Source organism: Prionailurus bengalensis, chromosome A2, assembly GCF_016509475.1.
Source record: "Prionailurus bengalensis isolate Pbe53 chromosome A2, Fcat_Pben_1.1_paternal_pri, whole genome shotgun sequence".
Taxonomy (NCBI): Eukaryota; Metazoa; Chordata; class Mammalia; order Carnivora; family Felidae; genus Prionailurus; species Prionailurus bengalensis.
Window position 1 is genome coordinate 71,028,440 of NC_057348.1, and position 72,089 is coordinate 71,100,528.

At 41.6% G+C, this 72,089-nt stretch overlaps 2 pseudogenes; one reads left to right on the forward strand and one right to left on the reverse strand.

The window, feature by feature from the left end:
• The first annotated feature begins 4,496 nt into the window (after positions 1–4,496).
• Positions 4,497–41,946, forward strand: LOC122488208 (annotated as a pseudogene).
• A 23,542-nt stretch (positions 41,947–65,488) lies between these two features.
• Positions 65,489–65,648, reverse strand: LOC122488887 (annotated as a pseudogene).
• Positions 65,649–72,089: the final 6,441 nt, after the last annotated feature.

Here is a 72,089-nt window from a genome sequence, read left to right on the forward strand (position 1 = left end):
GTTATCTGGAAAAAAGGACTAAATGCCCCTCCCTTTTCCAATTACGTTTTTCTGTGAGGCTGGGTGTTTTGAACACTTGAACTAAGACAATGTATCATGGAGACAGAACTCAGCAACAGCCAGGAGACTCCAGTGGTCTCTTATTTAGCCAGACATTAAAGAGACAAAAACTGTGATGCAATGCCACTCTTCTCACCAGTTATTTTGTTTTGCTTTGAAAAATGTAGTTTCTTTTTTATGAAAAATGTTATTTATTTTAACACGGAATAGATTTACCAATGTTATTCTTCATGAATTTAAAATTAAAGTAAACATTTCAAATTTTTAATAGATCAATAGATCTAACCTACATTAAGAAGCCCTTTTAGGGGCCCCTGGGTGGCTCAGTCAGTTGAGCATCTGACTTTTGATTTTGGCTCAGGTCATGTTCCCAGGGTCCTGGGTTGGAGCCCTGCATCAGGCACCGTGCTGGGCATGGAACATGCTTAAGGTTCGCTCTCTCCCTCTCTCTTTGTCCCCCTCCCCCACTTGCTCTCTCTCTCTGTCTCAAAAATAAAAATTAAATTTTAAAAAAAGAAGCCCTTTTAGGGTCATCAGTTTTTAAGAGTAAAAAGTGGTCCTGAAACCAAAAAGCTTGAGAACTGCTATATTGCACAACGTGACCGCCTCTGAATGAAATTATTACGGTTCAGGTTGTGGCTTAGTTGAAGGCAGAGCCCGGAGTAACGACTTATGTGCAGATAGCTTATTTGACAGTGAGATCTCGGGAATGCAGAGAAAGTAAACAGGGAAAGGGAAAGAAAACCAGTGTGTTCACAAGCCAGGCACTCCTGTGGGATCCCAAGGCAGCTCCTGTTGAGCTGTGTGGAATACTTCTCAGGACTGTGTCCAGACCACACCCGGCAGAAAGTGTCAGTTCACCGGCTTGCTTCCCTTGCTGGTCAAAGTCGTCTCTGCTCACTTGACCTTGCTGCATTTCCTGGTTGCCAGACTGTGCGTGCTGCTCCGGTGTCCTTGAGTTTTCTGTGCTACGGACTGAGAAGCCCAGAGACCAGGAAGCAAGAGGTCCGTGGCAGGTATCCCAGGGCACGGTGTTGAGATTGCTCCTGGGTTAGGCTGAGTAGAGCCCGAGGAGGCCTGGTTGTTGCAGAGGTGGCTACAGTTAGCGGACAGGGGCAGGAGGATATGAAGCAATGTACAAGGGGTGTACCATATCCACCCCCTTGCATTACTCAGATCTCTTCATGCCTTCTAGTAAATTCATTCCAGTTACGGAATCCCCTTCAGGGATCATGATTCCATGATCTGATTCCAGGGGCTGGTGAAGTAAGCTGTGATCCTCAGTTCCTCTGCTGCATCTGGTCCCAAGGCCACAATTGCTGGTCATATTCTGCCTCATCTACCTCCTATTCTAATCTCTTTCCCCCCTGGCCAGCAGCTGGGCTCATCTAGGAAGCTGATCTGATAGGGTGACCCACACCACTAATAAATCTGTGCCCTCAGTCTTCCTTGATCTTGCCAGGCCATGGTTGCTGTGAATGTCCACTCAGGTGACAAGGCACGAGAGTGACAAAAGACAGCCCAGTAAATATCCCTGATCCATTGTAGCAGAAACCTTGACTCCACATGGCAGCCACGGCCAGCTTCTCCCAGTCCAGAGTGACCGACCCAATGGCAGTCGTGGCTTCCAATTCAAAGGAACCCCATACTTTGTGTCCTGGCGAAAGTGTCCACCTCACCCCACCCCCAAGCAGGGGATCTAGGGTATCTAATTCTGCAAGTGGATAGGACCAATTCTACTTGCACTTGGTTCCTGGACTTAGCATTCTAACTAATATGGTTATAACACCTTAGATCAATCGTTGGTTACTGTAGCATGTACTGCAGCCTGGAGGACAGTGTCCAGTCTCCTGGGTATTGTACCCAAGCAGCCCCATTAGCTGAACCATTAACAGGCTACTCCAATATTTTGAGAGTCTTGTTGTGTCTGGGGATACAACGAGTGGACCTTATGGTCCTGTAATGGTCTTGGCAACTCTTTGTCATGCAGTCAGTCTCTTAGCCCAGGGCATCGCGTGGATCCCCTGTGGATATTCTGTATTCTGTGGTGTATTCTGGCATTGTGTAAGCCGTCGGATTGCAGTGATGGCAGAGGCAAAGGAGACACATCCACACCAGGGGTAGAAGACGTACTCACCTCCCCGGTAGAAGGGATCTAACCTGCCACTAAGAAGAAGGTTGATCTCCTTAACGGACTGAACATCCCTTTGCAAGGTCTCTGCCCCAGCTGAGGTCTTTACAAGGCTAAAGTGGTCTTTTCCAGCAAGGGGAAAGAGGCCACATCTGCCAGCAAGTTTGGGATTTAAGGTTCTCTGGCCCATTCACTCGAATGTTCCATCCCAGGTTCCCAAGTCCTGCTCACTTCCTACCAGGGTCTTGATTCTGACACAGAAATCGATGAAACTGTATAATTTTATTGTTCTTAATTGTGGCATTTAGACAAATAAGGCTTGCTATCAGAACTCTTGTGCTTAAATTTTGCCATTTCTTAAAATATATGTTAGCCTTCTGTATTTGTTGCGTTTATTCTACATATTAAGGTTTTTGTAATTTATAGGTATAGATTCTGTATTTTAATGGTAGTAGTAATCTTTTCAAGGACGTATATGGATTTATATTTATCTAATTTGCCAAGGGAAAAACTAACACATATTTTCATTCCCTCCTTAGGATGATGGATAAATTTATTACACCTTTAATTCCTCATTCACCTGCTTTATGGTGTCTGTTAACATAATCTGAGACAAAAACAAAAATATTATCACTTCTGGTGTTTCCATCATGACAATCACTTACCAACATGTAATTTTTGTGTTTAAAATCAATACTTAAACTTATTTATAATATGTTTAGCAGATTTTAGCACTCATTGTTATATTATTCATATATGATTTCTACATTTTGAATTCTTAATATTATTTTGCTTCTCAGTTACACTGAGATTATTTCCAAGTAGCAATGTTTCTGTTTCTTTGTCCCTATGTGTATATTACTCTTCTTAAAGCTACTAAACTTGAGTTATTTTGTTACCTTCACACATAGGACTTGGACTGAATATACAGTTGGGGGGACACACACTTTCCCCTAATACACTATAATCATTGCTTCCCTATGTGCTGGCATTCAGAGTCACAACTAAGTCTAAGATCAGCTTAACTATTGTTTCTATATGAGCAAAGTAAACAAATTGATTTTTTCCTTGTAATTGAAGCATTTTTGCCAATATTCATCCAAATGCAAGTACCTTTTTTAAAATATTTAATTTTGAGAGAGAGAGAGACAGAATATAAGCAGGGTAGAGGCAGAGAGAGACGGAGACACAGAATCTGGAGCATGCTCCAGGCCCTGAGCTGTCAGCACAGAGCCCGATGAGGGGCTCAAACTCACGAACCATGAGATCATGACCTGAGCCGAAGTCGGACATTTAACCAACTGACTGAGCCACCCAGGTGCCCCACCCCTCAAGTACCTTTATTTATTTATTTTTATCAGTTTTGCCTTATAAGAAAAAATATTTGAAATCTATATATGTAGCTCCTTATATAACTAAGAAAATCTTCTATTATGTATATAATTAGTTGCTACATTTTCCTTATTTTTTCTCGTTTCTTAAGAAATTACCATTATTCATATATGACATGCAACAGACAGAAGAACTAAATCATCTGCCTTTCCTTTTTCTTCTCTAGCTTGAGAGAACTCCAGTTCACCCTCAAAAATTGTCTTTTTGTTTCGTTTTGTTTTGTTTGTTTTGCAGTGTTCACTTTTTCTATATTGCTTCCAATCTTACTTCTCATTTGGCTACATCATTTTTGGTTTCCCAGAAGTCTTTCCTCTTCTCCACCACTGCCCTTTTCATTTTAGGCTTAAATTTCAGCCTTTTGCCTTCCTTAAAAAAAAAAAAAATTTAATGTTTATTTATTTTTGAGACAGAGAGAGAGAGCGACAGAGCATGAGTGGGGGAGGGGCAGAGAGAGAAGGAGACACAGAATCGGAAGCAGGCTCCAGGCTCTGAGCTGTCAGCACAGAGCCTGACGCGGGGCTCGAACCTATAAGCTGTGAGATCATGACCTGAGCTGAAGCTGGACACTTAACTGACTGAGTCACCCAGGGGACCCCAGCCTGTTGCCTTTCTAACTCATCTTGTTCTTTTGGAATCCTTTTTCTGTTTCTTACATTAAATAATTTTTAGGGATTTACCATCCTTCTGAATCTTTAAGAAAATTCTTCCTTTCTTCTTTACTTCAATATTTTTACTCAGTAGAACAGCAATATGTCTTAAATAGTCCAGCAATACAGAGAAGATATGACTAACAACCAGAAGTGGCCAAGGAGGTCCTGAAGACATAAGGTCTCCACTCAGCCATGAATGATGAGGGTCTGTAGCCCCAGGAAGATGGAGGTATTTTAAGAAAGAGATTTACTTATTCTCACTTATGCTTCCATTGGATAACGCGGGCAGTTATGTGGATGAAATACTCGGATCAGGAACGTTCATTCGGAAGCTGCTGAAACAGGCTGGGAGCAAAGACGAGGCCCTCAGCAAGGTCAGCGTAAGCATGCGTGAGCAGACCATAGCTTCCAAAAACGTGTTAAAAGGTTAAGTCACAAATTTTGATGTCCGAATTTATTTGTCACAGAGGAAGAGAGAAGATTCCAGTGTGACCGGAAGAGGAGCAGTCTTAGGGAAGGGGATATGCTCAGGTTTCGTATATGGCAATGCATGGCATTTGCTGTTTGTATGGGATTTCCAGGTAGAGAGGTCCGGGTCAAGCCTGAAGAAAGGCAGGGAGAGGTGGGCCTCAAGAAGCAAAGTGTGAAGTACTTTGGACTACTCTGAGGACAAACGAATTTTATCTGTAAAACGAGGCTAAACACGCCTCACTCACAGTGTGGCTTCGAAAGTTCCATGAGGCGGTTTATACCAATCCCAGACCAACTCTGCCCATGGCCCTCTAGACGTGATGCCTTGAGCTCTTTTTCCTCCATTCATGTTAGAATGTGAATTGGTTAAAACATCACTTCTGGATGACCAAAAGATTCACATGATTTTGAGTGAACAGCTGCTTCATATGCAATTACATACTGCAGATGCCCTCTGCTGACCCTTGGGTCACTTCCCGAAATAGCCACATGAAATTCTGACACTCTACCTGTATATTTAAAATATAACTTGGGTATTTTACATTATGTCATTTTGTTGAATATATTTGAATTATGGGAGAAAATGTAAATGTTTTCTGTATTCCAATACACTATGCTTTGGGGGGCATGAAAAAATCAGAAGAATTTCTACTGGGAACACGTTGACCAGAAAGATATTTTATGCATTCTATAAATGCAGAGTAAACATTATTCAATGAAAAGCACAAACATCAGAGGAGATAAACAGTAAAGGTACAGCTTAAGATAGAAGTAGTGAATGTGAAAATAGAACTGAGTGATTCACCAGATATAGGTAATGAAAGAGGAAACTGGGAAATAGGAAAGAAGTGAAATGACACGGAGGGCATAGGGAAGGATCGATCTTGATCGAATAGGCCTTCCAAAAGGAAAGACCAAGTGGAACAGGACAAAGGCAGTAGCAAAGGAGAGAATTTTCCAAATCTGCAGGAATTTATTAGTCTTCAAACAACTTAAATCCCATCTAGAAACTCTAAAATACAACTGTATAGCATCAAAGGTAAAGTCGTTCAGTAACTAGGAGAAAAATGTTTATAAGCCAAAGAATACAGAGTAAGAGAAGACTTCTCCCAGTGATCAGTAATAGCATAAGAAATTAAGGTATCTTCAAAAATATTATACCGAGCAATTTTATCACCTAGTATTGAGAGTTAAATGAAGATATTAATAGCACATAAAAATGAAGGTTTTACTTTAACAATTATTTACTTAAGAAACTACTGAAGAATAAAGTGGTGAACCGAAAGAAAAAAGGTGAACAAAGAAACCAATAAAAGATGATAAATCTAAATGAAGTTAAAGGCAACAATAACCAGTAATTCTCATTAGTTAAAAAATAAAACTAAAATATCACATATTGTTCATAGAAATGGTAGAAATTAAAAGAAAGTTAAAGCAGGTTAATTTCTTTGAGAAGAAAATACAGATACCGAACAAGCTTGGACTTTGTTCTAAAATTTAAAATGTAAAAAAATATATTAAAATAAAATTAAAATGTAAGCAATAATTTAAGAATTTAAAGCCTTGGGCACCTGGATGGCTCAGTCTGTTAAGCAACCAACTCTTGATTTCAGCTCAGATCATGATCCCAGGGTCATGGGATTGAGCCCCACGACAGGCTCTGCACTGAACATGGAACCTGCTTAAGATTCTCTCTCTCTCTCTCTCTCTCTCTCTGCCCCCTCCCCTGCTCTCTCTCTCCCCCTGCAAAAAATTAATTGATTAATTAATTAATTAATTAAAATTTAAAAATTAGAACACTATAAGTAAAATAAAACTTTTAACCAAATATGGTCATTCATGGCCCAAAACACTCCAGGCCTGGTGACACAATAGAAGTAAAATGCTGAAGGGGCACCTGGGTGGCTCAGTTGGTTAAGTGCCAGAATCTTGGTTTTGGCTCAGGTCATGATCTTGTGGTTTTGTGAGTTTGAGCCCCACCTTGGGCTCTGTGCTGGCAGTGTGGAACTTGCTTAGGATTCTCTCTCTCTGCCCCACTCCCACTTGTGCTATCTCTGCCTCTCCCCAATAAACAAATAAACCTAAAAAATACTTTTTTAAAAAAATAAAATGCTGAAGAATGTAACAAATGGCTTGGAGGAGAAATTTCTTATATGATAAGAGAGAAGCTTTGGGCCTAATGAGACTCCTCCCCCATTGCGTTTGTGTAAAAAAATATTGCACTGATGGTTCTGAGTTCCATTGGCATATGGGTTCCTCATTCGTTGTAGTGCAGTTACCCACCATTTTGGACTGAGTAATAAAGAAGTCATTATAATCTGCATCCACTTGATTAGGTTACTTATCTCCTTAGAGTGCTTATTTTATGGCTTGAAAGGAAACTAAAGTGAAAGAAAGCTTGAACAGAGTCTAATCCAGTATGATTTATGAGACTGGTAAGACCATAGATTCAGTCTCTCCAAATTAAGGAAAACTTACTCTTCTGCAATTACTAGCCAATGTGATAAGACAAGAAACAGACAGAAGAGGCATAAGATTTGAAAGGAAGGCACCAGATTGTCATTATTGGCAAATAACATGCTTGTCTACCTAGAAATGTATCAAACACAAATCTATTAAAATTCAACAATTAATAATACTATATTTTAATTTAAAATAAAACCATTAAAATTAAGATTTTAAAGCTTTTGATTTTAACAGCCACATTACAAATGCATAGCATTTTATATATCAGAAAAAAAACAATTAAAATGTGGCAAAGGAAAAAAATCGTACTCACAAAAATAGCAAAAAATAAAAAAATACCTAGGGAAAAAATATTTTTTATTGAATACAAGATCCTAGTGAAAATATTATAAAACATTGAGAAACACAGACAAGAATATTCATGGGTAGAGAAAATCAATATTGCATGGATACCAACATCTCCAAATTCATGTATGAATTCAATGCAATTCCAATCAAGACTCCAAAAGCATTGTGACATTTGAATAACATTGTAAAATGTACATGGAAGAAGAAAGAGCCAAAAGGAATAAAGAAATTCTGGAACAAAGACAGTACCTTGTGCCCATTTGTATTCTCCCTGTCTCCTTTCTGCACTCATCCAACCCCTGCCATTCCTAGGCAACCACTGATCTTTTTTTTGTCCCTATAGATTCACTTGTGTTTTCCAGAATTTTATATAAATTGAATTATACCATGTTGTGTGGGTGATGGATACATACTTATATGGGGTGATGAATATGTTCCTTGACTTGGGTGGTAACGGTTTCATGTGTGCGTGCATATGACAAAACTTACAGAATTTATACTTTAAAACATTTGCATTTTATTTAATGCCAATAAAGATGAAAAATACGCAAAGAATAAGGATAGGTATTTATTAGTGGAAGAACACCAAATGGTCTATAAACATTTAGCATCACGTGCAATTAAAGACAAGCACACAAAAACAACAGTGATATATTACTTTATATGCTTAGGTTGACAAAAGGAAAAATGTTTGAAAAAAGGGAGGGATTTAGAAAAATCAGTAGTTGTTCATTACTTGGCTCTAATTACTACTTGGAGAGTACTCTATCAAGGCCTATTTAAGGTACCTTACTTCCTAACATTGCGTATTTCTAGCTATACATAACAATTTTTTTTACATAATTACCCAAGGAGGTGGGCACAAGGAAATTTAGGCTTTTTGTAAGAGTAAAAAATTATGAACAACCTAGGAGAAACGAATAAACAAATAATGCCATGCTCACATTTTGGACTCTATACAGAAGTTAAAAATGAATGAACTAAAGCTAAAAATATTGACAGGCATTGAAACAGTCCTTTACATTTATCTAAATTTAGAGTAAAATAACTGGACCAGTTCCAATGATGGGAAAATAAAGAGTTCGTTGGACACAAAATTGTTTGGGGACAATTGGCTCTCAACTTGAGAAAAAATGAAACTCCCTAACGTAAAGCCGCACACAACAATAAACTCCAAATAGATTTAGAAACTGAACCTAAATATGTACAGTTGCATTTGTAAATAAAATTTCTAATGTTTATTTATTTTTGAGAGAGAGAGAGATAGAACGTAATCAGGGGAGGGGCGGAAAGAGAGGGAGACACAGAATCCGAAGAAGACTCCAGGCTCTGAGCTGTCAGCACAGAGCCTGACACAGGGCTCAAAGTCACAGACCAGGATATCATGGCCTGAGCTGAAGTCAGACACTTAACCGACTGAGCCACCCAGGCACTCCAATAAAATTCTAAATAGATAATAAATATCATATTGCACAAATACTTTAGTGGGGAAGATATTCCTGAGCAAAATATTCAGAATCAAAGTAATATTGTTAAATTTGGCAACATGAAAATAAATGGTTATGGTATCTTTTGTCATATAAAATTAAAAATAAGTGATTGTTAAGACATGTTTACAACATATATCGATTATATATTGTCCCCATAGCCTAGGGGCACCACATACAACTTCATAAGAAAAAGTATAAACAACCTATTGGAAAACATCTGAAAAAAGTTTAAGAAGATAAAATAGAAAGAGCCAAGCTATGATAATATATTTAAGATCGCTAACAAACTAAAGCGATTTATCACCTATCGCATTGTCGGAACAATCTACAAGATTGACACTGTTGGTTGTTGGAGAAGACAGACGTGTGAGAAGTGTCCTCATGCTTTGTTGTAAAGGTCAGAGAGCTGGAGACACAGCCTGTGGAGGAGAACTTTGTGTCATCCAAATACCTAAACGCACATTCCTTTAGTCACATTAAAACTGTAATGGTGGGGTTTTTTTAAATTTGATTATAAATACTTTTCAGGTCCCCATCTCATGCTAAATCCCTATTAATCCCGCAGATTCTAGTTAATAGAGACAGTGTGAGAATGTACAAATAAAGCAGATCCTTTGGTTTCACTATGGGCTTACTATGGAATCAACGTAAGCTCTGTTTCAAGTATTGATTCGTGACTGTCTTCTCTCAAAACTCTGAATGATATTTTCATTCTTCCAAAATAAGACAAAGTTCAAGATTCCTTGTTTTCCAGCAACTCTTGTTCGCCGCAGGAATATGTTAATTGAGATAGTTCATCTAGAAACTGGAACATAGCAAGGTAAGGCAGAAGTAAGACTCATGCCATGGAGGATGAACAAGATTAAATTATAAAGTGCAAACAGGAATTCAATGTGAAAAAACACATACCCGTGTCAATTTGTATCCTTGCTAAGATCAGGACATCTGGCCTGCTCATGATCAAGTTAGTACACACATGAGAAGTTGGGACACGTGAGAAGTTCCACCATTCACAGTTCCCTTAGAGTAAGTATAAACCAATCTCTCATAGAGACCCTCAGCCCGTCCTTGCACTGAAGCTCAAAATAAATTTCCTCCAAATCCTCGGGACTAGAGGTAGTGCAACAAGGGGCATCCCATAGCAGCGTTATAATAAACAGAGTGTATCATGTTAGTGGGACTGTTTTTATAACTTCTCTTAATATAAGCAAATGCCACAATTTTTTAAAAATTACCAAATGAAGAGCCAATTCAATGCAGTCCAGGAACACGGCTCTCTAACAAACTGGCTTCAACCAAGAAAAGATTTTTGCCACAGTTGCAAACAGGCTACCCTTGAACTAAAATTTGGCCTGAAATATATTTGGTTTGGCCACGACAGTTGGGGGGAGGGGGCGTTAATTGAGCAAACATAAAAATTGAGCCATTGCACATAAAAATTCAGGGTTTTCAGAATTCCTTAAAGAATTGTAAGATTTGGCAACCCTAGATTTACACTGCTATAACTAGTTGGCTTTGAGTAGCAGCTGCCCCTTTTGTACAGGAGATGGGCGATAGATTTTTCCATAGTCCTCACTAGTCTGCTTAATTCATTTATGTTACCTGCCTGGTCCCTTAGGCATTTTAGTTTGTGTTCAATTTTTTCACTGTTGTGTAGTAACTCAAGACCGGCTCAGCAGCCATAACACCCATGGAAGTTTTTAACAATACAGATATATGGGTACCACTCTAGACCTGCTGAATCAGAATCCCAATGGGTGAGGCTCAGACATCTGTATATTTATAAATCCCCAGGCAATCCAATACCCAAGCCAAGTCTGAGAACTATGAGTCTAAAGAAATGAATTTCAGTTCTCCATAAATATTTATCTCAACTGAATGTGTAACGGTTATTGAAAACCCATGAGTTTGAGGTTAAGCCTCAAGGACAATTATTTTTTTTTATTTACTATTGAAGTATAGTTGACATGCAATAGTATATTAGTTTCAGATGTACAACATAGTGATTCGACAGTTCTGTACATTACTCAATGCTCACCATACAAACATTATTACTATACTATTGACTTTTCACTATCCTGTACTCTTCAGCTCTGTGACTCACGTATTTTGTAACTGCAAGTTTATGCCTCTTAACCCCCTTTACCTATTTTGCCAACTATAACAGCCAACTAAGCTTGGGACAGGGTCAACAGATCTCTAACAAGAATGCCATGCCCTATCTTTTTGAATCCTAGAAAATACTTTTAAGGGTCAAAATTCTCTAAAACATCATTTGGAGCTGCCTCAAATAAGGACATGTGGAAGGTATCTCCCCATCCTTCCTTACAAGAAACGTGAAGACATTAAAATCAGTGCCCTGCTGGGCTCCCAAGCATTTGTCCCCAGAGGCACTTTCCAGAACCATACTTTCTCTGCCCTCATTTCCAGTGTTCCCTAAGCTGAAGTGATTTTATCTCCTCCCCATCCTCGGGCCCTTATCCCCTTCCATCACTTATTTACTGTGGAACTTGAGATCTCAACATGGTATGGGGACCAGGATGCTCCAGGAGACACCTCCAGCCCTAGTGTCTCCGTTTCCTCTAAGACTGTATGAGAAAAGAAGAACTACACCATCGAGAAGAAATAATATCCTGCGAGTAAGGTTTGACTTTATTAATTTATTCAACACATCTGTCCAACATCTATGTGCTAAGCAACGTTTAGACACTGGCGACACAACACTGAACAAAGAAGGGAGAAATTTCTGCCCTCCTGGTGTGAACCTTCTAGTGGAGGAGAGGATGATAAGCAAGATAAATGAGAAAAATATAAACCATCCCACAAGGTGATGAGTCACCAAAATAAAATGGTGGGAAGAGGGGATAAGTAGATATTGGGGCGGGGGGGGGGGCGGGGAGCAGCTTTAGGTGATGTGGCCAAGGCAGGCCTCAACAAGAAGACGTTTTAGTGGAGATCTCGAAGAGTGATGGGAAAAACGTCCCAGGCAGAGTGAACAGCAAGTGGAAAGGTCACAAGCAGGAGGGGCCTGGGGTGTGCAGAGATGGTCAAGGAGGCATTTGAAACTAGCAAGACGATTGGTGTTGGAAGATGACGTCTGGAGACTGAAGCACCTGCATGTGATCCACACCTGGGCCACACAGGTGTGGAGGGGCCTACTCTCCACTATCACTTTAAAAACTACTCACACATCCCCGTCCTCCGGACCAAGTTTCACACGTGTTTTGGGGAAAGTCTTAGAAAAGACCTTTAGGCAATCCTGCAAGGCTAGGTGTTTGTCACAGAGACCTAGGTTTAGTAACCCCACCTCTTTCCAAAGTCACAGCAGTGAGGGGCACCTAGGTGGCTCAGTCGGTTGAACGTCCGACTTCAGCTCGAGTCATGATCTCACAGTTCGTGGGTTCGAGCCTTGCATCAGGATCTCTGGTGTCAGCTCAGAGCCTGCTTGGATCCTCTGTCCCCCTCTCTCTGCACCTCCCCAGTTCATGCTCTCTCTCTTCAAAAAAAAAAAAAAAAAAAAAAGTCACAGCAGTGGACCATAAACAGAGAGAATCTTGCAGAATTTCCCTCTGCCTGGAACTTGCAACTGGGCCAATAGAAAACCTTGGTAACCCTTAGGACCCCTGAGTTTCATCACGGTGAACACAGAGAAACATACACACTTCCCATATATGTCTTAGGCCCCGAACGTGAGCACATTTTTATGATTTTAATTTTCAGATGATATTTCTTTTGATTTGGTCTTTTTCTTTCATATTTGGCATGACTCATTGTTTTCCAGGTCTCAGCATTCGCAGGGACCCTCATGCTGTGCCAGCAGGCATCCCCGAGGGGCTGCTCCTCCTCAGAGAGACTGCCACGTCCTAATGCAAGACAGTCACCCCAACAGCCAGAGAGCAAAGCTTCAATAAGTCCTTTCCACTCCGGTGAGACTCTTGGGGATCCCAGGTCACCACAATGTGATGTGGACTCTTACAGTCTGTGGGACCGGACTCTCCACTGAGAACTGCCTTCAGGATCGTGAAGCCTGGAACCGTTTCTGACAACCCCACCACACCAATGGGAATGGCAGCGCTTTTCAAAGTTCTCGGCCTCGGGACCCCGTTATTATCCAAGACTCCGAACAGCTTCCTTTGTGTGGGTTACAGCGTCACTATTTACTGTATTAACAATTAAAGATGGAAGAGTTTTAAATATTTATTAATTCATCTATCAGTAACAATAATAAACACATTACATTTTAATGTACATAACACAGTCCTAGGAAAAAAAACTGCCACTCAAATACAATCTTTCGTGAGAAGATTGATGTTGTTCTACGTATGTGCTGATCTCTTTGGGTCTGAACGGAGAGCAGACGGCTGGATTCTCACGCATCCTTCTGCATCAGTCTGTTGTGATCTATCGTTTTACCTGCCGTATATGAAGAAAATGCGGCCTCACACAGACATGCCTTTGGAAAAGTGAGGACTTTACAGGCGGTCCCAGGTGCTCCGCGGCTGCTCTGGTTTGCAGACCCCACGACGAACACTGCTGTTCCAGGTGACAGAGCTGAAGAGGAAGTGGCACCGTGCTGTGCATTTCGGCGAAGTGAGAACTGAGAATGAGAAGGTGCGGAACAATGGGGGCAGTTTGATACACACCCAGCCCTTGAGACAAAAATAAAATAAAATAAAATAAAGGCTCCCACCATCAGCAGCTGAATGTAACAAGTGGTTCACAGAAATTCCTGAAAATTTAACACTGGCTCCCGGGAGCTGGGAGAAGGGGTTCCAGTGCATTTCTGGGATGAACTCAGATCAAGATTTTATACCTGAGGGCCACCTGGGTGGCTCAGTCAGTTGAGTATCCGACTTCGGCTTAGGTTATGATCTCTCAGTTTGTGGGTTCGAGCCCCAAGCCGGGCTCTGTGCAGATAGCTCAGAGCCTGGAGCCTGCTTTGGATTCTGTGTCTCCCTTCCTCTCTGCCCCTCCCCTGCTCGCATTCTCTCCTCCCCCCCTCCAAAATAATGAACATTTAAAAAAAAATTTAAAGATTTAATACCTGATCATTTTATCAAGTAAATAAAACATAAAATCATCATGGGGCGCCTGGGTGGCTCAGTCGGCTAAGCGTCCGACTTCAGCTCAGGTCATGATCTCGCGGTCCATGAGTTCGAGCCCCACATCGGGCTCTGTGCTGACAGCTCAGAGCCTGGAGCCTGTTTCGGATTCTGTGTCTCCCTCTCTCTCTGACCCTCCCCCGTTCATGCTCTGTCTCTGTCTCAAAAATAAATAAACGTTAAAAAAAAATTAAAAATAAAATAAAATAAAATAAAATAAAATAAAATAAAATAAAATAAAATCATCAGTAAAGAGAAAATGGAGAAATGCTACTGACGGCTCATCTCCTAAGCGTGCTTCTTTTGAAGACATTCAGAACAAATCAGGTTTCATTCAAAGCAGGTGAATCAGTCTGTGTTCTTACTGTAAGCAACAGAAATAAACTCTGTCCATCTTAAAGAAATGTGCGGGGGGGGGGGACACTAGGGTGGCTTAGTCAGTTAAACATCCAACACTTGATTTTGGCTCAGGTCGTAATCTCACAGTTCATGAGATCGAGCCCTGCACAAGGCTCTGCATTGACAGCGTGGAGTCTGCTTAGGGTTCTCTGTCTTCCTCTCTCTCTGCCCCTCCCCTGCTTGCACCCTCACACCCCTAAAACAAATAAGTAAACATTTGTTTAAAAAGAAAGAAATGGGGGCACATTTGCTATGATAGAATTGACAAAAGCTTAAGAGCTTGGATTGGGAAATGAGCAGATCCAGAGGTAGAAAATGCAATCATCCTTTGGAAAAAAAAAAAAAAAAATTGGCCAGGACACCATGATACAAGGAAAGGATTGTTTCCTTGAATGGAACAATATGGGACATAGTCAGATATGGAAAGTGGAAGAGGATTATCAAATGACACTGAGTCCGATAATGACAGAAAGAGAAGATTCAGGGGACAGAGGAATTTCCCAAGCCCCAACAGGCTAATGATTTCACCCGTGCTTTAGTGAGAACTGACTCCTTATTAACACTAGAATTGTTCTTTGTTTTATGAGTTGATTATTTGTAGCTGGAAAAGACATATATATTGCAAAAGTAAATGTCTCAGTAAACTACCCACAGAACAGATTTACTATTTACCAACTCCTTTTCTGGTGTTTATGGAAATCCAAATTAACCTAAGTCCTTTGGGTATTGTTAAAGAAATGTATGTCGAATATTGCGTCAATACGGTTCTTTCCTCATCTGCAGGATCACAGCCATACTAAGAATAAAAAGAAGTAATAAAAGTTTAGGTGGGGCCAAAAGTTAAAGCGAAATTCGGGAGATATCATCGGAACAACTTCTTTTTAGTCCCTGTGATTTGGACTCTATTAGGTCTTAGACGTTATCTGTAGTAGGGAAAAAGGAACATTTTTCTTCTGAAGACCACTCACAGGGAAATAATTAAACTACAGCTAATACAGCTAATAAAGGGCTATATGAAAACACCAAATAATTTCATTCGGGGATTTTATTTAGAACAATTTCAATTTTTTTTTTCTTTTTAGGGGTAAGAATGGATAACGCTGCTTTATTGTGTTAAATACTTCAATTTCATATGTTCACAGTAGAGGGGATGGGGAAAGCCTAGGAAGCAGGAGCGTCAAACACAAAAGCAGACAAAGATCACTGGAGACAGGGAGAGAGGTGTGGAGAAGCAGAAAGGCAAGGCCAACAGGGGGCTTGAGGGAGAGAGTTCCAGGCTCTTCAAGACAAGAGTGGAGAATGGTCTGGGGATCACGTAGAAAAAAAGCGGAGCATACCTGTACCGTTACCTCCCCCGCGTTCCAGATCTGCCTCCGAGGGGGTTGCATTCAGGGGCACCTGGCTCCACACCGAAAAGTAAATGCACCGTGAAACAGAAATTCCTACACGCAAGCTGACGCCGCGGGCGCGTTTGGCTTTATTTTTGTAAGTTACCCGTCTTGCCTGGAGAAAATGGCATGCTTCCACCTGCGTTTCTGCCTCGCTCAAGCACTGCTCTGTGTGCAGAGGATTTGCGGTGTTTGGTCAGGGAGGGCACTTCCTGACTTTCTTGGAACATGGCCCTTCCTGCACCTGCTCTGAGCTCTGTAGCCCTGCATGGAAACTTCGCGTCAAGTCTTTCCATAGGGCAATCTATAAATCACCCTGCGTCGCAATATTAAACTTCAAAAATCGGCTTGCCACCGAGGAGCGCTGGTCAGACGACGCTTGTCCGCGGCCTTGCTTTGGCAGTTTCTGAAGGTTACTTCTCTTTCTGAAACGCTAGACCAAAGTTAGCTGATCGTGGCTCTTTTGTGCCCTAATCCCTGAGCCGTCAATGTCACCACTGCCATCAGACGAGGTCCTAACCTGCAGTAACTGTAGGTCTACAGCATCCTGTGCCCTTCGTGGCTGTGGTCACCAGATTTAGCAATTACATATACAGGGTGCTGAGGTACATTTGAAATAGTTACGCGGCCTCTGTATTAAATATAAAGGAAAGTGACGCTGTGTGTGTCTGTCCTTCCACACAAGTGCAAGCGGCATGTGAGGACAGGAGCAAGCGGTCCCGGTCTACTAGGGGGGAAAGGGACTCTGCGCCATCTGGACCCCAGGTACTAGGTGACAGTCAACTGTAAGGCAACAGTCTGGAGTCTGCCATAGCTAAGAGAACACGGTCTGCCTTTGGTACGTCCTACGCAAGCACCAGGTCGAATTCGGCTTCCTGGCCCTCCCCAGGAAGAGCGCCGGCCTGGCTTTGGGGGAGTCATAGGAGGAGCCAGCTCACCACACCCCTGTGCTTCCCTGGGCAGAAAGAAGCCAGATGTGGAGGGGATAATAGCTCACCGACTCCTATCCCATCCACGTTCCACCTCTGGGAATAGATTCCTTTTCAATATGCTGTCTGAGTTAGGAGAGGTATAACATAGTTGGGTCCAGGCCATAGAAGACAGCCCATAAATTACCTATCTTGCTGATTTTCAAGACTTCTCTTGGTTCAGCTAAGCAAAATCAGCTCTATGGTCAGAATATCTTATGTTCTCAGAGGCCCCAAGGGGTTTTGATAACTGCTATTTGCATAGGTGCATTTTGGTTTCTAAGGCTCTTTAAAATATATCAATCATCTCAATTTAATCCCCCCACAGCAAGCCCAGGAGAAGGGTACTTGTTCCTTCCACAGATAAGGAAACTGATGTTCATGGACATGTTGGTACTCGGTAAACCCTTCTACAGACTCAACCGAGAGCATTCAGCCTCCCAAACCCAGCATGGTGCCCTTCAGCTAATGGTCTTTCTTTTATTTTCATGCCTGTGGGGCCTGACCCAGTTCTTGTGACCCAGTCTAGGGCTCTTTTTCAAGCCCCCAGGTGGCCACTCTGTGGCCAATCAGCAGATTGGGGGTAAGTACTTAAAAGATGTGTTAGATAGCAACCATTATCATTTGAGTATGAATTAGTTCATGGTTTTACCAGGGAAAGAGAAATGGCAGAGTTGCCTCTCTGTTTGTTGTCTGTGCATTTCCCTTCTCCTCCTCCGTCTCCCGTCTCCCTTCTGCAGGGAAACAGGACACAAACTCAAAGGAACAGCTCACCTAAGGGTAGAACCTCCAGATTCTCAGATGCATGCTTGCTCTGTGAACTACAGTAGCCTGTGTCTGCAGGAAGGAACGAGGAAACACAGGGGTGAGAGCAGAAGATGGGGAAGGGGCAGAGTCCTTGAAGTTTGGGGGAACGGAGACCCTGATTTCAAAAAGCTCAGGAAGCCAGGAGAAGGAGTCAGAGCCCAGCCACACTTTAGCTTCGGATAAGATTCTGAAGAGAGGCTGAGGGCTTTGGACAATTGCTTGGCGAGGTGGATGTGTACAGGAAGGCCTCATTCCCTGCCCAGGATGTAGCTGAATGAAAGGGTGTGCTGAGCAGGGAGGGCAGGCATACTTCTAGCGGTGGGTGGTAGCACGCCCTAGGGGTGAATGAAATGCAGTCCCAAGAACAAAACTGCAGGGGAGACGGGAGCAGCAGAGGCGAGGCTTGAAGACACAGAAAATGTGTGAGAAAGGTCTGTGCTGCCAGCCCGAAGTCAGAATCCGCCTAGGGGAGGGCAGGGCCGCCTTCCTTTGCCTCCCTCTGTGCGAAGTCCAGGCTGGTCCCCGCTGGGCGTGATGCTAATAATAACAACCAGCAATAAAACGCATAGGGCACCCTAAGGAAGGCCTCACTGCACAGCAGATCTGTCCAGACTCTGCAGGGAAGAGTGGAGAGACAGCCTTAGAGGGAGGAAGGGTAATGGGAGCCTCCACCCCGTATATGGCTCCACCAGGACCATGAGTGTCAGGTAGATACTGTGGGGTTCATCACAGGGGCAGCGACTGAACAGGTGACAGTGGGCATGAAGCCCGAGGGCACCTCCCGTGCAAAGCAGATGCGCAGTACAAATGCTCCAGCAGCAAGCCCCCCAGGAACTGACAGCTGTACCCGGGAGAGCCAGCGGCTGGACACCTGCTGCCCACAGGGACCTGGACGCAGAAACATCCAAGAAAGGATATGACCCTAAAGTGTCTTCCCTACACGGCCACCAGAAGATCTGGAAATGACATAGAAAGATCTGGAAGGGAGGAGGAAGGAGAAATAATAGCAAAACACATCCCTCTCTGTTCCCAACACTCACAGAAGCCCATGCTCAGAGGCCAGGGCATATGTGTCTGGTCAAATAAGATCCTGAAGAACTTTTTCCCTCTCTAGTGGTTTCCTTTATTATAGATTTTTTATTTATGGTAATTTAGTGTGCATACATAACTAGGGTAATAATTAAAGAACATTTTAAAAACGTTTTACTAAAGACATTTCCAAACCTATGCAAAATAGCAACCATATACCCATCACACAGCTTCAACTATTTTCAGCTAATGCCAGTCTTGCTTCATTTAGAATCCCACCCAATACCCTCCCCATCTCCCCATCATTACTCCCCAGCATTAATTTTAACCAAAACCCAGACATACTTTCATTTTGCCATAAATAGTTCAGTATATATCTCTAAAAGATAAGGAATCTAGACTAAACATTTTTATTGGTCTGCACTGGACTGGATTCCGTGGGATTTGCCTGAAGCATATACACATAGAGAATAGAAAAGGAAATTTCCATAGACTGTGGCGGAAGGTTTAAATACCACAAAACCATTTAATAATAGTCAAAGCCCCACAAAGTTTTGGGCTGTTCAATAAAATTATTATAACTCGAGTATGAACTACTTTATAGGATTCACACAATGAGCTGATTCAGGAGCAAGAAGCTGGGAACCTGAGGCCCCATGCTAGAGCAAGATGGCCTTGACCTCTAGGATGGTAGTGCCTGTGCTGGAGAACGCCAGGCGTCTCAGAGCAGAGCGCGGGTGGCCAAGACGACCACCCCCACCCACAGGAAGACAACAGCGTATCTGGTTTAGGTTCTACTACTTTTTACTTTTGACTCCAAATTGATATTGAAAAGTTGCATAGACTTATCAGAGTAACTGTGTTGTCACCACATCACAAACAAGGGAACCAGATGACCAAGTCATGAGGATGAAAGGTACAGCCTGGGGAATGTAGTCAGTGGTCCTATAACAATGTCATATGGTGACAGACGGAAGGATCGTGGGATCGATCGTGGGATTGAACCTTGTGTTGGGCTCCGCCCAGAGATTCTCTCTCTCTCTCTCTCTGTCTCTTTCTCTCTCTGCCCCTCTCCCCACTTGTATTCTCTCTGTGTCTCTAAAAAAAAAAAAAAAAAAAGGGGGCGCCTGGGTGGTGCAGTCGGTTAAGCGTCCGACTTCAGCCAGGTCACGATCTCGCGGTCCGCGAGTTCGAGCCCGTGTCAGGCTCTGGGCTGATGGCTCAGAGCCTGGAGCCTGTTTCCGATTCTGCGTCTCCCTCTCTCTCTGCCCCTCCCCCATTCATGCTCTGTCTCTCTCTGTCCCAAAAATAAATAAACGTTGAAAAAAAAATTAAAAAAAAAAATTAAAACTCTAAAGAGAAGAAAAGAAAAAACAGATATGTCCGCTGCCCTTACGGAATTTACGCGAGAGAGACACATGAGAATTGAGAAAACACAGTATGACAAACAGTGAAGGAAAAACCAAGTGCCATGTGAACAAACAGCGAGAAGCTCTACTTGAGATCATTACCTACTGAGCGCCAGTTCCCAAAGATAAACACACAGAGCCTTTTAGTCATTTGTTTGAATGTTTTTCTCGTTAATTGCTACGGAGGGTCGGGGGCAGAAAACGACAGTATGAAAGTTTAAGAAACATGAAACACCAAAAAATTTTTAAAAAGAAAAAAAGGAAAATGGATCATTTCTTCCACATGGTGTACTGTCTACTCAGGATGAAGAGTTTGCCATGTCCAAAGAATTTCATGAAAATTTGAGAATTCTAAGCCTGTGTCATATCACTGACTTAGCTGTTAAATAGCACTTATATAGCCCCCTTCCCCCAACTCAGTTACTGTGGAAGGGGAGGGCTGAGATTTTGACAAAAAATTCCTTCAGAATGGTAATTCTCCACCTCAGGGACTTGGACCATTGAGAAATCTGGGAGGTAGTGAATTGAGACCCCAATCCACATCATACAAGCATCATATTGGCTCTTTTTAAATCCAATAAAATATGCAGCATGGATAATGAGTTTTGTGTGTAAAACAACATCACCTATTTTATTAAATAGATGCATTAGTATCAGTAACAGTCATATGTTTTTTAGGCTTATTTTATTTTTGAGAGAGAGAGAGAGTGAGAGAACATGGGCATGAGCGGGAGAGGGGTAGAGAGAGAGGGAGAGACAGAATCCCAACCAGGGTCTGCACTGACAGCATCGAGCCCAATGTGGGGCTCAACCCCACAAACCATGAGATCATGACCTGAGCCGAGATCAAGAGTTGGATGCCTAGAGTCGGATGCCTAGCTGACTTAGCCACCCAGGTGTCCCCTTCTTTTTTTTATTTTTCTTAACACTTATTCATTTTTGAGAGACAGAAACAGAGCACAAGCGGAGGAGGGGCAGAGAGAGAGGGAGACACAGAATCCGAAGCAGGCTCCAGGCTCCGAGCTGTCAGCACAGAGCCCGACACAGGGTTGAAACCCATGAACCATGAGATCGTGACCTGAGCCAAAGTCGGACACTTAACCAACTGAGCCACCCAGGGGCCCCCGAACATTTTTCTTAAAATGGATTTTCATTTCCATTAACAAATGGAGGTAAAAGAACTTGAGCACCATACATTGTCAACTATAACATAAAGATTTTTTCTTTTTCATTGTGAATTTCAGCATTTTCTGTTGTTTTATAATGTACAGTTGAGAAGTGAGTAATCCTGTACATCATGCAGCCAAAGGAACGGGGTTTAGGAGGAGTAGGACAGGAGTTGGGTTTTTGATTCATCAGCATGGCATGTTCCTTCTCCCTGAGCCTCGGTGCCCTCACGTGTGAACACACATTTGTCAGAGTCGCATGAAGGTCAAGGAGCACCGTGTGTGACATCTCTGCGGACAGAAGGAAATCTCTGCATTGGTTAGGATGCTGTCAGTGCACAGCCCAATGTGGGGCTCGAACCCACGAGCTGTGAGATCATGACCTGAGCCAAAGTCGAATGCTCAACTGACTGAGCCACCCAGGCACCCCAGTATTGTTTTATCAATTTTAAACCACAGATTCCAGGAAGCTGATGGAAGTTAGAAAATCACTGTTATTGAAAATGTGTGTAATTGTGGTAGGACATTCCTTGTGGCGAGATGTCCAACGCCCTAGAGCGCAGTCTTGTCTTTGAGGACTTTGAGAACCAGGAATGATAGCCCATCGCTAGTCGGGGACCTGAGGAAGGAAACCTGGAGATGCAGACTTGCATGTTGGAAGCTGCTTAGGACATGAGCTCAGGCTCAACACCGGTAGTGAGTGAGGGGAGCAGGACTGGTTTACAGCAAGGGTCAGCAAACTTTGGTATAAAGGGTCAGATAGTAAATGCTCTTGGCTTTCTGGGCCATACAGTTTGACTGTTGTGGCATAAAAGCAGCCACACAAAATATATAAAGAGATGAGCTTGGAGGTGGCCCACTAAAATTTCACTTACAGACACTAGTCAATTTAAATTTACCAGAATTTCAATTGCATGTAATTTTTACATATCACAGAATATCTTCTCCTTTTCATTTTTTCCAACCATCTAAAAATGTAAAAACCATTCTTAGCTCATGTGCCCTACAGAAACAAGCAGCAGGCTACATCTGGCTGGTGAGCTGTCATCGTTGACCCTGGTTCAGAGGCAGAAGTTGAAATGAGATGAGGTCACAACAGGGTGTCTGCCTGTCCTTTGTAGGGTCCGGGAGCCGAGATGGCCCTGCAGAGTTACCCTGAATCAGCAGAAAGTTGCCCTACAGTGTGACCTTGGTGGCTGGATATTCCTGGGAAGGGGAATGGCATTGAAGGAGGTGCCCGTCTTTAGCACCAGGGCCAGTCCCAGACAGGGACACAACTGAGAGCTGTCATCTGTTCTCAGCAATGGGGTAATGAGCATCTCAGTCCTAGAGGGGCACAGACCAGGTATTCCAATGACCAAACTAGTCCCATTATAATGGATTCCATGGTTATCCACACTTTGATTTCAAGAACATGCTATCGCTCTTTCCAGCAAGTGAAGTTACATGCAAACGAAGCCCAATTCTCTATCACACCCTAAAAAATGAAATCTGTTCTTTGGGGCTGCCACCCTCTCAAGTCTCAACTCAAGTTAGGAGGGGGTGCCACTGAGAAGTTAGCGTTCCCCTCAAATTCAACCTCATTAACTCGAGTTGCTCACTCTGAGCCAGGAGTGCTGCCAGGGTCTGTACCTATTCTGAGGACATAGACTGGATTTGAAGTCTAGTCCTTGCAACAAGTCTATTGAGAAATCAAAGCCTGCAAGTCTAATTTCTTCTACATGCTTTCCTATTTCTCCCACCAAATCCTCATTTCTTGACACTTTTAATGACAGCTTGGCCCAGCTCTATGTCTCCCGGCCACTGTCAGTTGCTGGAACGATGCTCAGTTTGGGAATTCAATGTTCCTCTCTTCTTGCCTTAATGAGAGCTGGAGCTGTGGTTGGCGTGGGCAGGGCACCAGGATCTCCCTCGGTCCTTTCTGGGCACAAGCCCCTCATTGTAGGCAGCAGAAGAAGGAGAGAAAAGAGGGCATCTGTCCCTCATTTGTGCTGGAGGACATGGCCATGGCCCCAACAGGCCCCACTGACAAAGGGCCCACTCATTGCAGTGAGCATCCTGGTGACTGGGTTGCATCTCAGTGGAGGCATCACACCATGCCTGGGACAGATCCCCGAATCCCAGACTACTCTACTACCCACTGCTTATTTCCACTAGATCCAGCTTCTGTAATTCTTGAGGCCTCGCATAGTTCTGGCATTCTCTGCACCTGGAAGTCTATCAAAAGAACATCTCTCCTCAATTTATTGGAGGTTCTCACAGGCTTAGTAGCCCAGGGTCAGAACTAGCTAAGTGATCCGACCAGGGGGTACATGTCCTTTCTCCTTTTCTTGCAGAAACTCTTTCTGAGCAATTCCCACCCTTAATCTTCCCAAGCTTACAGGAAAGGAATTAGCAGCAATTCAAACGCCATTTCCAAGGCAAGGTTGAGAGCAGAAAACCATCTCCCCTCACAGGCTCAGCATCCCCCCAGCAGCCCCTTCTCCAAGGCCTCCTCTTAGAGGGATGGTTTTGTTAGGTAGGAGCTACACTTGAGCAGTGGAAGGAATACCCCAAAGCAGAGTTCCCAAGTCCCTGAAGGGGAGTGACAGAGAACAGGAGCTGGAGGCAAGGACGGTGATATATTTATACATTAAAAGCCCAGGAGCTCAATATCCTGACCTTATGGCTTCTAAGCTCTTTGGGGCTGACAGACCAAAGAGCCATAGGTGCGGAACAGGAGCTCTTTTCTACCACCTCTGACTCAGGGTAACCCCTAGACTGTTTATAATGTATCTGCATTGCAGGTAGAACCCATTCCGTGGAGAAAGGCTGCCTCGACTGGGTACAGATCTTATGGGGTCAAAAACTCCCCCTCCCAACTTGTGGGAGGAGTTTCCCAAAAGATTGGAAGCAGCCTCCATGAAAGACCACCCCACTGCTTGTCACAGTTCCACCAGCCCAGAGAGACACAACAAATACCCAATCCCAAACAACCTAGGGGCCTTTCACCTTGAGAACCTGCCCACTCTCCCACCTTGAGACTGTACTTTTGCTTTAATAAACTGCTTTGTGCTTGCTATTTTCCTTCTGGCTGTCTTTATTGTGAGCCGGGATTCCCATGCAAATCTTGTGGAAGGACCTCCTTTTGCACCAGGCAGATTCAACCCTAATAGCTGGAGTTGATGCCTGGCCTCCCTCCTGCCGAGCATCTGGAAGCCCTCTGGTGAGATGGCTCGCCTGAAATGTTGGCGGCACTTTGGACATAACATTTCGGTCACTTGGCACTATTTGCCCATAATTTGGGGCTGTAACTGCAGTTCCCACCAAGAGGGAAGATCCCGCTTAACGTGCTCTGATATATTTTTGTTTCCTTTGGGTTGGACTGGGTTGGTTCTATTGTTTTGTGTTCTTTTGCCTTAGCAAGTGACAAGGGACCGCTAGAGATTTAAAACAAAACAAAACAAAACCGGCTCCCCTGGAAAACTCGTCTTTGCTTTTCTAATCCCTTCGTGGCAAGTGCTCTAGGTTGCATTTAATGGCTGTTCATTCTGCTTATCTTAGGGAAAAGTAAGTCCTATCTACATAGCTGATAGCCATCTTTCAAAGCTTCTTATTTCACACTTGATTTGAAACTTAAAATCAGGCTCTTGGACAGAGGGAAACAGAGTATTCCTTTTCAGGGGGAACTTTCTTAGAATTCTGCATGCTTATTCTACTCCTGAAATCAGCCATTGCAGAAATGCAATGTGAGTCAGTCCCAGTTATGCACTATCTACTAAATGCATGTGTATGCACATGAACTTGTCAGGTGTTCCCACAGTTACATTAGGACGGGGGTGGGAGAGAACTTCCAGTAGAATATCAACACCTGTGGGGCACGAGGTGGATAGGAAAGCCAGGTTGCTTCAGGGGCAGCCTTCCAAGAAGAGATCTGTAGAGTCAGACACACAAGATTCAAACTGCACTTCAAATTCAGACTGGCTTTAGAAGACTTTTGACACCAAGGGGAACTGCCACCTAGGAAGAGGGAGGGAGTTTGTGATCTTTCCCTGGCTGGGTGTGCAAATAAGCAGAAACCAATGCAGATAGCATGCTTCACCTGACCATTGAATAAAGGGGGAATTCAGCCCTTTTCTTCCCTCAACTTTTCAATTATATTCAGCTTTATAAAAAAAGAAGTTAGTTTCATGTTTGATCTTTTTTGGAAAAAAATATTACAAATAAGTGGATTTTTAAAGATGATTTTTTAAGGCGGCCAATGACTCTGTATGATTCTATAATGGTGGGTACATATCGTCATTATGCATCGGTCCAACGCCACAGAATGTATAATACCAGAAGTGAACCCTAACATCGACTATGGACCCTGGATGGTAATGATATGTCTGCGTAGGTCCATCCCTTGTAACAAATGCACCCTCTGGTTGGGGATGTTGATAACGGGGAAGGCTGTGCATGTGTGGGTCACGGGGTCTATGGGAAATCTTTGTACCTCCCACTCAATTTTGCTGAGAACCTAAAAGTGCTTAATAAAATTAAGTCTATTAAAAAGTATTGCTCAGGCTTTCATCTTTTTAACACTGGAGAAAGCAAAGCTGCATTTGATTCCATTCAACCTACACTTAGAGCAAAAAGTACTATCACCATTTAAGACCTGTGCAAGGGAAACTTTTGCCATTGGACCCTGGGATCTCCCCAGAGGCTGCTCTGCTTTCCTGTGAGATGCCTGCTTCAGGCCATTCTAATCTATCCCAGAGATCTAAGAGGACACTGACACCAGCAAAACAAGTAGGGGGTGCGGGGGTGGGGGTGGGATGTTAATAAGTCATACCCATTGGCTTTCTCTGGCCACCATATGGACTTGATTCACCCCCTGAAGATGGGGACCTGCTGCTCCTGTCCTGTAACTGCTGGGAATCTTATGTCTAATAAAGGCTTCATTAACACAAGGGTAATCACGCCTCGGGTTTAATGGCTGGGAGGTCTGGGGGTTTGGTATATTTTATATTAAAATGTTCACATTCTTCCATCTGGGCTTTTTTAAAAACAGGGAAAAATCATGAAAAGGTGCCATTCTCCAACGTTGGGTCTACTTACACCTCCTTCCAAATGAGGTACAATATTGAAGGCATCTTTCACAGAGACGTGAGTATTTGTAATGAACAGGAATAACCTAGTTCAGTGAGATTTTGTTAGTATGGGCTCCATGCCCTTCCCCAAACAATTCTCGACATTGAAAGTGGATTCCAGAGGGATGGGTTGTTCCAAGACACCATTCATACATTGCTAGCTGTACCTTAACAAGAGCGGCAGGTGACCTTAAGAGATCCAGATAATATCGAGATGGCCTCAGCAGTGACTTCATTCTTGGTCCCACAGAACACTTCCATTACCTCTGCTAAAGCCTACACTTCGGTTTCCTTGAATGGTTCGCCTCTTAGGTTCAGAAAGAGGATTCTTTCCCATCATTGTCCACTCCCACCTCCTCATTAACCCTTCAACTTGGAAATCAAAGAAAAATTGGCAATCTCAGAAAACGCTCTGTTTTGGCTTTTGTGTGGTACTTACAGGATGGCTAAATTAGCTCAGAGAATTCTTGGCTGGCAATCCTTATTACCAGCTATTGTTAACTCATCAGTAGGCCAAAATTGCATAAACCAAGTTTTCCACTCAATAATTAGCCAATGGTTTCCCTTGGTGGTTTCTTCCATCAACTAATTACAGCCTTCAAAAGAATGATATCATTGCCTGGATAGAAGAAAAGTTAATCAAAACCATTTTCATTGATGAATGACAAGAGAGAAAACGAATTTAAGATAAAGAAATCAGGCTGTCAGACTTGAGAGCCAGTGAATCCGCAGCTCGGAATTCTAAAATGAATCTTGAACATTGTGCTTCCTTGGCTGAGTTGCAGAAATATGGAGTTGAGGATATCAACAACCTAGAAGGAATGTCATATGCGATCCACCCAAACTTCTCAGCTTACAAAAATGAAACACTGAAGTCTGGAGATTAAAATCACTTGCCCAAAGTCTCAGAACAGAATTAAACTAAAACTTTGATCCCTCTGAGATCCTTTGAAGCTGTTAGTGATTAAAGTTCCATATCCTAATCGAATGAAGTGTGGAGAAAGAATAATCTTACACTTATTTGAATATATTCACAACAAGTTTTAAAGCATAATCGTCATTAATGTGCTATAGTTTGCGTAGGTGGCTCTCATTACTGAAAATTTCAAAGAGCCAAACCAGAATTTCTGTGTCTTCATACACTTTATGGGTTCTGTGGAACCCATCACCAGTGCAAATGGACTGTTTGCTTGGGCCATGCAGAATTTACACTCACTGTCGCTCACTAGTCATTGACAACTCAGTGTGGTGACTGTTCTGGAAACCCAGTCTTTCAGCCTCATGTGAGCAGAGCTCTCTGCCAAGACTTGAGGGAAGCATAGCATGATCCAAAAATATATTTCGGTCTTCTAAACCCTGAGTTTTGGGAATTATTTGATACATAGTAAAAATGGTTCCATCTTTTCTTTGTATTTTTATTCTTTGTACATCATTAATAAATCATTCTAGTATCATTCAAATATTCTCCTACACTTTATTTTTAAAGTTTTACTGTTTTACTCAATCTAGAATTTACATTTGATTATGGAATGAGGAAGAATCTAGGTTTATTTTTATTTTAGTAGAAAGCCCAATATTTTATGGGTTAGTCGATTTTTTTTCCTCGCCGGTTTATAACACTGCCTCCTGCATATACTTCTCAAAAATGCATACGTGGATTTTTTTCTAGGCTCTTTATCTTATGCTGTTGGCCTGTTAGTTTGTCACCTGATACATACAACTGTCTTAATTACCATTTCTTTATAATAAGTTTTCATATCCAGTAAGATGTGTCCCTTTTAATTTTTATTTTTGTTCAAAACTGAGAGTAAATATACTTGACCATGTGATATTTATAAGAATTTCAACATCGCTTTGTAAAAAATCATGTTAGAACATTATTTGGAATTGCATTAAATTTATGTTTATTTTGGGAGAATTTCCATTGAGCCTTTCCTTCTCTGAGAATAAAAAATGATATAGCTCTCTATATCAATTTATTGAATTTACATATTCAATAAACATGAATAAGTTCCACTTACTTAGATTTTTTTGGATTTTTTTTGTTCCTATTACCTTATAGTTTTTGTTGCCATATTAATTATATTTTTATTTGCACTTTTAATTATTTGTTGCTGACATATAAGCCTATGGTTGTTTTTGTATGTACACCTTGTATCTAAAACAATTGCTGAACTTATTATTTCAAATAATCTGTGAGAAAAGGCAACTTTATTTCTTTCCTCCTTTTTTTAATTGGTCCTTGTGCACTGCCCAGAACCCTAACTTGATGAAGAAGAAGCAGAGATACTAGGTATCCTTGTCCTTTTCCGGACATTTAAGGAATTGCTTCTTTTTTAAAAAAAATTTTTAATGTTCATTTATTTTTGAGAGAGAGAGAGACAGAGCACAAGGAGGGGGGAAGGGCAGAAAGAGAAAGATACACAGAATCCGAAGCAGGCTCCAGGCTCTGAGCTGTCAGCACAGAGCCCGACGTGGGGCTCGAACTCACGAACTGTGAGATCATGACCTGACCCGAAGTTGAACGCTTAACCGGACTGAACCACCCACGCGCCCTTAAGGAAATGCTTTTATGATTGCATCTTTATGTGTATTTGTTGCAGGTGTTTGTGGTTTGTTTGTTTTTTCTTAACTTCCATCAAATTAAGGAAATTTCCTCCCCATCACAGTTGTTGGAAAAGAAGGGGAATCTCCTATAAACATTCAGTTTAACAAAGCCAAACATTCAGTTTGCCCAAAGCCATTTTGAATGTCATGGAAACAGAGTTACTAAAGAACTTCACTGAAGAGGTTCTGCATTTTTGCTTCTTCTAGGTGCCCCATAAGTATCAACCACTCTGAACCAATTCTTACTTACAATAATGACTTCCTTATGCTTTTTCACCTCTTGGAATCAGGATTCCAATTCAGGTGCAGGCCCAGGGATTCAATTTCTCATCAGAATTTGTTTTGCCACATCAAATTCATGACATAAGTGAGCTTCCTTGCCATTTCCCAATCCTATAAAGGGAGTTTATTATTCTCCTTTCTCCAAGACTGAAGAACTTTTAAAGTCTTAGCTTTATGCAAGGACTGCCCATCCAACTCCCTTGTATACAGGAACAAGGAACAGGAACTCTACAGGGGCATTAAGCCCAAACCCATAGTCCTACCATATCACTAGCTCCCCAGGGCTACTTTGCTGCTCCTGTCTTCATTGCCCTGCTGGTCAGCCTTTCTCCACTTCAGACACACTTAAGATGGTTCTCAAACTTGTTGGTTTCAGGAAACGTTTTTACTTGTAAAGTTTATTGACAACTCCAAAGAATTTTATTTAGGTGGATTATGTTACTAATAGTTACTGATTGAAGATTAAAACAAAAAGTTAGGGATGCCTGGGTGGCTCAGTCGGTTAAACATCTGACTCCTGATTTCAGTTCAGGTCATGATCTCGCGGTTCCTAAGATCGAGCCCCACATGGGGCTCTGTGCTGATAGTGTGGAGCTTGCTTGGGATTCTCTCTCTCCCTGTCTCTTTCTCTGCCACTCCCCCACTCGTGCTTTTTCTCTCTCAAAATAAATGAATAAACATAAAAAGTGTAAATGCTTATTTAATAATTCATTTAAAAATACCAATAATCATTCGACTAAATGATTATGGCAAATAATGTCTGTTTTAATGCTTTCCAAAAGAAACATACTTGTGAAAAGAGTGACATTGCTTTATGTTTTTTCAAATCCCTTTAATGTCTGGCTTAATGAAAAACAGCAGGATTCTCCTTTCTGTTTCTACGTTTAATCCATTGTGATATGTTGTTTTTGTTGAGGCATATGAAGAAAATTCAGCCTCACACAGATAAGCAGTTGGACAAGAGAGGCGTATTTTGGTAACTTTTGCAGATAACTGTGGATATTCTTCTTTGATACTATCCCTAAATTCAAGTGGTAGTTTCTTAAAGATTGGTTGAAGCGTGGAATCCAGAACCATGAGTGAACTTGGTTCCTATAGTCTGTAATAGTTTTTTTTTTCAATATATGAAGTTTATTGTCAAATTGGTTTCCATACAACACCCAGTGCTCATCCCAAAAGGTGCCCTCCTCAATACCCATCACCCACCCTCCCCCCCTCCCACCCCCCATCAACCCTCAGTGTGTTCTCAGTTTTTAAGAGTCTCTTATGCTTTGGCTCTCTTCCACTCTAACCTCTTTTTTTTTTTTTCCTTCCCCTCCCCCATGGGTTTCTGTTAAGTTTCTCAGGATCCACATAAGAGTGAAAACATATGGTATCTGTCTTTCTCTGTATGGCTTATTTCACTTAGCATCACACTCTCCAGTTCCATCCTCGTTGCTACAAAGGGCCATATTTCATTCTTTCTCATTGCCACATAGTACTCCATTGTGTATATAAACCACAATTTTTTTTTATCCATTCATCAGTTGATGGACATTTAGGCTCTTTCCATAATGTGGCTATTGTTGAGAGTGCTGCTATAAACATTGGGGTACAAGTGCCCCTATGCATCAGCACTCCTGTATTCCTTGGGTAAATTCCTAGCAGTGCTATTGCTGGGTCATAGGGGAGGTCTATTTTTAATTTTCTGAGGAACTCCACACTGTTTTCCAGAGTGGCTGCACCAATTTGCATTCCCACCAACAGTGCAAGAGGGTTCCCGTTTCTCCACATCCTCTCCAGCATCTATAGTCTCCTGATTTGTTCATTTTGGCCACTCTGACTGGCATGAGGTGATGTCTGAGTGTGGCTTTGATTTGTATTTCCCTGATGAGGAGCAACGTTGAGCATCTTTTCATGTGCCTGTTGGCCATCTGGATGTCTTCTTTAGAGAAGTGTCTATTCATGTTTTCTGCCCATTTCTTCACTGGGTTATTTTCTATAGTCTGTAATAGTAAAGGACATAAAGTTTATCTTATGACTGGGTTGTATCTTGCATGCATGATTTTATTTAAGGTTTCAGTTCACTGGGAACCCTCTTGCACTGTTGGTGGGAATGCAAACTGGTGTAGCCACTCTGGAAAACAGTGTGGAGGTTCCTCAAAAAATTAAAAATAGATCTACCCTATGACCCAGCAATAACACTGCTAGGAATTTACCCAAGGGATACAGGAGTGCTGATGCATAGGGGCACTTGTACCCCAATGTTTATAGCAACACTCTCAACAATAGCCAAATTATGGAAAGAGCCTAGGTGTCCATCAACTGATGAATGGATAAAGAAATTGTGGTTCATATACACAATGGAATACTACGTGGCAATGAGAAAGAATGAAATATGGCCCTTTGTAGGAACATGGATGGAACTGGAGCGTGTTATGCTAAGTGAAATAAGCCATACAGAGAAAGACAGATACCATATGTTTTCACTTTTATGTGGATCCTGAGAAACTTAACAGAAGACCATGGGGGAGGGGAAGGGGAAGAAAAAGTTACAGAGAGGGAAGGAGGCAAACCATAAGAGACTCTTAAAAACTGAGAATAAACTGAGGGCTGATGGGGGGTGGGAGGGAGGGGGGTGGGTGATGGGCATGGAGGAGGGCACCTGTTGGATGAGCCCTGGGTGTTGTATGGAAACCAATTTGGCAATAAATTTCATATTTAAAAAATTTTTTTAACTCACTGCTAAAAATAAATTAAAAATAAATAAAAAAAACACAAGTTGCTGAGAGGTATGTGGGAATTCTTCATACTATCTTTGCAATTTTTCTGTAAATCTAACATTATGCAAAATACAAGTTTGATTTTAAATTCATTAATGAGTGTGCTTCCATTATGTCTTCTTGAGTTGGAAGTATTGGGGGATGAATTAGTTTAAGCCGGTAGTTTTCTGTTATGAAGAAATTAACTTTATTTAGAAACTTGACTTCCAAACAGCAAAATCATTTGATCACAAAGGAAGGCATGAGTCTGGAAGCAGTGTAAAAAATGAATTGAGAAACACTATAAATTAGTAAATATTACACCACTAATAAAATATAAATATTATGTTACTTATATTATATTAGCATGTGTCGTAATGCATTGCTCTCTTATTCTGTGTCAATATCTAAGCTAAATATGCTTTCACAATCACCCTGTGCCTCAGGCACTATGATTTTCTACCCTTTATACAGTGAGTCAGAAATTTCAGTAACTTCTTTGTCAGTGACAGAGCCAGGGCGAGAGACGGTCTCTCTGGATCTAGTGCCCCTGCTTTTATGTCCTTGGCTCTAGTGCTCTTACTGATGTCATTTCCAGAAATGGAATTCAGAGTCATTGAAGCCATTGCAGTGAACAGAGAAATGCTTTCATTGTTATTGGACTTCATCCCTAATTTTCCTGTTAGCTTTATCCGTGAGCCAGTTTTAAGGATGTGACTGTAGATGTTCTGGTTGGGTGTTCAGAGGGTGGTTTAAAACTAAAGTGTCTTATATATTCACTGGGGGAGAAGTCAAAGCATCCAAAAGGAGAAGTCCAGAAATCTAAAGCTGTTCTCAGAGAGAAAAGGGGGAGTCAAGATACCTCCCCTACTGGAAGGGAAATTAAATGAATGGATTTAATACAGTTAGCATTTACTTTTGCTTACACAATGCCTTAAAAATTTTGGATGTATTTTAGAGATTTTCAAAACATATTCAAAAGTAGAAAGAATAAACACATAAACACACAACCATAATCGACTAGGTTAAACAATCACCTGTATTTTAACAATCTTGTTTTATCTTCCACCCACATGCTTTTTTGGAAGGATAATTTGGGGTGTTAAAGCAAATCTCATATTTCATATCATTTTGACCATAAATGTTTTGTGTCATTTAAGGTTTTTAAAAAGATAAGCATATTACAATGATTCACTTAACAAACAGAATAATTCTTCTAATCATCTAATGCTCAGTTTGGGTTTACATTTCCCTGATTGTCTGAAAAATAACATCATATGGTTAGTTTAAATCTGGATCCAAATAAGTTCCATATACTGCAGTTGGCTGATGAGTCCTTAGGCTTATCTTCATCTCTAACAGTCCGCAGTCTCCCCATTTTCTTTCTATGCAATGTGCTTGTTAAAATAAACAGGTCATTTCTCCTGTTGCCATTCCTATATTCTAGATTCGGTTCATTGCTTCTGTGTGGTGTCATTTAGCATGTTCTTCTACTCCCTGTATTTCCTTTAAGCTGATAAGTTGATGAAGAGGTTCGATTGGATGCCAGTTCAATTTTTGCCTAAGAAAACATCCTAGGTGTCCTATTGTAAGTGACATTAGATGACAGGGCTGGGTCTTGGGTTCCAGGTGGCCAGCATCATCCAGCCATTACAGAGTTCCCTACCCACCTTCACCTAAGGGTTTTAGCATGTAGTTTTTAATGGTCGCCAAAGGGCAATTTCTCATGAGGGGCTGAAAAATGATTACCTAATTCTACCAATACTTCTTCTTTTACCAGCTGATATTCTACTAAAATGTCTCTCTGAAACGTAATGTGCACCCTCAAAAAAAGATTGATAGTTAATCCTTTATTTACCAGTTATTCAGAATAATGAGTGGTGCTCTAGAAACTTCCAAAGTGACTTTGTTAATATCATTTGAAATCACATAGTTTCACCTACTTAACATGGTTCAAGCCATTAATGACATCTGTAAACAGCATAGTTAGATTTTCTCTTATTTCTCTGTAAATTCATTAAAGAGATTTTGCCTTTTAGTGGGTAATACAGACCATGTATATTGAGTGACCCAGTTGATAAGTGTTGTCTTTTTTTCTCTCTCTCTTTGAATTTTGGTTTCCTTTTTCAGTATTTTTCTATATGGATTATATTTTGTTTGCATTTATGTATTCAGTGTTTTGAGGGTATACTTGACAGACAACTATTGGGATATCTTCTCAGGCCATGATTACTGACCTGAGAATGCTCCTACTTCCAGATGGGTAAGCCCTTGGCCGCCATACTTGTACAATACGACCGTACAGCACCGACCCTAGTTGAGGGAATTAAGGGTAGAAATCAAAGTCTGGGCTGATCAAAATCTCTCTCCCCGGGACTTGGAATTTGCACCTTATTTGTACTGTCAGTTTGGGGTTCTCTCTAGATGTAAGAAAACCTATAAGCCAGAGCTATTTGAATCTTTGCACCATTCCCAGTGGAAATTGGAGAGAAGAAAAGACGAAGCAGAGATTCAAGTATATTTGAAAGTATCTTAGAAGGTAGAAAGGGGGCAAGGGACAAACAGAGGGCAAGGGAGTGGGGAGAGGGAGAGGCTTGCCTGAGCTCCTAGGTTACCTATGGCTCTTTGGCCCCTGAATGTAATCCTCCATGGCCCTTCTGCACCTCCTACCCAAGATCCTATGAGATGTCTCAGCTGTATTTCAGTGGCACCATCTTGGTGTTGGCTTCTGGCCACGCTACACATTGAAATCGGCTCTTGTCTCTCAGAGATGACACATGGCAACTTCCATGAGTACTCTTCAGGGCTGCAGGTCACTGATGTGGCGATGGCCTACCGCTCCTGCTCTTGGGCTCTAGGCTCTCCACTGCCCATACCCACTCAACCTTCTCTTTTGAAGTCCCGTCACTCTCCAGAGATGGGGTCAGCCCTTTAAACAAGCACCAGCTTGGCTCTTTCCCCTGCAGGGTTGGCCTGCATCTAGTTACAAGAAACTTGTGCTTTTGGTAGATATGGCTCAGTTATTTCCCAACCACAGCCCTTGACTGTCCTATGCTGCTGGAGGCAGCCCTGCATTCTCCCCAGAAGGGTTTCTTGCAGCTTCTCTCACGAGGCATGAGGTTAAGGGAAGCACCTCTCTCCATGGAGGGACCAGAAATCACAGCATCCTTAAGGGACTCTCTGTACAGAAATCCACTCTGGAATTTCCAACCTCAAACTTATACAAACATCAGAAGGACGTTGAGCTAAGCGTCACAAAATTAGTCATTGGCCACCTCCCTTCCCTAAGGTTATGCTTAGATGATCAGCCCTTTGCTTTGGAATGTAGGGGGAAGAAGGCAACACCTGCCCAGGGGCCGCAGATTAAATGAGCAAATGTTCACTTCCACAAGTGTCATATTCACATATGTGTAGTATTTTCTAAGTGTCTTCTGCTCACTTTGAACTAAGGGTCATTATTTATCCAAAATATACTTAGTGAATAGGTTCAGTTGGAAATCTCCCAAAACTCGTAATAATCTGGTATTTAAAGATGGATTCATTCTTTGATTTTCTTTTTCCTCTCACTGACCTGACATTTCTTTAAGGTTGAAACGAATAATGTTTAATACCAACACCTTCTAATTGATTGGTCTTTGCATGGTTTCAGATGAACGATTTCATTTTATCTTTAGACCAATCCCTTAGGGTTAACCTCCTTACACAGGGTAAAAGACATTGACCTATCACACAGACCCATATGCTCCTTGTTTTATGGTGCTGTTGCTGCTGAAATAAATACACAGATACAGTAACAACAACAATGACATGGAGACCCTTGCCTGAAAAAGATATTTACATTTTTTTTAATCTTTATTTATTTTTGAGAGAGAGACAGACAGAGCTCAAGCAAGGGAGGGGGAGAGAGAGAGAGGGAGACACAGAATCCAAAGCAGGCTCTAGGCTCTGAGCTGTCAGTACAGAGCCCTACATGGGACTTGAACTCGTGGACTGCGAGATGGTGACATGAGCTAAAGTCAGACACTTAACCAACTGAGCCACCCAGGTGCCCCTGAGACAGATATTTTAATTACTAGTCACATTTGTATCTGAGCCCAAGTGCTGTGGCTGATGGCAGTCAACAGTGAGGCCGGGAGCTGAATGGATTAAATGACCCTCTTTGTGGCAATGGCTCAGGCTTTCTGGTGAGGTTGGAGTGGGAGTGGGAAGCATTTAAGAATTTTCTTTCTTGAGACCCCAAAACAAAAGCATCTCTATGTTGTTGTTTTTTTAATGTTTATTTATTTTTGAGAGAACTGAGCAGGGGAGGGGCAGGGGGGTGGTGGGGAGACAAAGGATTCTAAGTGGGCTCTGCGCTCATTGAGCCCAAGGTGGGGGGGTGGAATTCATGAACCCTAGATCATGACCTGAGCTGAAGTCGGATCCTCAACACGCTGAGCCACCCAGGTGCCCCCAAAGCTCTCTATGTTGTAAAGATATCTGATCCCCAGTGCTCTGTAGGCTTGTGAAGTTTTCAAGACCAGACTCAGCTCGAAGCTATGTAAAGAAAATGCAAAATATCAACACGTTGATTTCCCTGCATTTCACACCTGTGCTTCTTCCTACACACCCTCTCCCCCCACCACTTGCTTGAGCAGCAGATTCCCAGCCAGATCCAACTTTGGCCCCACAGAAATGAACATGCTTACAACACCAAATGAGTCAGTTCCTGCTGTAGTTTCCCACCCAAACCCTGTTTTGAGTTAATATTAATCAATGTATTGAAATTGAAATCATCTCTTCTTTGTTTTCTCCCTTGTTCTAAATTACCACCCCAATCTCAAGGCATGGTAAATACATAAACAGTTTATTATGGAATAGATTCCCATCCCTTTTTGCTATACTTTTTCTATTTGCAACTTTTCAGTGCCTCTCTGTTTGGAGAGAGAATTATCTGCCCATTCCCACCCCCATCCAGCTCCTTCCAGCAAACTAATGAAGCTCTAACTTATTCTTTGGTTGGTTGTATAACATTCTGTTTTAGTGGCATTCCAAAGTTTATTCAGCCCTTCCCTTTATTAGTTCATACTATTTGCAAGATTTTTGTCATTATAAACAGATCTGTAATCAGCATATTTGTCTCCTATTGTTTTCAATACTTATGCTTACATTTCTATGGGATATATTTCCAGCAGTCAAATCTGAATCAAGAGTATGTCTATTTTCAACTTTAAGTGATTTCAATAAATTGCTTTTTTGAAAATGTGCTGAAACAATGTACATTTGCAGCTGTACATGTTATCACTTATTGATTGTTATCAATCTGATGGTTATAAATGATACCTGGTTGTTACCTACCTTTGTCATTTCTCTGACTGTGAAGGAGGTGGAGAATATTTTCACGTCTATTGGATGTATTATTTGGGTTTTGGTCTTCTATGAAGTGTCTATTCATAGTGATTGTCTATTTTTAAATTGAATCATTTTTTTCCTGTCCCCACTAATTTGTAATAACATTTTAATTATATTCAAAATCCTTAAGTATATTTAAAGCCTATCCATGACCCATTGTAATCTGGCGAGCCAGCTATTTTTATAAAAATTTTGATTATTTCAAATTTGGTAAGGTAAGTTTTTCCTCTCCCATTTCATCTTTTTAAAAAGAAAGATATAGGAAATTCTATTGTGCTAATTCAGATGAATTTTAAAATAACATTTTAGAACGGTATCACTCAGATCATTTACACTAATATACAGATCATCAACATCTTTTGATGTTAGGGAAAAGGCTAATTTATTTAGACAAGTCTGTATTCAAGCCTCATGTTCTTATTTAGTTTTCTTTATACCTCTCACTAGAGCTATTTTTACATATTTTATATTTATTGGTTAGTGACTCAAATCCACCTGTTTTTAAAAGTTTGCTTAATTATGCTTTACACTTCAGAGACATTTTAAAGAAAAAGTTATACATGATTCTGTGCCATGAGGCTTGGAAGGAAACATGACTCAAGAGTTTGGAAAGATGTCAAAAATTTAATCCTTTGAAAACGTAATAAATGATTTCAATGAGGCATCTGTTAGAACAGGGCAACTGACAAGCAGCTTCTAGTGTATTCTCCCTTGATGTCTCCCCAAAACATCCAGAAAGACACAAGAAAGGTTAAAAACAAAATGAAACTGAAAACTGACATGGGCAGTTGACCTAATGTTAGATCCTGACAGCAACTGACACCAATTATATGGCAGACGACACAAGGTTGAAAAAAAAAAAAAAAAGACAAGGCTTATCTTATGGAATATCTTGGTTTTACTGAAGGAAACCAAACCACCTAAGCAAAGAGAGGGGACGTTTTGTATCTCCTTCACCAAGTATCCCAGGAAACAAAGCCTCAGGGCTTTGTCTGAAAAAGGAAATGGTATCATCATTCTTCCACCTCCAAGATGGTGATTTGGGAGTTGACCAGCATTTTGTCTCCTCTACTGTTTCTTTCTCCATCTCTCTTGTCTTTATTTATTTACTTATTTGAAGACGTAGGGAAAGATTCAACCAAACCACAGGCAACCATTCCTTGCTAACGTTCAGGTACCACTTTGTGAACGAAGCCAAAGGCCACTATTACTGCCACCTTGTCTCTTACAGTCATCTTTCCGCATTGCAGCAGAGATCGCCCTCCACGTGTTGTTGGACAGTGGATGTGGAGGGGTGAGTTCGTGGCACACTCACCTGGCTGTCCTCTCTTGTTTTACTCCTTTATGTATCCGTGCCCCTTTCCTTCCCCGCCACCATTCTTACTCTCTAGGCATCCTTTTTCTAAAGTATAAATCCTTAAATTTTAGATAAAATATATCGCATTTTCCCTATTGTTTAGTCTTCTGGCATTCTAAGAAGGCCTAGTCCAGAAATCTTGACTGAACTGCTATCAAACACTGCAGAAGCTGTAAAAAATAAAACAACTATTCACAAGGGTTGGACAACAACCATCACAGGACTATAATCCTAGAGAAATGAGAGCATATGAGATGAGCTTCACCCAAACTCAGCTTTCTCTTCCAGTACATTTTCCAAACCATGGCACAGGAAAATGGAGTCCAAGCAGCTCATAAAATTCAACATTGATTATCATAAAACTCTCAGCAAACTAGGAACAGACAATAACTCTCTAAGGGTGCCTGGGTGGCTCAATGGGTTGAGCGTCTGACTCGTGATTTCTGCTCAGGTCGTGATCTCACAGTTCCTTTGATCAAGCCCTGCATCAGGTTCTGTGCTGACAGTGTGGAGCCTGCTTGCGATTCTCTGTCTCCCTCTCTCTCTCTGCCCTTCCCCTCACTTTTAAAAACTAGATAAATAAATGTTAAAAAAGTAATTTCCTAATTTTGATACAGAAAATATATAAAAGTTAAAGATAATGATATAGTCAATGGTGAAAGATTGAACACTTTCTCCTTGATTTCAGGAATGGAACAAGGATGTCCAATATAACCTCCCACATTCAACATTGTATTAGAAATTCTACTCCGTTCAATAAATAAAGAAAAAACAAAATATATAAAAATTGGGAAGTACTACAACAGTCTTTGGTCTTGGATAACATGACTGCATAGAAAACCCAAAGTAGTCACAAACTGACTATTACAATCAATAAGCAAATTTAACAGAATTTCTGAATTTATTCAGAAATTTTCAGAATTTATTCAGAATTTCTGATTCCAAGATCAGCAGAAAACGATATTAATTCTATATGTTATAAACAATAGTAACAAGCAATTAGAAAATAAATGGCATGTCTAAGAGTATGAAAAATATAAAATATCCAGAAACAAATTTACTGAAAGGTATGTAAGACCTCTACACTGATCACTACAGACCAGTGTTGAAAAGGTAAAGAAAACCTAAACAAATGGTGTAATAGTTAGCTATTTCTGTGTCCAATATTACCACACATTTTTACTTAAAACATTTCTTCTTTCAGTTTCTGTGGATCAGAAGTTCAGACACACTTAGCTAGGTTCTCTAGCTCCAGATCTCACCACATTGGAGTCAAGGTTCTGATGGACAGGATTCTCACGTGGAGATTTTGACTGGGAAAGAATCTACTCCCAGACTAACTCATTTTGTTGGCAGAATTCATTTCCTTGTGGCTGTAGAAGTGTGAGCTTCTTTGTTGGCCGTCTGCTAGATGCTCAGTTCCTAGAAGCTGCCTGCAGGTCCTTGCCATGTGGCCCCTTTGCAGGAAGTTTAGAAGGTGGTAGTTTGCTTCTTCAAGTGCAGCAGGAGAACAATAGTAAATTTGATAGCAAGGTGGACTCTTGCATAACATAATGTAATCACAGCAGTGACATCCCGTCACCAGTGTCATATTCTCTTGGTTAGAAGCAAATTCTAGGTCCCAAGCCACACTCAAAACAAGGAGATTATAGAAAAGAATAAAGCCCAGGATGTGGGATCATGAGAATCACAATGGTGATATATTATGTCCATGGATTGAAAGACTCAATAGTGTTAATATAGGCAATTGTGCCAAAATTGACCTATACATTCAGATCATAACAATCAAAATCCCAGCAGAAAGTTTTTCTTGTACGTTGACAGATTTCTGATCTTAAAATTCTTTTTTTTTAAATTTTTTATGTTTATTTTATTTTTGAGAGAGAGAAACAGAACGCGAGTGGGAGAGGGCCAGAGAGAGAGAGAGAGAGAGAGAGAGAGACAGGATCCGAAGCAGGCTCCAGGCTCTGAACTGTCAGCACAGAGCCCAGTGTGGGGCTTGAACTCACAGACTGCAAGATCATGACCTGAGCTGAAGTTGGCGCTCAACTGACTGAGCCCCCCAGGCACCCCTAAAATAATAGAGAAATGCAGTTTCTAGCAGAGTCAAGGCAATCTTGAAGGAAAAATGTTAGGAGATTTTCACTACCAGATTGCAGGATTTACTGTAAACCTACAGTAATTTAGATAAAATGATATTAGCACAAAGATAGACAAATATGCCAATGGAACAGAATAAATTAGTCCAGAAATAGACTCACACATACACTATCATTTGATTTATAATAAAGGCACCACCACAATTCTCTAGGAAAAGGACTCTGTTCTCAAAAATTAGTGCTGGAGATACTGTAGGTCCACATAAAGAAGAAAATGATCCTGTTCTTTCAATGGTGCTTCAGAGGCAGTAGGCTGCTTTAGGATGAAGCTGAAATCTCTTTCCCAGCTGCTGGCTGCCAGAAACTCATTGAAATGGACAATAAATGCAAACTTTTCACCTTTTATGGGAAGTGTATGGCCCCAGAAGTTGCTGCCAATGCTGTGGGTAAAGAGTGGAAAGGTTACATGGCCTCAATCAGTGGTGGCAATGACAAATAAGGCTTCCTCATGAAGCAGGGGGTTTTGACCATGGAAGTGTCTGCCTGCTGCTAAGAGACATTTCTGCTACCGACCAAGGAGGACTGGAGAAAGAAAGCGTAAATCTGTTCGGAGTTGCATTTTGCATGCCAATCTCAGTGTTCTCAACTTGGTCATTGTAAAAAAAAAAAAAAAAAGAAGAAGAGAAGGAAATTCCTGGACTCATTGATACTACTGTGCCTCATCACCTGGGACCCAAAAGAGCTAGGAGAATCTGTGCAAACTTTTCGATCTCTCTAGAGAAGATGATGTCCAGCAGTATGTTGTGAGAAAGCCCCTAAACAAAGATGGTAAGAAACCTAGAACCAAAGTCCCCAAGATTCAACATCTGGTTACTGCACGTGTCCTGCAACACAAACATTGGGGTGTGGCTCTGAAGAAACAGTGTACTAACGAAAATAAGGAAGAGGCTTCAGAATATGCTAAAGTTTTGGCCAAGAGAATGAAAGAGGTCAAAATAACATGCAAGGAAAAGATTGCCAGGAGACAGAGGCTGTCCTCTCTGAAAGCTTCTGCCTTTAAGTCTGAGTCCAGTCAAAAATGAGATTTTCTAAGAGTAACAGATAAATAAGATCAGACATAAAAAAAAGAAAGACAATGATCCTTAATTCCCTACCTCACACCATACTAAAAACTTAATTCGTGGTGGCTCGTAGATCGAGATCTTCTCAAAGAAAATATAGAATAGTATCTTCATGACTTTGGGAGTAACAAAGATATCATAAACAGAATCCCACAAAAACTAAACATAAAAGAAAAGACAATCGTTCTGACTTTAGTGTAATCATGAACTTTTGTTTATTAAAAGATGTCATTAAGAATGTGAATAAGCAGGTGAAAAACTGAGACATATCCCTTAAGATCAGGAACAGAACAAAGATGTCACTCTCAAAACTTTTATTCAACACAGTACTGGAAGTCCTAGTCACGACAATCAGGAAAGCACATAGAATTCCATTCAGCAGAAGCATACACAATGAAAGAAAAAGAAAAAAAAAACTTGATCCTATCCCAAAATTGTGGCTACTGATGATAAGTTTAAGTAAAGTGCTAATTCATGGTATGAAAGGAAAACTCTTTTTTTCCCCTAGATCATGAAGATATTTTCTTTTTTTTTCTTTTTTTTTTAGAACACATGTAATTTTTTTTAATTTTTTTTAACGTTTATTTATTTTTGAGACAGAGAGAGACAGAGCATGAACGGGGGAGGGGCAGAGAGAGAGGGAGACACAGAATCGGAAGCAGGCTCCAGGCTCTGAGCCATCAGCCCAGAGCCCGACGCAGGGCTCGAACTCACGGACCGTGAGATCGTGACCTGAGCTGAAGTCGCAGGCTTAACCGACTGAGCCACCCAGGTGCCCCGAAGATATTTTCTCAACAACTTCTATTAACAGTTTAGCTTTATCTTTTACCTATAGGTCTGTCACCTATCTGGAGCCTACACGTGCATACCATTTTAGGTAAGGATCCAGTTTTATTTTTCTTGGACTACTGACCCCCTTCCTTGCTCCTTGAAATAATTTTCATCTTCATTATGCATTAATTTACATTTATGCATGGATCTAAATTCCCAGTTCTATTCTATTTGTTTTCAGGTCAATCTTATACTGTTGCCATTACTGTGGCCTGGTGGTAGGCATTCATTGAAAGGAGAGCAAATTCCCCTTCTCAAAGTTAACTTAGTTATTCATAGACCTTATCCTTCAACAGACATTTAGAACAAATCAGGTTCGGTATAAAACCGCCAAACCAGAATTTTGACCGGGATTGAATTGAATCGTGTTATTTCAACTCCTCTATTTTTTATATTTTACATTTCATCTGGTTCTTTTTGGTGGCTTCTTCCTGCTTCAGATTAATAATATCCCCCTTCCCAGATGCCCTGGAGGTAGTGTTATGCTTCCTTTCAATTCACTGTTCATCTGATCTAAAGATTCTTCTTTTTGCAGTATGTTTTCTTTGTAGTCATTGATATTTTTTTAAATAGTTATGTTCTTCTCTCATGTGTCCTTTTGGCCTGCGACTTTAAGTCTCCCTGGGAATAGCAGCTACCTTATCCTGTAATGTGCATACAGGAAAGGTCAAAACACACACTCCAGTTCTCATCTTACTAAACAGTTTAGGGGAGGTAAGGGGAGGAACCTAAGAGCTCCACTGTTCATCTCTTCGCTGCTACTCCACCAGTCAATTCTTGGACCGCAAAGCCATCTACAAATTCATCCAAAGAAACAGAAGTCCACCAGCTCTAGGATTTGGGAGGGGAACGGGGAGGGCTGGATGTCAAAGGCCTGGACTCGTTGCCTCATCTAGTTGCCTCATCTCTGCAGAGCTTTTATGAAGTTGATACTTCCCTACCCATGTGGGGTACCCTACAGAGATAGGACTTGCCAATTTCCTCCAGTTGAATGGGACAGGCCGCAGAAGAACATAAAATGCTCTTGATGTCCTATATCTTGATTGAAATGTGGTTCACATGGGATATATATATTTGTCAAAATTGTTGACCTGTATACATGAGATCTGTGCATCCCACTGTGTAAACAGAATACCTGGGAATGACAGGACATCCATTACCATCATCTTTTATTATACTGTTATTGAACATTGATCTGGAAATACTAGTATTAAAATAAGTTGTAAATGAAATCACGATTATAAATATTAGAAGGAAAGAAGTAATATTGAATTTGTTAGCTCTTACCATATTTCCTCTGGAATCCCCAAAAACTTATTGAAAAAAAATATTAGAACTATGGAGAGTTTAGTAAGATTGCCAGTTAATCAATAAACCCACGTTGATCTATAACTGGGGTCACAGTTCAAATGCATACAGCGTTTTCACCTAATGAAAATGGATGAAAGAAACTAAATTGTGAGGAAGGCAGTACAAATTTTTTATTGTATTGAATTTTGGTTTTAACGAGCAATGTAAACATTTGTTATACTAAAGATTACACTTTAAATTTCAAGTAGAAAAAATATAAATTGAGCAATCAGAACAACTTTATTTCACAAATTTTTCTCACTTGGGGATGCTGATTTCAGCCTGACAAATAGGACACACTTTGTAGTAAGATAGCAATACCAAATTTTATGTTTCCATTGTAATGTGCAGAACAGGATTCAACCTTTGAAGCCTTTAACTGAGAGTAATATTTCTTTTCGTACGGTTTCATATTTCATAAGAGAAAACAGCTGCTCACAAATTTAGGAAATTCCTAACCTAACATAATCTTTGTCTGATGATTTTTCTATTGAGTGCAGTCACACCCCGGATATCCACACAATTCTCATGGAATGATGTAAACACGTGCCACTGTATGTCCTGAGCTCAGAAACTTCCATGTGTAGCTCTTCATTCAGCCTTCTTCTGATAAAGATGAAGTGAGCATTATTGGTTACTTCTCTCAAAATGAGAGGCTGGCATACAGTAGGCTGTGTAGACTATATGGTTCACAGGTTAAGAGCACTGATTCTGCAGCCAGACTGTGTGAATCCTATCCTGGCTCTAACACTCAGGAACTATGACCTGGGGCTAATTTTCCAAACTTTTTGGGCCTCAGTGCATCATCAATAAAGGGATAACAATTATAGTACCTGTATCAGAGGGAAGATTATATTATCAAATACATGCAAGGCTCTTAGAACAATGCCCAGTGCATGACAAGCACATTGTATTAGTTATTATTACGAACCTGTTTTTGAATTTAGCCTTTAATGCCACTATTAGGGAATGCAGTTCATGCTGACATGTTTTCATTTTTGGGAGCTGATTGCAATGAAAGAAAGTGAGCCGAGGCTGATTTCCATCGTATGTGACAGTGTTAAATCATAACTGAGTATCTATCTATAGGCTCTCTTATAGAATATTTTCAGAGTAGGTAGGAATGTTTGGCAAAGCGGAGGCCAAGTCTTTGTTTCTTGTGTGTGAGGTGGGGTATTTTCCTTGAATGATCTAACAAGTCAGTTCATTTCTAATCCACATCTACCCTCTGTGAAGAGCATACTCATGTGCATCCAAGTCATTGACAAGGGCATTGAAACTTTGTCTCAAGATCCAGCGACTTGAGCTATCCAGGCCATGGTGTTAATTAACCCACATTCATGCTATATTCTGTCTCTAATTCTTTAACTCAAAGTGAGTATTTACTTCATTTGAGGCAGCAAGTAAATGAAAAGTTAGTACCTTAGATGTAGATTTCCCAACAAATAGGGTGGTAACCCATAGCATGGAAGGAATATCATCTGTAGTTAGATTTTCCAATTTTGACAGATTGTATTAAAATTCTTAACATAACTCAACACACAAAAATAAGTTATTCCTTGACTTTGCATTTTCATGGACACTGTGTCCAAATTTTCTTTTGGTGTGTAAGATTTCTCATTGCCACCATAAGTTAACATAACTTACAAGGCAGTGTTATTATTTTTGTCTTCATATCAGCTATGATAGAAAATGCCATGAGTGACTTAAAATTTCATGGCAGTCTTTCTATAACTTCTTAGCCATATTTCAATATGCTGAAGGTATTCAGGAAAAATGTAAGCTTCTATAACAAAATACAGTGGCATAAAGAAAGGAGAAATGTATTTCACTCCCATCGAATAGTTTCAAAGTGTGTGGAGCCCTGGTTGGCTGGGCTACTCTGCTTCATGCATCATTTGCAGGTTCCATCTTGTTCCAGCCTTTCTTGAGGTGTTTATCTTGTCCACATGATTGAAATGTGGTTCTGAGGACCCACTCTCAGGAAGAGAAAGTACTGAAGAACATGATAAGCATTTTTCTCAACAAATGACACAGAAAGAATATCTATCCCTTTTGCTCATGGTCCATACGTTGACACATTACACAGGCGTTAACTTAATCACATGGCCACCGTTGCCACAAAGGAGGCTGGGAAACGTAGTCTCTAGCACGGCATCCACATAGAATTTGGCAGAAAACTACCAGCCTCCACCAGAGAGAGCAACTGCTATTTCCCATTAAATTAATATTTGTAAATGTTTGTGAGAATCATGCAATTTTTGCTGCACTGAATAGATTTTCATATAAATTTATTATCTAGAAAATATTCTGACACCTAGGCAATTTTTTCCATTTAACGTAGGTCTTTATGTTACTGCAGCACAACTATTTTATTCAAGTTCTGAAATTAAAATTCAGGTCCTTTTATTTCAATTTATTCAGATTTAAATCACTTACTTTTTCCATGTATAGGAATATACACGTATTTCTATACATATAATCTATGTGTGTATGTGTGTGTGTATATATATATATATACTTTTATACACACACGTATATACATACATACACATTTAACGAGCTCTGGCTTGTCATAAAATGACATCTTAATAAAATTTGCATTTCACACTTGAAATGACATGCTTCTCTTTCATAATTAGTCTCTCTTGTTTTTTTTCAAACATCTATTCTCTTAGTCTCTTAGTCTGTTATTCTCCCAGATTTTGATAGAAACATAGATAGGAGAAATAGTTTATTTTTCATAACTTTAGATACAGAAAACAGTATTGTAAGTATCATTATAAGTGGTAACTGGCATTCAACCTCCATGTGCAAGAAGCCAGGGTTGGGGAACAGGCCTGTGCTCCCCGGGAGCCCTGTGCTCCATCCACATGCACAGCCCCTGCATCAGAAACAGGCTCAGGGCTCCAAGATCAAGATCGTCCGCCTTATAAAAGAATCTGGGGTCCTGGATGGTTCAGTCGGTTAAGTGCCTACCTCTTAATTTCAGCTCAGGTCATGATCTCATGGCTCGTGAATTCGAGCCCTGCATCAGGCTCTAAGTTGACAGTGCAGAGCCTGCATGAAATTCTCTGTCTCCCTCTCTCTCTGCCCTTCTCCCACTTGCCCTCCTCTCAAAATAAATAAACATTAAAAAAATTTTTTTAAAGAATCTGGAACTCTGGATTTCTATTGCAATCCCCCTATTTGAAGAATATATATGGTCAATTACCTCAAATTAGAAAACAGAGTAAAACAGGGAGGACAAAACTACCACGTGGACAGGCCACGAGTGCACAGGTCCCCCATACGCGCCTGTGGGCTGGGTTGTGCCTCTTCTAAACAGTTGAAGACTCTGAAAGAAAAGACTGAGGACACCCCCGCCAGCCCCCTGGGAGAAGGAATTCTGCTCCAGGAAACCTTTGGATTTGGGAATGTGGCATCAGGTCTCCCTTAGCTTCCTAACCTACCAGCTTGCCCTGAGGAGTGCGGACGTGTGCCAGCCCCACAGTGACACGAACCAGTTCCTTGAAATCTCTCTCTTTCTCTCGGGGCACCTGGGTGGCTCAGTGGGTTGAGCGTCTGACTCTTGATTTCAGCTCAGGTCGTGATCTCACAGTTTGTGAGTTTGAGCCCTGCATCAGGCTCCGCGCTGACAGTGAGGAGCCTGCTTGAGATTCTCTCTCTCCCTTTCTCTCTGTCCATCCCCCACTGGCTCGTGCATGCTCTCTCAAAATAAATAAAAACTTAAAAAAAAATCTCGCTCTCTGTCTCTCTCCACGCACACACACACGTCTTATGGTTCTGTTTTCTGGAGAACCCTAATACAGCTACGTATGTTCTCATCATTCTAAATTCAGTGAAACGTGAAACGCTCACCAGGATGATGATGGGGAGGAGGATGATAATGATTAGGAAGCCAATGACTTTTATGTGTGTGGAAGGGCCCATTGACTACATGGTTTTCAAGTCAGCCTTGAAAAATAAATACATATAAATATCAAAAGTAAATATTAAGTAATAAATGCACAGAGGAAAATGTGTCATACCAGGACCATAACATATATACAGGGATAGGTAACAGCACAATGCTAGAATATCAAACCAAAGAATTTGTAAAACCAAAGACCAAAATATATTTAAGCATTTACCGTATAATAAGTGTAGAATTTCAAATAAGTGAAGAAAGGATATATTTGATGAATACAAGGTTTTGGGACAACTAATGAAGCATTTTGAAAGACAATAATTTACTTTCTATATTCTGACCGTAAACTACATAAATTCTGTATTCTGACCACAAGCCACATAAATTCTATATTCTGACCACAAGCCACAAATTAAAGATATAAATGTAAAATGAGGGGCACCTGGGTGGCTCAGTCAGTTAAGCAGCCGACTTCAACTCAGGTCACGATCTTGCGGGTTTGTGGGTTCGAGCCCCATTGGGCTCTGTGCTGACAGCTCTCAGATCCTGGAGGCTGCTTTGGATTCCATGTCTCCCTCTCTCTCTCTGCACCTCCCTTGTTTGTTCTCAGTCTCCCAAAAATGAATAAATTTTTTAAAAAATTTTTAAATAAATAAATGTGAAATGAATATACAAAATATGAAAACAAACATACATCAATACAAATATAGCCTTGGATAGAGATGACTTTTTAAGTATCATGCTAACACAGGAATTTTAAAACCATCATCACATTTTATCATATTAACACTCACAAATAAAAAATATTTGCAAACCAATGAGAGGAAATTATTTAGAAGTCAATAAGAAAGGTGCAGTTACCTAAATATGAAAATAAACAAAGTACAAGAAAGGCCATTTATGAAAGAAGAGAAACAAATACCTTATATATGTTGAAAAAATTCAACCTCATACAGATTCCAAATTAAAAAGCATTGGAATACTACATTTGACCTAAAAGTTTAGAAAAATGCTAATAGACATAGAAAATGGATATAGAAACTGAAAACGGTAAAATCTTTTTGGGGGTCAGCTTCTAAATATATGTGTACGTGTTGTGTGTATGTAAGTGAAGATTATGTGTGTGTGTGTGTGTGTGTGTACATAAGGATATATTCTCTATTAAAAATTTTATTCACTTGTATCCAACAATTCCTCCTATGGGACTACATAAGTCCAGGTTGTATCGTTTCATTGTCAAAACAAACTCACACCAAAAAACAAATAATCCAGAAACTTGCCTGAGCCAATGGAGAGGAGGCTTATTGCTACAGAGTCAAAACTAAGAGAAATATATGAGGTCATGTGAGACAGACATCGCAATGGGAGGCCTCAGTGAGAACACACACAGCACTCAGCCTGTCCCTTGCTTTACCTAGGAGCCCTGAGAGCAAACTCTGAGAGGAGGAATGTAAGGGAACTGGGAAGGTTTATACTAAACTAAAGCAGTAATCATGAATTGTGCAAAGATGTATCTAAAAAAATTTGCTTATGAAAATTATATGTCATACAATGTCTAAATTCATTGTCTAAATTGTAGTAATCCCACATAATGGCAAAATCTATGGGCATTTAAATTATGTTACAGAATACTATTTAATAACAGAGACAAGCAGTTACCATATCATCTCTATCGTTATGGGGAAAAAAATTAAAAAAATTAAATGCGTGTGAATTAAATTTACATTTAAATTATAAATCAGTTACCAGCATGTGACTCAAAATTGAGAGGTTACTTCTTTCATGCCCATTTAACAGCATAGCAGAGGCTCAAATCTCCATGACTACTTTGACTACTCAAAGTAGACATTTCAGCCCTTCCCAAGGTCTCCTTGTTCAGTGTTTCTAGGGCTTCCGGTAGTTGGCTTCCTGTGGTCTGGTTTTCGACAGGGTTCCTGCCATCCCCTGGGACATGGCTTTCTCCCCTACAAGGGCTTCTCGAAGTCTCAAGACTGCTCATGCTCTCTGCTCCCCGCTCACAACCGTGTCTCCATTGCTGGCACAGACGTGACTTCGCTGACTAGATTAACAGAAAGGATAAGACTGGAATTTTCTATGAGATGTTAATTAAATTTCATGGCTAAATAAAGGAAATAGCACGAAGATGAACACAGAGGAGATGCTGGATATGGACATGTAAAGAGCCCACCTACCAAGGCTTGGGTGAGGCGTCCTCGGGGAGCTTCCTCCCTTGCACCCTGGCCCAGCTGCACCAGCTGGGGACTGCTCCCATGCTGAACGCTGGGTTGTCTGGCCTCAGATCCAGGGCCCAGGCCTCCACAAAGCTCCTAGAGAGAGACTCTGCCTCCTCTTATCCCATTTACGATTTACATGTAAATCTATTTAAATTTTTATTTATTTATTTTTATTTAGATAAAATTCACATACTTTACAATTCACCATCTTCGGGATGCCTGGGTGGCTCAGTTGGTTGAGCATCTGACTTTGGCTGGAGTCACGGTCTTGCAGTTTGTGAGTTCGAACTCCCCGTAGGGCTTACGGCTGCCAGCCCGGAGCTCACTTCAGACCCTTTGTTCCCCTCCCCCCCTCTCTCTCTCTGCCCTTCCCCTGCAGGAGCTCTCTCTCTCTCAAAAATAAAAAAACGTTAAAAAAATTTTTAAAAAATAATATAATTTTTTTAAAGGTTTTTTTGGTTAAATAAATAAGTAAATATTAAAAAACATAAAATTCACCTTCTTAAAGAGTACGGTTCGGGGCTTTTTCCAAAAAGTAGATTCACAGAGTTGTGCAACCATCGCTGCCATCAAATTCCAGAACATTTTCTCTGTGATTCCCTGTTCCACCCTCATTTCCCATTCCCGGTATTTGGGTTTCGGAGGGCCTGACACAGTACACGGCTGTTTGCCACCCAAGTTCTGAGCCATCTGAAGAGTTAGGCAGGCTCTCAGCAGCCCGTTGGGTGTCGAGTGCCGAGTGCAGACCTGGAACTGCCCCTCAGCCGTCCTGGGCTCAGTCAGGTGTCCCTTCTCTGAGAGCAGCTGGCGGGTGGCTGGGGCCAGATGGCCCGCTGACCAAACATCCTCGTGGGGGAGAGCCCGCCCCGGCCACTCATCCCCACACGTGGTCACTTCCTCCCTGGATGGCGGATGCAATCGAAGCTCACTCCTGGTAGGACCCAACCCTTCCCTCCGGTCATTTGCCCTAGGCTTCTGGGCCTAGGCTGTGCGCATACTGGCTCTTCCCATGTGGATAACACCGCGTGCTGCTAGGACCTCCTTCCGGGTCAGTTCCTTCCCCAGCCTCCTGAGGGACAAGGCGAAGCCCACGGCTTCCTGTCCCCTCTGCCCTCGGGGTCTCAGGAGCTTCACAGACAACCGCTTATGAACTGAGTCTGAGTCCCGCCTTCCTGAAGGCTTGTGAACTGAGTCTGAGTCCCGCGTTCCTGAAGGCTGTTTTCATATGCAGAGATATATGTTCGTTGATGTCACAGAAGGCCCAGAACAGCTTCTCTCTTTACCACCCCTATTCCTGAAAGGGATTTGGGATTCACAGAAGCACGATTGGAGATTCCCTTCACGTTACACACACACACACACACACACACACAGCACCAAGTGAACTGCGGCCGTCTGCACCCCCTCATGCACTAGAACTAAAGGCCTCTGGAGGGCCAGTGCCTCCCCCACATGTGTCTGCATTCCCAGAATTCGGTGGTTGCCAAGAGTGACCATTAAGTAATTGTGCGTTGAGTCATTTTGCTCATGACACATTGTTATAGATGGCCACCCATTTGGAGTATCTAATTTTTTTAATGTTTCTTTGTTTTTGAGAGAGAGAGAGAGAGAGAGAGTGGGAGAAGGGCAGAGAGAGAGGGAGACACGGAATCTGAAGCAGGCTCCAGGCGCTGAGCTGTCAGCACAGAGCCCAATGCGGGGCTCGAACTCACAAGCTGTGAGATCATGACCTGAGCTTAACCGACTGAGCCACACAGGCACCCCAACAAAACACCTTTTAAAAAATAAAGCAAAAAACAAACCCCATGCTATTTAGGTTTTTTTAATGTTTATTTTTGAGAGAGAGAGACAAAGTGCCAGCAGGGGAGGGGCAGAGAGAGAGGGAGACACAGAGTCCGAAGCAGGCTCCAGGCTCTGACCTGTCAGCACAGAGCCCAATGCAGGGCTTGAACTCATGAACCCAGAGATCATAACCTGAGTGGAAGCCAGATGCTTAACCAAATGAGCCACCCAGGCACCCTAGACAACCCCACACTCTCCTAACAGAACTAAGTCCAGTTCCTCTTCAGGAGCCACTCAGCAGGATGCACAGCATGCAGCCAACTAACCCTCCGTGTCCAGATCCTGGTCTCGAGCTTCAAAGTGTCCTTGGAGGTGTCCCTGATTGTTGCTGCCCCCACTACTCAGCTGTAAGGGGTAGATCACTGCCTGGACACGCTGAAGCTTATGCAGGCTTAAATCCCCATTCAGGCTTGAGAGGGAGAAGCCCCAAGAATGACCCAAGCCTGCCTGTCCGCTGGCCAGAGGTCCTCTGTCCAAGCTTGGATGTCCTGTCTGAAGACCATCCCCTGATGACTGGCGGCCTGGGGAAAGCGCAGCCCATCTTCTCTTTGCTCACAGCAGCCTTCTCCACGGCAGCCTCCCTGGACGTGCACCCCTGTTCAAGAAATAGCCGAAGGTGATGGGCGTGGGTGGGGGGAAGTCACAACCAGGATACCCGAGCTTGTCAGGTGGAAGGGGAAGGGCCAAATTGGAGGGATCAGGAAAGGAAAGACGTGTGATGAGATTATGAAATAACCCGCCCTGCCTGTTGTGAGGAGGAAATGCACTGCCTTTCTCTCCGGAATCCTTTATGAGGCCCCTGCCGCTAATGCAGAAGAAAAAACTAATCTCAGTCTGACCCAGTGATTCCCAAGCCAGTCTGCACATTAGATCACCTGTGATCATAAAAACTCCCAAAGCCCAGACCTCACCCGTGCTGGTTAAAGCACCGTCCCTGGAACCGGAACCCGGAGCAGTAACACTAAAAGACGTGTGGACACATTTGAGAACCTCGGGTAGACTGGTGTTTCTGGATTTGGCATCATCAAAATCTTCTCCCTGGAGGGCTTAAAACACAACCCCCGGGCCCCTCCCCAGGATTTCTGATTCTCCAGGGCAGGGGATGGAGCCTGAGAATTTGAATTTTTACCAAGTTCTCAAGCAATGCTGATGCTACTGGTCCATGGACCACACTTTGAAAAACACTGACGGAGCTATTTAGAAACGGAGTCGGTAGTTAAAGCTGCCTTTGAGATTTCATTCACCCAGTGGGGGAAAACTGGTCTTTCGGATTCCTCTTTTCTGTGAAAGATGGAATTTCACCATCTGTGGGTTGGGGGAGGGATTCCCCCTCCATCGAGTCCTCGCAGACTGTTTGCTGGCATCGGAGGCTTATGTCTACAGGTGTTGGTTGACTTGGGATCTATCCTGGGCTCACTCGGAGCCTGGTGGTCCTTCAGCTCTCCTGACCCCTACAAACCCTACTAGACCGGACTCTGCTTCTGCTTGTGGAGTATCGCTTGGACCCCACCGCACTGGCCCCACGGCCAGCCCACAGAGGGCGAGGAACACAAGGTCAGAGCCTCTCTTTGCCTGACCTTGTGGCTCTGCTCTTTTAGCTCTGCCACAAAAGGGAGGGGGGCAAGGCCCCTGTGCATCAAGGTCCCCACAAGCTTTGAGTCCTGGAGGGGAGGGGGAAGAACACGCCCGGGTCATAAAGAACCGCTAGACTAGACTGAGGCACCGGGGCTCTCAGATGGACGGCCCACAGAAGCCGGAGCTGGGGCCCTCTCAAGTGTGACCTCTGTTATCACCCATGGCAGCTGTGCCTCAGCTCTACCGTCTTTTCTGGTCCAACTCCCTCGTTAGAATTGGCTCTACTTCTGACTCCCAGGTTCTGTAACATATTCCTGCATCATCTCTGGCAAGTGCCTCTTGCCTGACCATCAGCCCAGTGAGTGGTCTGAGGGGCGCATGCGCCAAAATCAGCCGGGCTGTGCGTTGAGCAATGGGCTGTCAGGCGATACCCCAGACCTACTGACCCAGACGCTCTAGGGATGGGTTGAAAGAGCCTGCATGTTTATGGGCACCCCAGATGGTTCTTCCGTACGCTAAACGTGAGGATGTCTGAACTGGGTGACTAGCTTCTGAGGACAGAAGCTGTGTGTCATAGACAAGTGTATCTTCATCCTCTGGCACAGAACACACAGAGTCACCACGCAGAGGGCTGGATTCCAGAGTAGGGGTGGGGAGGGGATGATCATAGGTATGGTGACAGGGTGCTTGCAAATTGCGTGTGTGTGCATGTGTGTGTGTGTGTGTACAGTTGTATGTGCAAGTGTGTGTGCATGAGAGCATGTGTGTGTGCAGGTATATGTGTGCATGTGTGTATACAGATGTGTGTGAGGGCACGTGTGTGTGTGTGTGTACAGTTGTATAGCAGGTGTGTGTGCATGCGTGTGTGTGTGTGTCTGTGTGTGCAGGTGTATGTGTGCATGTGTGTATACAGATGTGTGTGAGGGCACGTGTGTGTGTGTGCGCATGCGCCCATCCTGCCAACACTATGAATTCTCCACCTTTGGAAGAGACTCCTGCTTTTGTTTTATGCTCACCGGAAGTGACAGTGATGCTTCAGACACTAGAGTGGCAGTCTGTCGCTCTACAAGGGGAGACACAGGGAGACTGAGACCCACTGAGGGAACAGCCGGGTTCTTCCCTTTCAGGTGTCCTGGTTCTTGCTGGTGGAGCGAACGAGGGGACTGTGCTGTTTTACTGGTTCCTTCTCCGCCTGAGACTCTGCGGTTGTGTTCACATAAGCCAAAAGCACGCATTACGTATCTCTTCTGTAAGCACACGCAAATGTGTGTTGAAGGAATGCCTTCAACACAGGTGGCAAGTCACCGTCTGCAACGAAGCTTCAATAATAATGAAAAATCGCTGTCGTGTAGGTAGCGCTTCTCACGCTCCAGGCCCTTTTCCAAACCTTTACATACGTTGCTCATCTAAACCTCCGGTTTTGAAACATTTCCCACCGGACAGAAGCACAGGCACAAAGACCTAAAGACGTTCGCCCAAAGTCACTGAGGCAGACGTGGAAGCAGGGGCTGAACCCAGACAGCTCCAGAATCCACCTTGGCTCCCTGAGCATACATTCCAGAAGGCTCCAGGGGTGATAACGATAGTCCTCCTCAGTCAGGCCCTCTTTCCTGAACATGCATCACCATCCTCTCGAGTCAAGTCAAACTGGATGATCGGGGATGAACGTCTCTGGAGACAGAAGCCACCTTACACACTATGGCATGTTTCTTCAAGCACTTTTTGCGTCCAGGAGGAACACCAATTGGATAGATTGAGATAACTTTCTTTTAACTTTTTTTAAATTTGTAATGTTTATTTATTATTTTTGAGAAAGGCAGAGACAGAACCTGAGAGGGGGAGGGGCAGAGAGAGGGAGACACAGAACTCAAAGCAGGCTCCAGGCTCCATGTTGTCAGCACAGAACCTGATGCCAGGCTCAAACCCATGAACTGTGAGATCATGACCTGAGCTCAAGTCAGACGCTCAACCGACTGAGCCACCCAGGTGCCCGAGATAATTTCCTTTTTATTTGAAAATCACCAAAAAGCCCTCACAATTCATATTGAATTTGCTTCTTCTTGTTCTTTATACCGTGTTGAACCCAGGTGGGATTTTGATATTATAAGTCACTGTCACTTTTATAGTTAAATCAACACCCAAAGTGCAGACTTTACTACCGAGTCAGGGTTAGGCGAAGTATTATAATATGTAACTGTATTTCAGGATCGTAAAATTTCTACTTAAAGTAGTATAACCAACATAACATTAAATTATGTCATAATCATTCTGCAATGCACACAAAATTTGGGGGCATCCCACTGATAATGATGGATAGTTTCAATAATTTGTACCTTTTCTAACAAAACGAGAGAGTCCATTTTGCTTGTTAAAATGCATAGTGATTTACAATAGTCAAAACTACATTTGGCAGCAAGTTATGTTAAAGACAAGAGAGGTAGGAAATATTTTCTTGATTAGATAATGGTTGGTTGAAATTCCTTCCAGCTTTTGTGAAACAAAAGTTAGCAATTGAAACCATATCAGGTGATGCATCAATTTTCCATAAACAGAAGACTGTGCAACCCTACCTTATTGAAAAACCTTTATGCGCAGCTAGATTTAATCTCTCAATTTGAGAAGCAGTGCCATGAAATAAGATGTTTGCATGCAAAATCTCCAGATTTCCAATGGAAATATAAAACAAAGAAATGCTCTGTTCCCTTGGGGATGGCACCTATCTTGGATTCGTTTTTTCTCTGATGTTCTTGCACGGTTTTATCAGTGGCTTCGGGGAACTAAAACAGCAGTTTGCTTCCTTAAGAACAAAGGCTCAGAGAATTTTTTCTAAAAAAGATAATATATTAAAAGTACTTTCCCAACTATTCCTTTTATTTGTTGTGGATTTCCTGAGGAGCAATCATTGTTTCAAATAATTTGTCTTTTAATGATTTTCACATTTAATCTGGCAGCGAAATATGATTTGAGCTGATGCTTTGTTTTCTAATATTTGCTTTTCCTAACTCACACATGGAAGTGGTTTTTGAATAGGCAAGCTGTAACTATATGAAACTGAAAAGAGCATGTTTAAAAAACATACAGAACAAACTACGTTTCCCATAAGTTACTTTGTCCTCTCCCCTGCCAAAAAAGGGCATCTTTTGTGGCATCTTTAAATTTATTTGTTAATAAAGTATTTATCACATGATATGTGCCTGATAAGTGAGTGAATGACAAATAGGACATAGCCGCCTGGTCAAGGTCCTGCAGCGTTGTTGTGCATAAGGGGTGTATAACACAAACACAATGCACGGGGAGAGAAAACACACCCCTTCCAGTGAGTGCACCCTACTGGCTATGTGGCAACCACGTTTGTTTCTTCTTTTTGTCTCTATAACAAGACAGTTATTTCACACTCTGTGATATAGCTATCTACTGATTTCTGTTTTCTATTGTCAGATGTTGGAAAGTTTCACCTACTTACTTAAAGCACTGCCACAAAAATGTCAAGAGTGTTTCACAGTCTGTTTCTATAAAGCCACCATACTTATTTGCATCTTACCAGGCAATCTTAGGTAAAGTAGGCATAATTTCTTACTGCAACAAGTTAGTTATCTGAAGCCATAGAATTATGATGTGCCTTGATTATTTTCTCTAAATACTCTTTCCCATGTAAGGGAATCAGAAATTCTTGGAGAAATCCCCAGTGCAAGATCTGATTCCTGCACCCATACACTTACAGGGTAAGACTGGATCATCTTGAAATTGTGTCAAAGGACACAGAGCATTTGAAGAGGTTCCCTAGCTGGAGGTAGGATCATTTCAGCATAAAAATCACTGATATCCTAAAACAAGTAAATAAAATAAGCCAATGGAAAATGTTAAGCACATATGCAAGACAAATATAAACAGCAACAGAAAAGTCTGAGGTCAAAATAATTCATGGTGCAGGTAAGTGACGAGACAGGCATCATTTTAAGTTGTGAGAGTACCATTCACAAAAGGATATATCAATCAATCAATTTATGTGACAAATGCTATTATCTGTCTGGATATTTAAGTTAAAAATAGAGATAGAAAATATGACAAAACCATAATCGTAGAAGAAATGAAAGTTCACTCAGCCTTTGTTTAAGCAAGTAGACAAATGTTTTAAGATTATAAGAAATTTTATTCATGCAAAGAATTACAATTATTTGAAAGATACATTTCTAACTTTTTACCTTTAAAACAGAAAGTATCATTTTGTTTCCAGTGCCCATGAATAGTTTTTAGAAAATTATTTCATTTTAAGCCACCTGTCAAGTGTCAACATATTTGGAAAAACACACTGTCATCAGTAAAATAAAATTAGAGATAATGGTAAAGATTTAGGTAAAGAATTGTTCCAATTAGAACTTTATAATAGCCTTCTAAATAACTTCTGTGGCCAAAGGGAAATATATAAAAAAATAAGTGAAAATTAAAATGTTTGTTTGCTTTAATAGACCTTATTTTTCAGAGTATTTTTCAGAGATTTTCCAGGGAACAGCAAAACTGAGCAGAAAGTACAGAGACCCAGTGACTCGAGGGATGTCACCTGGACATGATCCGAACCCACCCCTCCCAATCCTCGCCCTCCTTCCTCAGTTTTGGCTTCATCTTGAGGCAAGCTCTTCTCACTGGATGGCATTATGGTAAGGAAAAACAACGCTTAAGGAAAGCAGGAACATTCCTTTTAGAGAAAAATCTGTTGGGCAGAACACCTTGATGGGCCTTTGTGAATGTGGAAGGACAACCCAGGGCCATGTCCGGCTGGGCTACAAGTAGAGGAATCAGATATTTTATCATGCACTCCAGGACACTTTGGAGGAGAAGAGAAGATACTATTAATAATTTCCCTGGGGCAACATGCATAACCTGGCATTATTCCCTGTAAACCTAAGCACACGCTCCCCTTCTGAAGAAATGAAGCCAAGAGACAGCTACACGGTTGTGTTTTAAAACACACGCATGCACACACACACACACAATGAGGGCCGAATTGTAAATGACTGACCATAGCAAATGTTGGTGAAGATGTGGGACGACTGAAATTCTCATTCATGGCTGGAGGAAGTATGAGATGGTATTGACGCGTATTTACCAGAAAGCATGAAATCCAAAGACTTGTACATGACGTTCATAGGAGCTTAATTTGTAATACCAAAATCGAGAAGCAACCCAAATCCATCAGCAGATAAATAGATAGACTGTGAAGTGGAATACAATGGGACACTGATCAGCAATAAAGACAAATCACGATCGGTGTACACAACAATGTGGGTAAGTCTCAAAATTATCACACTGAGTGAAAGAGACAGGCAGAAAAAAAAAAAAGAGAGAGAGAGAGAGAACGTTATAAGATTGTACTTACGTAATATCTAGAAAGTAGAAGCTAATTTACATAGAAAGAAAGCAGATCAGCCATTGCCTGGGGATGGGATGGAGAAGAAATGAATTAAACAGGCCACAAGGAAGTTTTAGGGGGTGACGAAAATGTTTGAGAGATGATGGTTTCATGGGGGTATATATGTCAAACCTGATGAAATTATACACTTTAGATATTATACACTTTATATATTGTAGTATGGGTGCACGCGGGTGGTTCAGTCAGTTACGCATCCAACTCTTGACTTCGGCCCAGATTATGATCTCATGGTTCATGAGTTTGAGCCCCACATCGGGCTCTGCACTGACAGTGCAGAGCCTCCTTGGGATTCTCTCTCTCTCTTTCTCTCTCTCTCTCTCTCTGCCCCTCCCCCACTCATACTGTCCCCCTCTCTCTCAAAATAAATAAATTAAAAAAATAAAGTTGAAAAAAATTTTAAAAATAAAAAATAAATATTTGCAGTTTTGTGCATTTGGCGTATAACTCAAAAACGTTGGAAAACTTTCTTAAAAATAAAAATAAGCTTTTTTGAAGGGGGGTTTGGAATAGTAGGATAAAAGGAGATTGACAGGAGTGGTGAAAGTCAAGAAGAAGTGGAGTTTGGGGCCAACAGGAGACCCCTCAGTGCACATTCCCCATTAGGGTTGGGGCCCCAGGAGAAGGGGACCAGCAGGCCTTTAGATGAATGAAGTCTGACAGTCTACTCTATCTGCTGTGCTACCCTCTGATGTAACCCCCACACTTACATCCTGAATCTTGAATAAGGACGGTCCATGGCCTTGGATGAGCGCTACATAGAGGAAATAAAGGAGCTGAACCTTTCTGGGTGGATCTAGGATAATAAGAAGGGACAGCTGAACTATGCAAGATGGGAGAAAGATCAAGGATTCACTGGAAGCAGAAAACCAGTCTGGGATGACCCGGTGAAATGTCTGACTTTCAAGAATCCCCATTGGGATTTGAAACTTGGCTCAAGGCCCCATTCTGCAGAGAATGGGGGATTGCAGATACTGTCATGTAACTCTCCAAGGATGCTACCACCCACTGACGGCTGAGTTACATGACCGTGTCAAAGGGCAGCAGTTACATCAGCCCAGCTGAGCACCACATTCTGGGGCCATGGCTCCTCAAAACAGTTATCACTGGAGGCCATGGTCAGAGACCCAAGGTCATCGGCCTGCTTCTTAGTCAGCAGTTTCAAAGGTAAATGATTCTGGGGAAGGGAGAGGTAGTGGAAGGTAAGAAGGGAATGCAGTTTTCAATTTTCAATTTCAACACCCTCGATATTGGCAATGGAGACACAGGTGATGAGCAAGATACCCGATTCCTCTATGCCCAGAGCTGAGAGGCCAGTAGGAATGCAGACTTGAAATCAGGAAGAGAGATGCATGTTAAAATAAAGAGGGGAGGGAATTCTGATGAGAATTAAAAATAACTGAACCGTACGGGACTTCCCTGGGAAGTGAAGCTAGAGAAAGATTTGAAAATGAACAGGGAATAATGCCCCCCCCCCAAACCTTCAGGTCTTACCAAGCCGCCCCCATTTCCCCAGTCAACAAAGTTCAGCCAGGCTGCTGACAGCCACTCTGTGCTTTGGCCAACCTGGATGCTGTCCTGAACATCGGTGTGAAAAAGCAATGTCTGCTATTGGTGTGACTTCCACAGTAGACGTGTCACTCTCTACCACAGTAGGTTCCTGTGTTCCCAACATGGTGACATACCAGGCATTGGCAGTCCACTGGAACATTTTAAATCAGACCCTGCCTCCCTGGGAATCATGACATGGGATGGCACAGAAAGACCACAGATGGTCATGGATAGTGACAGTGGGCATCCCATCAGCCTCCACACTTATTCATGGAATTCTGTGGCCTCTTCTACTCCACATTCAGCTGTGGATGCCACCATCTGGAGCATTTTTGTCCGGTTCTCTGAATGAATCTACTGTTCTGCCACACAGCAGTTTGTGGTAGACTGTGACACGGGCTCCCCATTGGTTATGCATCCCCGTACTCTTGCCCCTGAATGACCCATTCCCACATTGATCCTGAGCTTCGCCATGTGACTTTGGCCAGAGTGAGGCAAGCAGGGGTTGATAAGCATTTGCCCAATGGGTCTTGTCCTTCCAGAATGATCCTTCTTGGAACCCACCATTCTGTGGGGAAGTTCTGGCTCTCCTGCTGTGAGAGAGAAGCCACGTGAAGAAGAACTAAGGCACGTCAGCCCACAATTAGCACCAAAGCCTTTCGGAACCTTCTACCCCAACCCAATCACCAGCTGGATGAACCCTCAGGAGTGGGCCCAGCAGATACCAACAAGGAGCAGAGAAACCACCTCACTGAGCCCAGCCAAACTCACGGGACCATGAGAGAGAATACATTGTAATTGTTTTAGACTTAAAAATATTGAAGTGCTTGCCTCACAGCAATATTTATCATATAGATGTGAGCCTCAGGCCTTTTTTTCCCAGCAACCACTCCAAACACAGACACTTCTACAGTGTAGTAACATTTGTTCTGTTCATAGGATGGTCTCTCTGGGCTTCAATTTCCCTCAAGAGAAGTGTTTTGTTTCATTCTCAGAAGAGAACTTTGAAGGATTCAGCACCCTCCTCTTATAAAGTGGTAGATGAGTATCTTGTGACAAGTACAGTGATAAAGCAGGGTGGCGTTTTTAAAATACTGTATTTAGACAACGAATTGGCATATTATGTATAAAAAGAGAGAGAGCCTGTGTTTATTTCTACAGAGCCATTTCCCACCCCCCCCCCCCCAAAAACACAGTAGACAAGATGGAGAAGAGCAGAGGAGGGGAGAAATGCCCTGGGGAAACAGTCTAATCTCTGATGTTCACCCAGGAGCCAGCCTGTCTTCCAAGTGACTCCTGGAAGTCCTTTAAGCTCAGCAGGTATCTTGGAGACTACTTTGGAAAGTCATAGAAGTGCCGTATGTCCTGTTTTTTGAACCCTGTGAGCAAAGGCAGGGCCAGTTTCACACCCTCATCCTCCACTGAATGAAGTCTTCTCTCAGGTGGGCTGTGTGCTTCTTGCTCAGCTCATACCTGCAGCTGTGTGTATCCAACACCTGGCTGATCTATGCCATCTCATTGGGCTCCATGGAGCTCATGAACTTCATGCTCCATGTAAAGCATAGAGAGTGCGCTTGACTTCCTGACTTGCTTTCTTGTTTGTATCACTACCTTGGCTTCCCATTACCTGAGGTCGCCTCTTACGCTCTGCTCTCAGCCTCATGCCAGTTCTTTCTAGCTGACCTGAATCGCACGTGTCTGCAGATGAAGGACCGCCCCATGGTCCCTGCCACCATGGCTGCTCCCATGATCACACTGCAAGGCAAATTCTGCTAACCTCCCACTTGTCCAAGTTGCCCAGGATGAAGGGAATTTCCTTTGGAGGATACACCCTGGGGCAAGGTGGTTCACTGGGGGCTCCACCAACGGTTGCTAGTATGGGTAGAGGAGGGCCAGGCTTGTGAGCTTGCCAGGTGATCTTTCTCTCCATGCCAGGTAGGAGACTGACAGGCATTTGGCTGTGCTACTGGCTTTTGTCCTAATTCCTGGTCCTCCTCAGACAGGTGATTTTCAGTGCTACTGCTCTAACTGTTCTCACAGTAGGAATTAAAAGGTAGGAATGGCAGGCTTGCTGAATCTCCACTTCGGGCTGGAGTTTGTAAGGTGCCTATGCTATGCCTCACAGAATAGAGGAGGGCAGCTGTTGGTGGGCTAAGCTGAAGGAGGGGGCTTCAGGATAATAACCAAGCTCTCCAGCTTGGATCTCATGTAACCCAGGAACACATACACGGCCATCACTCTGCCATCCTTCTGGCCCATTAGAGGTCCTGGATCCCCTCCCATGTGTAGCCAATGGACACCTCCAACTCAGTCTGCCCAGACTAATATGGTTATGATGCCTTCTAGAGCAAGTTTCTGAGTTAATCAAAGCCCCTCTCTAATGGCGGATACTTGCCAATTTTAATTCTATAATTAAAATTTTCTTGCCATGGGAAGCTTCAGAGTAAGGTGCTCTTCTGACAGATGCAGCGTCACCCAGGCTGGCAAGTGATGTCCTCAAGTGGAAGTAATCAAAGCACCTCCCTTGCCATAGTACCTGGACGATTCTCAACTGGAAATGTGCCTCCTTTGCAGCAGCAAAAAAGAACTAAATACAAATGGGTAGTCTCTTCAACATCCTTCAGTATCAACTGATTCAAACCATGTACTATTTCTTTATTGGCTTCATTCCTCCCCCAAATGATTCGATGAAAAGTCGGATCTTTTCATTGAATAACCATAGAAATAGAGGTGCTGATGATAGCCATGGCTCAGGAGTGAAGGGATTAAATGACTCCCATTGTTTCAGAAAGCAGAATTTTCACAGTACTGATTTTACAGGAGTGTAGATTTAAATATCCAAGGATACTAAGTAGAGTAATACCAGCTTCGTCAGGAGATAACACAAAATATCAGAACAACACATGAGAAGTCTGTTATTCACTCACATCAAGTCCATTTGGCAATCAAGTTAGGAAGGGAGTGGGAGGGAAGTTTTGCTCCATGCTGTCATTCAGGGAGCTAGGACCCCTCCATCTTCTGATTCCACCATCCTCTAGAGACTCAGAGTCCTCTCCACTCAGTCAGGAGACTGCAGGAAAAGAATGAGTGGTTTTTATGAGCCAGGCTGGGAAGCAGGATGCATCACTTCCAACCACACTCCTTTAGTTAGAACTTGGTAATATGATCCCAGTCAACTGAAAGGAAGGCTGGGGAATATAGTCTCGAAGTAGGTGAGAAGATAAAGAATGGGTTTGGTGAACATCTAGCCAATTTCCAGTCTACCAAGATAGGGACAGCAGGGGCTGACCAAAGTCTTTTCTTCTTCTTACATTAGCTATTTTGTTTTAAAAGAATAATGTGGTTCAGGGGCACCTGGATGGCTCAGCTGGTTAAGCATTCTATTCTTGATTTCAGCTCAAGGGGTGGAATCCCTCCATGGTGGGCACGGAGCCTGCTTGGGATTCTCTCTCTCCCTCTGCCCCTCTCCCCTGCTCACACTCTCTTTCTCTCTGAAATAAAAAATAAAAAAAGGTGAATGTGCTTTAGCCACTGGTTGTGTTTTTCAGCATACTCTCATCTAAACTATAATTAGTCAAAATTTCCCCTGAGAAAATACTTGAAGCTCATATATCTGATAAGGACCCTCATCATGAATATATTAATAAGTCCTAAAATCAATAAGAAAAAAAAAGAAAAACAATTCATTCATTTTAATGTTCCAAAGATTGGAAAAGGCATTTCTTCTTCATAGAAGATTTCTTCTTCATAGAAGAAGATATCACAATAATTAATACGCATATGAAAAGGTGCCCAACATCATTTCCTATCAGGAAAATCCAAATTAAAACCAAAATGAGATCTACTATAGAGCCATCAGAATGGCTAAAGTTAAATTTTGAATTCTTATTTTTCAAAAACTGGAAATTCGAACTTTGGAGAGAAAGTGCAGCGATTGGAACTGTCAGATGTATTGGCAGGATCATAAAGCATTACAACCATTTTAGGAAACTTTTTGGCAATTTCCACCAAACATATATATAAACTGTAACCCAGCGATTTCTAGCTTAGGAATTTAGTGGATTCCAATTCCAAAAGAATCAAGGATGTGTATCCACCAAGAGTCTTGTATCTGATTTCCATAGACTATATTTATAACAGCAAATAATTGGGATTTTTTTTAAATGTCCATGAGTAAGGGAAAAATAACTAAATGCGGTCTTCAATACCTACACTAAAGATTTGGTGTTTCAATTGCATATAAATTTATTTTAAGTTTATTCATTTATTTTGAGAGAGAGTGTGTGTATACATGCACATACATGAGTGGGGGAGGTGCAGAGAGAGAGAGAGAGAGAGAGGATTCCAAGCAGGCTCTGTGCTGTCAGGGCAGAGCCCGATGTGGGGCTCAAACTCATGAACCATGACATCATGACCTGAGCTGAAATTAAGAGTTGGGCGCTTAACTGACTGAGCCCCACAGGCCCCTTTTAATTGTATGTAAATGTTTTTAAATCTGAACTTTTTAAAGTGAGGTTTGTTGAAGAATAGTTTACATACAGTAAATTTTCTTTTTGTTCAGTTCAGTTCCATGAGTTTTGACAAATGTATACGACGCTATAATCAAGATATGATATTTCTCCATCACTCCAAAAAGGTTCCTTGTGGCTTTTTGTAATCAATTTCCTCCTTCCATACCCCTACATCCACTGATCTGATTTCTGTTCCCATGGTTTTTGGTTTTCAAGGATGTCATATAAACGGAATCATGTAGACTTTTGTGTTGAGCTTTTGTCACTCAGCATAATGCTTTTCGGATCCATTAATTATGCACATACCAGTAATTCATTCCTTTTTCTTGTTGAGTAGTATTCCACTGCATGGAGTTAGCACACTTTGTTTCAATTAGCAATAATCGCACCTCAGATAAACCTCATTGGCTACGATACTGCCACTGTGCAAAGCTAGCACACTTTGTTTATTTGCTCACCAACTGATAGATATTAGACTTGTTGGGTCAATTTTGAATAAAACCGCTATAAACATTACCTATAAGGGTCATGTGGACATGTATTTTTATTTCTCTTGGATAAGTACTTAGGAATAAGATTACTGGGTCACAAGTCAAGAAGGCATTGAACTTTGTAAGAAACTTCCAAACTGTTTTCCAAAGTGGTTATAGTATTTTTTATTGCCACCAGCAATGAATGAGCATTCTAGTTGCTCTACATCTCCATGCAGCACTTGGTATTGTCAGTTTATTTTAATTGTAGCCATCCCAAATGATGTGTAGTATCATTTTGATCTCAATTTTTCTTTACCTAAAACTAATGATATTGAACATCATGCATCTGTTTAGTTGCCATCCATAAACCTTTTCTCCTGAAGTGACTGTTCAGGTCTTCTGCTCATTATTTATTGGGTTGGTTGATTTCTATCAAGCAATATATGAACATTATATATTTATAATGCAAGCCCTTTTTCAATTACATGCTTTGCAAATAATCTCTCCCAATCTGTAGCTTGTCTTTTCATTTTCTTAACAGTGTCTTTCAAAATACAAAGGATTCCAATTTCAATGATGTTGAATGTATCACTTTTTCTTTTATGATTTATGTTTTCTGCCTCCTAAGAAATATTTGCTTAACCGAAAGTCACACAAATTCCTTCTATGTTTTCTCTTGGAAGTGTTAAAATTTTAGGTGTGTGCCTTTATCAGTTTATTACCTTTCACCTCCAAATTAATTCTTTTTGCCTGCTCACTGAAAACAGATCTGGGCCCATTAAATATTTTTTCCTTTTCCTACTGTCATTGAAGCCTTGTCAATAGAAGGTACTAGAGAGACTGCAGGAGGAAAGGAGTTTTGTTTTCTGGTTTTAGAGTGCTCATACCACAGGCTCCTGTAATACCCACAGCTTTTCCAGAGCTGGCTGCTCTAGGGCACTTCCGTCAGAGTCAGCAGACTGGTGACCAAGCAATGACATCCCCTGGCAGCCCTGAGGGCAGCTGTGTAGGCCAGTGTTTCTGGTAAGACACTTTGCTATGAACAAGTTCCAGAGGGCAGCTCTCCAGCATGTTCCACCAGCACAGCACCACAGTGATTCTTTGCCATTCAAAGACCCACAGCCGTGCCCTGTCTAACAAAGTCTAGATCTCAGCCCTGGAGATCATGGTTTCTCTTAATAACTGCTATGCCTCTATTCTTCAGAGTTGTTATTTTTTACAAACCAATCCATTGTTATTTTAATCCCTGAATATAAATCATTCTTTATATTAACTTTTCATGTTTTGGTATGGTATGAGATGTTGGTGAAAGATATTATGTACATATCCACTATTCTAGAACCATTTGTTGGAAAGATTATTCCTCCTACATTGAATTACCTTGTAACTATTGTCAATAATCAATTGATTGCACCTGTGCTGACCTATGTCTGGTATTTATACTCTATTTCATCCATCCAGTTGTCTATTATTTCATCAATACCACGCTATCTTGATTACTATGATTTTATATTAAATCTTGAAATCAACTAGTATGAATTGTTTAAGTTTGTTCTCTTTCAGTATGGTTTTGGCCATATTAGGTCCTTTGTTTTTCCATGTGAAATCAGCTTACCAATTTCTACCAAAAAAAAAAAAATGTTGCTTGGGATTACATTGTATCTATACATCAATTTGGTATAAACCAACATCTCAATATAGAGATTTGCAATCCATGATCATGATAAAGTCCCACTTTTATTAAATCTACTTTGATATCACTCATGAATGTTTTACAATTTTAACATACATATTTTAGCATATATATGCATACTTATAATGTTGTCTTTTTCTGTATCAAGTATTTCATGTTTTGTTATTATAAATGGTACTTCAAAAAATTCTTAATTTTAAATTTCATTTTTTTAATACTGACTTTGTATCCCATGATCTTGCTAAATTAATCTGTCAGTTATAGGAACATTTTTTTGTAGGTACTTTGAGATTTTCTGCTGCCTTAACAGGCCTTAATTAATCCCTTAATCCTTTTGGATTTGAGCTGATATAACAAAGCACTACAGATTGGGTGGCTTATAAAGAACAGAAATGTATTACCCACATTTCTGGAGGCTGTAAGTCAAAGATCAGGGTACCAACATTTTCAGGTTCTGGTAAGAGTCATTTTCTGGGGTTGCAGAATGCTGACTTATATCCTCACAAGGTAAAAAGAGAGATAGCTAATTCTCTGGCCTTGTTTTATAATCCTATTCATGTGGGCTCCATCTTCATGACTCAATTACCTCCCAAGGGTCCCACCTCTAAATACCATCACAATGGGATTAGAGTTTTAACATATGAATATGTGGGGGTCACAAATATTCAGCCCATTGCATCTACATAGACCATCATTGACCTGCAAATAAAAACAGATTTATTTATGTATTTCCAATCTGTATGCCTCCCCCTGCCCCTACTTTTCTTCCTTTATTGCATTGGCTACTAACTCCACTAAAAAGGTGGAATAGGAGTGGTGACAGCAGACTGACTTTCTTTGTTTACAAAGAAAGCATTTTTTACAAGGATGAAAGCATTCAATCTTCCATTAAGACACAATAATTAAAAATATCAACTATAAGTTTTTCCTATATGCCTTTCATCAGGTTAGGAAAGTTCCTGTTTATTCCTTATCATAAAAGGGATCTTAAGTTCTGTTAAGTGTGTTTTGTGCATTTATTGAGAAAATCATATGATTTTCCTCTTTCAGTTTGTTGATATTGTGAATTTCATCACTTAGTTTTCTAATGCTGAATCTTGCATATCAGGGATTCTCAGCCCATTGCTTAATCTAAAAAAGCCTATCCTTGGTTCCCAGGAAGATATTATTTAGATTACCAATGAACATAGAATCAGTTATTATTAGTTATGATTTACTACACAAGTAGTTTCCTTCATTCAGTCCTTCAACGAGTATTTGTTGAGACCTACTGTTCTCCTGAATTAGGTGCTTAGGAAAGATCTGTGCTTGGCTTTCTGATGAGACATGTCTGCCTCTCCTGATTTTTAGCTATATGACCTTCAGGAGGTCATTTAACTCTTCAAAGCCTCATTTTTAAAAATCCATCAAACAGAAACAGTAATTACACTGATCTTTTCCTAGATCCCCACGGGGCTGACTTCTTACAGTTCTGCTCTCATGGCACCACTGTACCAAAGCCTCTTTCGCTGACCACCCATGAAATTATGGCCCTTCTCTCACTCCCTTATTTCCAGTCTTTTATCCATATCCATTGGAGTATGAATTCATATTTCTGAGCTCCTCCAGCAGAATTTAAGCTCCACAAGTTCAAAGTCTTCTTCTACTTTGAACACTAGTTCCCAAAGCCTAGATTCATACTTGATATGCAGATATAATCAAAATATATGTTGCATGAAGAGTAACTAAATGATATTGTACATGTAAAGCATGTAAACCTTACATGGCCCAAAGTAGATGCTCATAAAAATTAATTATTGATACAAATATTTATTCTTCTTTGTACTTTCTCATATATGTTCCTATCATAAAGTGTCAGGTCCCAGCAGATGGCACACTCAAACAGCGTACTTGAAGAGACAAATACATGAATGGGTTCTTTAGAAAAGGTGACCTGGGGTGGGATAGTTGTCAGGAAAATTAACAAGGGAAAGTTATGCCCCTAGGACTAGCAGCATCAGGGAGTACTTGTCACCTTAGATGTAAAAGGGAAGGAGAGGTAATGGTTATGTAATACAGAAGAGGCAGCTGTAGCTGGAAGAGATGGCCACCTGACAGCATTGGTAGACTTTAGTGATAGAATATCACACTCCAGTGCAATGAAATGAGTACCCAACACCGTTGGCCGAGCCCAGAAACTAAAGGGCAGGGAAACCCCAAGCACTGCATAAAGGTCAGTCTTTCAGGGAATAGAGCAGAGTAGAGAGGTGTGGAATCAATCTAGAGAGGAACATGGAAATACACCACACCCATAACACATAAAGCAATTGCATGAATTCAGATTCTCAACAATGAGGAAATTGTATAAAATGCTACCCTCCTAGGCTACCTTCCAGAAACATCTTTTTGCCCAATCTTTTCCCTCCTTAACCTACTAGTTCCAGAAGTGTTGCTTGGCTGGGATGTTTGCCTTGGGTGAATGTGCTTTGTTCCTCTAAGATTCTATGAAGAGCATGTTCATACAGACGGTGGTAGTGTTCCCAGGCAATTTCCTGATTCTGTTCTCCTGATCTGCATCTCTTGCCATGCAAAATAAAAGAGAGCTGTGAATCCAGCAGCCTCCTGTGTTCATGCTGCGGTACAGTATGTCTGTGCATTGTTAAGCAGCTGCCACAATTTCCCCTAGAGGTTGCTACATTTCAGAGCTGGATGAGGTAATAGGGATATTTAGCCCAAGTTAAGCTTGTAAAAGTGCTTTGGGAATCTTTGGAATGAAAATATCCATGCATACCCAAAAAGTTTGTTATTAATTACACAATATATGCCCAAGGTTTGAAAAAGATCTTCGCATGGGTGTCTCCTGCTAATAAACATACCTACTTCTTTGCTTAGACAAGATTAATCAGAAAACTGAAATGCAAAATAAATAAATAAATAAATAAACAAACAAACAAAATTTTAGGCAGTGATTAGTGGTGGGAAAAGTTGAGATCATTTTCCTACAAGATGGGAAGGCTGATGATTGTCACATCATCAAGACTTGGGGAGGGTGTAATGGCAATAAAATGTATGAATTAACTTATGAGGAGTTCTTTCAAGGTGTCAGATAATGTTCTTGGAAAGTGACTAGATCATTCCAAGGACCCTTACAGAGCCAGCCTCCTGAAAAAAAAAATACAACTTCTCTCTCCATCTGGGTTATATCTTGGAAAACAGCCAAGCATGACTCAGTTAATTGAGTGGACTGAGGAGGCTGAAGACAGTGAGACTGAGGAGGGCTTGGAACCTTAAAACTAGTCCTTCCCTCCTGGGGTGAGACAGGTGGTAGGCAGCTTGACCCAGCTGCTGATGCTTGGAGGAAGTCCAGCCCAGCAGGCAGAGTTTAGTGTCCAAGAGGGAGGCAAGAGACCAGGCCAACAGTCAATTTCAGAGGGTCTAACTGAGTAGAACACTACAACCATGAATGGCAGACCCATGGATGTTTTCAGCCAGGCAAGAGCCACTGTGGATGTCCCTCAGCAAGGACAGTGGCCATCAACATGGGGCTCAAGCTCAGATTTTTACTCTACAGAGGAAGACTAGCAATTTTAAGCCAGGGGCTGGGATGAGGCAGGAAGTCCATGAAGAAAGACAACGAGGTGCAGGGAAAAGGCTCAGACTTGTCACGATCCAGAATTCCTATATAGAGTGTATTTGAGGAAGGCAGTCTTGTTGGAAGAGGAGATTTGGGACTGTGTTTATATATAACTTTATATCAACTTGATAAAATAACAGTTTTCCATATCACAGAATATAGTAATTACAGAGGAAAGGGGGCTAAACCCCTTTCAGTAGTTTCAGACTACTTATACTCAATTCACATACACACTCACAGGCTACACTTCTACTAGCCCAAAACTAGCCATCAGAATTGAAGTCTAAAATTAGAGCAGACAAGCAGACAGCACTATTATGGTGAGTATCTCAACTCAGTCAACTCTGCCAAGTGCCAGGTGGTGCCTAAAAGGCCCATCCTAATACACTCTCTGTGTTTCTGATTTTCGCCCCTGATGGCCCTTTTCATCAGCATGTACAATACAAATAAAAGTCTTGTAGAATTATCATCTTTGCAGCATTCCCTGAGGCACAGAGCCATACATATAGTAAGCGATCAATAAATATCTGAAATTAGATACTTGAGCAAAATGATGTATTCAAAACTCTGCACTCACATCCAATATATCCCATCAGCCATCGCCCTTTCTCTCTCCCCCGACCCCGGTAATCAATGTCTAAAATGCCCTTTTGGCATGCAGGTGGGTTTTGAGCCCCATTCAGTCCAGGGGTTTCTGGCCCCAGAGCACAGAGGCAAACCTTTTTGACCTCAGCCTCTTTCTTCACAGGTTGGGTCAGTTTTCATGGGCAAGAGTTTTTGGCTGATAATCCAGAAGGTGAGCCTCAAGTTAGAAAGCCAAAGCTCCCACTATAGAACTGGTTCCTTGTAACCATGACATTGGCATCATCTTCAACAGAATTTTACTGAGATCAGTAAGATACCCCAATATAGCCCCAAACCTGGGCTGTGCCCAGGCATCAGGATTACGTGTGGCAATACATAGAGGTGTCTGGCCCCACCCGCGGAGATCCAATTCTCTACATTTGGGGTAGTATCCAGGCACTGTAACCAAAGGCCGGAATGCAGTCAAATTCCAGACGACAGCCATTTTGGAATGAAAAATATTTCTAAGGTT